This window comes from Hylobates moloch, unplaced genomic scaffold, assembly GCF_009828535.3.
Source record: "Hylobates moloch isolate HMO894 unplaced genomic scaffold, HMol_V3 SCAFFOLD_21, whole genome shotgun sequence".
Classification (NCBI taxonomy): domain Eukaryota; kingdom Metazoa; phylum Chordata; class Mammalia; order Primates; family Hylobatidae; genus Hylobates; species Hylobates moloch.
Window position 1 is genome coordinate 30,067,773 of NW_026652296.1, and position 52,898 is coordinate 30,120,670.

Sequence of the window (52,898 nt, forward strand, 5' to 3'; positions counted from 1 at the left end):
GCACGCCACCACGCCCGGCTAATTTTTGTATTTTTAGTAGAGACGGGATTTCACCAAGTTGGTCAGGCTTGTCTCAAACTCCTGACCTCGTGATCTGTCTGCCCCGGCCTCCCAAAATGCTGGGATTACAGGCATGAGAGCCACTGTGCCTGGCCTAAAACTTTTCAAATAGAATTCAGAGTGAATGGTTTTAAATATGTCCACAAATTCTTGGACAGTCCTCTCCTCCCTTCAAAAAGTAGAGTTACATTCTCCTTACCTTTGAGTATGGGCTGAGCTTAGCAAGTCATGTCTAATGAAGAGGATGTGGTGAATGAGGATGGGTCACAAAAGGGATACAACTTCTGCTTAATCGTCTATCTCTCCATGCTCACTTTTGGAACCCAGCCACCATGTTGTGACAGAACCCAGGACACATGGGTGGGCCCACACGGAGAGGAACTGAGGCCCTCTCCCCTCTTCCCAGTCCCTGATCAACAATCATCACAAATTTGCTAGCCACCCAGATGAACCCCCTTTGGCTTGGCAGCAAATTCTTCAGCTCACCCTCCAACTCCCCAACCCGTTAGGCCTTCAGATGACTGCAGCCCCAGCTGACAGCTGAATTTAACTTCCTGAGGACCAGAACCACCCAGCTAATCCACGCCCAGATTCCTGACCCTCAGAAACTGTGAGATATAAAAAACGACTGTTAGTACTTTTAAAACATTATGTTTTGGGATGATTTCTAACGCAGGATCGATTGCTAGTACAGAGGGTCCCTGGTATCCCTTCCCACCATCCCCATCCACCCTCTTAGAAGCCACAATCCTGATGTTTATTATTTCCATGAATGTTTTACCTTTTACTACATATAATAAATCCTTACCCAATACATAGGACTGTATTTCCTTCTTTTTTTAAAATTTTTTTCTTTTTGAGATGGAGTTTTGCTCTCGTTGCTCAGGCTGGGGTGCAATGGCGTGATCTTGGCTCACTGCAACCTCCACCTCTCAAGTTCAAGCGTCATTCTTAAAAATGTATAGAAGTGCATATATATTGTATGGATTCTGTGTATCCTACCTCGCGTGCTCTTTTCCTTCCATGGTGTGCATTGGCGACCCATCTGCATTGAGGCAGGCAGCTGCCATTCATCGGCACTGCTGGGCATTCTTCCCTTATATGAATATATTAATATCACGATATAGTATCTGAAGTCCATGTTGATGAACATTTGGGTGGTTTTTATTTTTTGCTATTACAAACAACAGCGCGGGTAACATCCACTTGCCCTCTTCCCTCTTTCACATGGCACCTTCTTGTTCTTGGAGGTCTCAGCTCTAACGATGTAACCCCACCAACTCCCTGCTCCAGGTAGTGGGTTCTCTGTCCCCACATGTGCCTCCCAAGCTGGCCTTTGACGGTGCTCCTTCTGTTTTTCCTTCTGGCATCTACTCTGTGTGGTCAACATTCAGTTATCTTTCCCTGTCTGGAGCTAGAGGGTAAGCCCCATGAGGGCAGGCAGAGTAGTGGGTTTTTTTCCCCAGTCCCCTCCACCCCTGATGCTTTGCACAGGGCCTGGCACCAAGTAGGTTTGCAAAAAAAATTGTTGTATCAGGAATGGCTGAGAATTAGCTTCCTCTTTTTGGGCTTCAGTTTTCCCATCTGCACAGTGAAAACTTTAGATAATTTTGGGGTGATTTTAGGTTTAGCTTCTGAGAGGTGCCTCAGTGGCCGCCACAAAATATCAGAAGACCCCAACTTTCAGCAGAGCTGGCGTTCTTTCCCTCGTGTCTTGGATTGGTCTCTATGGCAGATTATGTTTAAAAAGAATAGCCACCATTTACTGAGCGCTCACTATGTGATAGGCGTGCTGTCAGCTGGCAGACGCATTTCCTCATTTTGGCCACTCATTAACCCTCGGAAGTAGCACTGTTACTATGCTCTTTATAAAGAGGGGTAAACTGAGGCAAAGAGAGGTTAAGTCACTTGTCAGAGGACTAGCAAAGGAGGCAGCTGGGATTTGTAGCACAGGAGACTATCAGAGCCCATTCACCAACCCTGGTGCAGCCCTGCCCCACTGGTACCACAGCTTCAAAGAAGTGGGGTGGGAGGCAGAGGAGGAGGACAGTGAAGGACAAGGGTGAAGAGAAAGGTTTGGATAAGTTTGACAGCCACTCTTCTGAAGGGCTTTGCCAGCCACAGCATTTGGGTGTCCCTAGTCACGGGGCCTCCATCACTTCCCTATCCCCCTGTTTCCCAGCCCTGATGGGTTTAAGATGTCCCACCTCCCCGCATTTGGCTCCCTTGCCCCCACCCCAGACCCCAGTGTGGTCCTGCTGTGTTCTAGCAGCCCATAGCCCTTTCTCTGTACGGAGGCATCTCCTTCCAGGTGTCCAGAGACTGAAGCCCAGAAGCTGAGGTCAGGGCTCACAGCCCAGCTGCAGTGATGGGACAGAAGGGTCTTTCCAAACCACACCTTGCATTTTCCCAGAAACAGTGGAGGAGGAGAATACGGTGAATTCAAGAGGACATCTGTCTCTCTGGGCTCCTGGGTCCTGGGATGGTGGGGAAGCTGGAGTATGTGATTATATCTTCTTAGCCTTGGGGGTTTAGGTCCAGGATGTGCAGGCCTCTGGGTGTGGAGGGCACCTGCTCCCTGGCAGGCAGCATTTCCAGGGACTGGGAGGGGTGTCCTTGGGATCTTGGGACGCTGGTACTCTCTTGGATGACTTCTGAGCCAGTTGTCCCAGCTGTCTTCCATCTCTTCCTGCCTTTAATTAATTAATTCATTTCCAAACCTTCCTTGGTGCCAGGCACTGAACCTGTCTTACATTCATTCCACAAATCCTTATGAGGCCTTACTGTGTGCCAGGCACTGTTCTAGGTACTCGGGACACAGCAATGAGTAAAACTAACAAAAATTCTAGTTTTTTTGCACATCTATGGGATGTGCATTCTATTTGTGGAGACACACAAGTAAGAAAAACAAATCAAGAGGAAAATTAAGCAAAGAAGAAGATATCACCTTTTGAGCAGGTTGGCCAGGAGAAGCTTCGCCATGAAGTTGACAATTGAGAACAGACTCGCAGGAAGAGGATTCCAGGAAATGGGAATGGCAAGTGCAAAGGCCCTGGGGTGTGAGAGGTGCCTAGTGTGATGAAGGCACAGCCAAGAGGCAGGTGTTGCTGCAGAGGAGTAAATGAGGGGAATGCAGGAAGTGAGGAGGAGAAAGTGGAGGAGCAGACCCCGGAGGTCTGGGGGTCATTGAAAGGAGCTGGGGTTTGTTCTGTTTTCCAATGGCGCTTATTTGCTGGAAGTTTAGGCAGAGGAGTGACACAATCAGATTCAGTTTTCGAGACAATCACTCTGGCTGCTGAGTAAAGAGAGTGTTGAGGGGGCAGAAGTGGGAGCTGAGAGCAGAGGCCAGTAGAGCAGATGCCACAGCAGGCCTGGTGGGAGATGAGCGAGGCTTGGATAGTGACGGTGGAAGTGGCTGGGTCCTGGATGTGTTTTGTAGGTAGATCCAGCATGATGTGCTGAAAGATCTAATGTTGGATTTGAGAGGAGATGAGCCCAGAATGACCTCGAGGCATGAGGCCTGTTTGAAGGGAAGGAAGCCTGATTAGGGAAGGCTGGCGTGGAGCAGGTTTTGGACAGGTGGCAGGTTAGATCTGATAGCTGTTAGGCGTTCTAGCAGAACTGTCAAGGCAGCAGTTCAGGGTGAGACCAAAACTGGAGATACACGTTGAGCATCATTGACATAAAACTAAAGACATGGGATTGGATGAGAGCGCTAAAAGGGAAGGAATAGAAAGGAAGAGGCTGTGATGTAAGCATTTTCTAAGGATAGCAATATATCCAAGTATGTAGTGGGCAACATGCTTGAGGTTTATTTGTTTGTTTATTTATTTTACAGACAAGGTCTTGCTCTGTCGCCCAGGAGGCTGGAGTGCAGCGGCATGATCACAGCTCACTGCAGCCTGGAACTCCTGGGCTCAAGTGATGCTCCCCATCGGCATTCCTAGTAGCTGCAACTACAGGCATGCACCACCATACCCAGCTAATTTTTAAATGTTTATATAGACACAGGGTCTCACTATGTTGCCCAGGCTGGTCTCGAACTACTGGCCTAAAGCAATCCTCTTGTCTTGGCCTCTCAGAGCGCTGGGATTAAGGTGTGAGCCACTGTGCCTGGCTGAGATTTATTTATCACATAGATACCTATACTAGTCTAAGTGTTTTTCAAGTGACAACTCATTTAATCTTCATAACTGTCCTGTGATGTAGATAGTATCAGTTTTATCAGTATTTTATGGAGATTAAGTAACAGAAGCACAGAAAGGTCAAGTAACTTGCTCAGAGTCACACAGCTGGTAAGATGTGGACCCAGCTTTGAATCCAGGCAGTCCAACTCCAGAATCCTTGTGCTTCACACCACCACATGCTGCCTTCACCATCACGTGTCAGTTCCACACAAGTGGATGCCCACGATGGTTGGGAGTAAGGGGAAAAGGAGTAGGGGTTGAGGAAAAAATAAAAGTGAAGTGTGTGATGACAATGAGCTATGACTTGAGAAATGGGATTAACTCAGCCCTCTGTACTTGATACAAAAAAGAAGGAGAAGGAGGAGAGGAAAGAAGAAGAAGGAAATATTTAACTGGACTCTCTGGGGCTTAATTATAACAACTGTCTGGCACCTAAGGTCCTTCCCTAGCTGGCTTGCTGCTTCTCCAATCTCATTTCCCTACCTTTCTCACAGTGCTCCAGTCACTCCAGGCCACACCCCATCCCAGAAACCTACTTGTTCCTACTTTGAGCCTTTGCTTGTGCTGTTTCTTCCATTACGGGTGCCCTTTTTGCCAGTCGCAGTGGCTCATGTCTATAATCCCAGCGCTTTGGGAGGCCGAGGTGGGAGGATCACCTGAGGTCAGGAGTTCGAGACCAGCCTGGCCAACATGGTGAAACCCCGTCTCTACTAAAAACACAAAAGTTAGCCAGGCGTGGTGGCAGGTGCTTGTAATCCCAGCTACTTGGGCGGCTGAGGTGGGAGGATCATTTGAACCTGGGAGGCAGAGGTTGCAATGAGCTGAGATCACGTCGCTGCACTGCAGCCTGGGCAACAGAACTAGACTCCGTCTCAAAAAAAAAAAAAAAAAAAAAGAGTGCTCCTTTCACCATTTTAGGAACTCCTACACATCCATTAAAATCTGGCCTAAAGGCCCTCTCCTCAGTGGAACCTTTTCCAGCCTTCCACTTCTTGGGGTTCCCACAGCCCTTTACATGTCTCTATTCTGGTTTGCTCACCTGCTACTCTCCCCTGATGGCCAGTGAGCTCCTGGAGGACAGGGATGGGTCTGGCTCATCTCTTTAACTGCCATGCTGAACCCAGAGCCTGGTAAATGGTGGGTGCTCTATAAGCTCGTGCCCATTCACTCACCTTTACAGCTCCAGTGTCTGGCTGACAGTGGGTGCTCAGTACATGTGGTTGGACAGACCAATGAGTGAATATTTGACGGAAGGGTGAATAATGACATCAAGGCTCCATTCCAATAACAGCATAATCCCAGTGCTGAGAAAACAATTCACAGCCCTGGATTCCTATCATGGAATTCTGATTCCTAGGCCCCTTTGTTCCTAGAGCTATCCAATGATGCTGAAGAAGAGTCCCTGGGCATCATCTGTTCCAGCTGTGTGACCTTGGGCAAGTTGTTTAACCACCTTGTGCCCCAAGATTCTCATCTGCACAAAGATGAGAAATAGCTACACTTTCCTCATGGGGTAGTTACAAGGATGAAATCTGATCGTATGTGCCAAGCACTTAACACAACACCTGAACATCACGGCATTGGCATGTCAGCTATGGCAATGACTCTATTTATACCTGACTTTTTACTTCAAAATAATTTCAGACCTACAGAAAGTTTGCAATAATAGTACAAAGAATTCCTACATACCCGTCACCCAGATTCCTTAAATGTTAACATTTTGCATTCTTTGCTTTTTCGTTCTCTCTCTGCATATATTTTTGTCCAGTGTCTGAATTGTTGGAAATAAGTTGCAGACATGTTGACTCTTTACGTCTAAGTTAATTATCCCATGTATATTTCTAAAAACAAGAATATTCTCTTACAAAATCGCAGGACAGAGAAAAATCAGGACATTGATACAATGCTATTGTCTATGTTATAGACCTATTGAAATTTTGTCAGTTCTACTAATGTCCTTTGTAGCAAATAAACAAAAAGAATTCAACCCCCCCACCCCACCCACTCAGTAACCAGTCCAGGACACACGTTGTATTTAATGTTTATGTCTCTTTAGTCTTCTTTTTAGTCTTATCTGGAGCAGTTTCTTTTTTTTGAGACAGAGTGTTGCTCTTGCCCAGGCTGGAGTGCAGTGGTGCCATCTCGGCTCACTGCAACCTCTGTCTCCCATGTTGAAGCCATTCTCCTGCCTCAATCTCCTGAGTAGCAGGGATTACAGGCCCATGCCACCACACTCAGCTAATTTTTGTATTTTTTTAGTTTTACCACGTTGACCAGGTTGGTCTCAAATTCCTGACCTCAAGTGATCACCTGCCTCAGCCTCCCAAAGTGCTGAGATTAGAGGCGTGAGCCACTGTACCCAGCCTGGAACAGTTTCTTTGGCTTTTATGACTGACATTATTTGAAGAGTTTAGGCCAGTTTTTTGTTTTTGTTTTTGTCTTGTTTTGTTTTGTTTTGTTTTTTGGAGATGGAGTTTCACTTTTGTTGCCCAGGCTGGAGTGCAATGGCACGATCTCGGCTCACTGCGACCTCCGCCTCCCGGGTTCACGCGATTCTCCTGCCTCAGCCTCCTGAGTAGCTACGATTACAGGTGCTCGCCACCATGCCTGGCTAATTTTTTGTATTTTTAGTAGAGACGGGTTTCACCATGTTGGCCAGGCTGGTCTCGAACTCCTGATCTCAGGTGATCCACCGGCCTCGGCCTCCCAAAGTGCTGGGATTACAGGTGTAAGCCACCGTGCCCGGCCTGGAACAGTTTCTTTGACTTTTATGATCAACATTATTTGAAAAGTTAGGCCAGTTGTTTTGCAGATTGTCCCTCTGTTTGGATTTTTGTGTTATTTCTTTATGCTTGGATTCAGATCAGGCACTTGTGGCAAGAACACCGCATCAGTGATGCTTTGTCCTTCACAGTGCATCCCATCGGGGACCCATGATGCCGACTTGTCCCACTATTAGCAATGTTCACTGTTATCACCTGGTGAAGGTGGTGTCTGCCAGTTTTCCCTACTGTAAAGTTACCATTTAACAAATACCTTATAGGAAGATACACTGATACTATGTAAATATTCTATTTCTCTTTAAATTTCCTGCCCATATATTTCCTAGCAAGATGATCTATTTTGCAATAGATGCAATTGTTATTTGATAAAGGAATACATAAACATGGACCAATATTCCAACAGTATAAAAGAGTGTAAGGCAAGTCTCCCACCCACTCCATCCCCAGCCACCCCGATCCTCTCCGCAAGCCATCCCTAGTCTCACTGTTTCTTGTGTCCTTCCAGAAATGCTCTATGCATAGAAATCCACTCATCCATCTTCTTCTCGAGTTATGTGCATGCAGAAGGTAGCTAAATAGAGACGTGATCTGCATCTTGCTTTATTTCATTTAACATTTTGGAGACCATTTCATATCTGAACACAAAGAGAGATCTCTTGCTGATTTTAGAAACTTAGGTCCATCTGAGGTGCAATCCCAGGGTAGTCAATCTCTTTCAGGTTCACAAATAAGGAAGCTGAGGCTCAGAGTGGGGAAAGGACAGGTCCTAACATCAGAGGCAAAACAGACTTGGAAAGCAGCCTGGAACCCCTGAAGAAGAGAGTTGACAGGTCTTACTATTGGGGAACCAGTCCTTCCAAGGGCCCTTTCAACAAAATGCCAGACCTAGGCTCATGCTCCCGTTCTCAGCCTGGCTTCTCCCTGCTTCCCCCCACCCCCGGTCCCCTCTCAACTCTCGTTAGGGACTCCCCTCCAGCTCCCTGCTGGGCCAGGCCTTGGGAGCCCCATTGATCCTCTGACAGCCCAAGACAGATTGGTGGGGAGTGTGTATTCAGGTGCAGGAGCCAGCACATGGAGGCCAGATGAGAATGGGGTGGAGGGGGTCAGGGGCCTGCTGGGGTGGGGGGATTGCGGATTGAGGAAGGCCAGGATAGAGCATCCCACAGACACCTGCCTCCCCTCTTTCTCCCCCACCAATTCCTGCCCTTCTTGGGGCTTCTGTTCCTCCCGCCTCCTCTTGCCAGGCGTGGGCAGGCCAGAGGGGCTGGGGCAGGGCCGGGGAGGCCTGGGGGTATAGCAGAGAGAAGTCGGGATGCGGAGTGAGCCTTGCTTGGTTTGATCTCAGCTCAGGCCCTCTTGTGAGACTCAGGCAGATGACATCTCTTGAGCCTCCATCTCCTTGGGGCAATAAGAAGGAAATAAACTTCGCACAGCATCCAGCAGACAGTGAGGCATGGCCAGTAAAGGTTTCCATGTCCCTTCATTGGCCTCTTAAGGCTCCCACCGCATTGTTCCTGTCGGATTATGGAAGTCCCCAAGCCAAGGTGACCCCTCGGCTGTGTCTGCGGCAAGTTTTCCCTTCGCCTGTGCAGACCAGGCCGATATGGCCTCCAGAATGGAGGGTACAGCCTAGATTGCCTGTGACAACTCTGAAAGGCCTTAGGAGGCACAGCATCTCAAGTGCACACCCAAGTATGGCGTGATCTGCAAGGGGAATAGGGGCTGTGGGGAGGCATAGGCTCTGAAGATGAGTCAGGCCGGAGCAGGGTGGAAGTGGGCTCAGGAAGATGGAGCAGGAGGGGTTGGTCAGGGAAGAGGGAGCTCAAGGGAGGAGGTGTAAGCGCAGAGAGTGAAATAGACAGGGACCCAGCAGCAACTGGGCTCAGAGAGGGGCTGTGGTGCAGAGAGAATGAGACTCAGATGGGGGTTGTAGACTCAGAGAGAGGGATAGGGACAAAAGGGGAGTGGGGGCTCAGGCAAGGGGATGAAGGCAGAGATGGGAAAATTGGGAGGGAGGGGAGTGTCCATTTTGGGAGGGAAGTGTCAGTTTTGAGCACACACAGTCCTCTGCAGCTTGAGGAGGAGGAAGGCTGCGTCTGTGGAGGGTGGGGAGCGGGTGGCACCAGAACAAAGCCCGGGGGTAGCAGCCTGGGCCCTGCAGCTCCTTTGCAGCTGACAGACCCTGAGCTAATTACCATTAATGAGCAGCTGGGCCCAGTTTCCCGGGATTTGCATTCACTGTGCTAGTCATCGCCACTGTGGATGGAAGCCAGCGCCAGCCTTCTGGGGTGGGGATGACTCAGGGAGCCGAGGTAAGATCGCCGGCTTCATGTGGGGCTGAAGAAGGTGTGGCTTTGCCTTTCCTGTAGATTAGGAGATGGCCGAGGGACAATTGTGCCTGGAGGCAGGGCACTGGCATCATCCACCTGTCCTCAGCCAGGGCCGGGGTAAGGGTCCTGGGGAAGGAACAGGTCTTGTGGCCCTCACAAACCCTCAGACATTTGGTTGCAAGGGCCCTTAGATTGTGCAGCAAGCTGTCCACTGTGGAGTTGAGGGAATAGACCCCAGAGGGGCAATGTGCTGCTCAAACTCATACCAAGACAGCATTGCTCGTTAAGCGTGCCTGTGTCAGACACTGTCCAAAGCACTTTACTGAATCTACACTACCAACTCCATGTGGTGGCTGTTATTAGCAATCCCATTTTACAGATGAGGAAACTGAGGCACAGAGCGGTCACACAGCCAGGGACCAGCAGGGCTGGCATTTGAGCCCAGTCCTCCTGACTGATCTCTGCTGGGCAATAGGGCTGAGGAGCTCTCAGACCTGGGTTTTCCCTTCTGATGGGGGCTAACAGTGCCTCTCTCCCCCTAATTCCACACTCTGCAGGGATGCCGGTATGTTTGGTGCCCCTGGCAGGGTTGGGAGGTGAGACTTAAGTATAAATAAATAAACAGGGAGCAGATGGTTGTGGGGGGAGTGGTGGTGCTGGGAGGGGTAGGGCCAGGGCCTCCCACTTCTCTTTGGGAAAACATTTCTGGGCTGGAGCAAATGGATTCCAGACTCAGGACCTGGGAGCCCCTTCCCCAGGCCTGCCCTCCTGTCTGCTGGCCTCAGACCTGGCCCAGCCCCTGGGAGAAATGGTGGGCTGGGGTCCCGAGTCTCGGGTTCTGCCCATCCCTCATTTCTCTCTCTTCTTCCTGTGTGGCCTTGAGCAAGTCACTTTACCTTTCTGTGCCTCTATTTCCTCATCTGTCAAATGAGTGGAAGGAGAATTAACTTTATCAAGTTTCTGTTCAAGGGCCACCTCCTCTGGGAAGCCTTTCTTGATTGCTCCAGGCAACTTTTGTTAGAGCAACAGCCTAGCGTATCAAGGAGAACATAGGTATTTGTGTTTTTCATTTCACAACAATCCATTCAACAGATACTTTCTCAAGGTCACCTATGTGCCTGGCACGATGCCACACTCCAGGCTGACTCATAGTTTTTTTCTGTAGCTCCAGTGCTGGCCCAGAGTAGCTACTAATAAACACGTGTCATGTGCGTGAATGATGAGCGGATGACTGAAAGGGAACATGAGGAGCTGCCATGTTTCCCAAACGTGGAACTTGCATCATGGGGGTGGGAGTGGGGAGTGGATAAAAGATGATACGGGTGAACAGCAGCAAGTTATTGAACAACAATAAATCAACAGTGAAAAAGTCGTTCCTTTTTCACTACCTCCCAGTCATTCTCACACGCCAAGGAGAGAGTCTCTGATGATGCCAGGAACGTGTTTCTAGCACCTGTGGATCTCTCTTTCTCTCTCTTTCTCCCCCAACTCCCCCAAAGCCCACCCCGAGAAGGCTGGTCTTGGGTTCAGAGCTTCTATGGGCAACACTATCCATCTAGAATTTGAGAATGTTGTTTAGTTTCCATTTTATTCATTTTGGTCAGTTACCTTTTATTTGTGACAAGGGATTCTGATTTTTCCTTTGTTTGGACACGGCCAGTGGGAGTTGGAAGTGTTTGGCACTTTCTGATGAAGTGATCAGGACTAGGGTGGGGAAGAGGGCTTGACTGAAAAGGGGCACGAGAACATTTGTGGGGTGATGGAAACGTTCTGTGTTTTGCTTATGGTGGTAGTTACATGGCTGTGTACGTTTTTCAAAATGCATTGCACGATAACACTTAAAATAGGTGCATTTTATTGTATGTAAATTATACCTCAAAGTTGATTTAAAAACACATATTGAAGGCTGGGCATGGTGGCTTATGCCTGCAATCCTAGCACTTTGGGAGGCCAAGGTGGGTGGATCACCTGATGTCGGGAGTTTGAGAACAGCCTGGCCAACTTAGCAAAACCCTATCTTTACTAAAAACACAAAAAAATTAGCCGGGCAGGGCGGTGCATGCCTGTAACCCTAGCTACTCAGGAGGCTGAGGCATGAGAATTCTTGAACCTGGGAGACAGAGGTTGCAGTGAGCTGAGATTGTGCTACTGCGCCCCAGAGCGAGACTCTGTCTCAGAATCACCACCACCACCACCACATGTTGAGGCTATTAAGTAAATAATAATACAGATACCATGTAGGTGTGGCCAAAGTCATGAAGGTTGCCCACCACACAGTAAACTTTGTAGTCAGCAAATACATGGATAGATAGGAGATAGAATGGATGAATGCAGGAATGGGTAAATGAGCAAGCAAATGAATACCTATGTCATCCATTCTACACAGCCCCAGCACATTGGGAGGTTGTCCTATCTCAACTTGCATAGCTCCTAGAATGGGGAACTCACTACCTTATGACATAGCCCTTTCCACATCTGAACCACTAGGAGTGTGTCAAAGCCATTTTCTCATATTAAGTTTATCTTTCTGGAGACCCTGTGCTCTCTGGGGCCCCACAGACACATCCGCTTCCCTGTCTGGGGACAGCCCAAACACTTGCCCTCCCCAGGCTGCCCTTCTCTGGGCCCTTCTGCCCAGGTGCTTGGCCGCTGTGCCCACCAGGTTCTGCTTGCACAGAGCTTATATCCTAGCGGGCGGCAGGACAAAGAACAAGCACATAGGCACACAAACACAATGATTCCATGCTATGAAGGAAACGCAGAGTGAGACTGTTGGGAAGAGCATGGTGGGGTATGGAGAGGCAAGGGGAGTCTCTCTAGGAAGGTAATATTTGAGCTGGGACCTGAAGAATGCAACAAAGCCAGAAGAACAAGAGAAAGGGCATTCCAGATAGAGGCAAGAGCAAGTGCAGGAGTCCTGAGGTCACAAAGCAATTGGAAACTAGGAAGCGGCCAACCTGACTGGATGGGGACATTTTGGGTATTGATGGTGAAGAGTCTGGAATTGTTTTCTAAATTTGATCTCCAAACACTTTTAAGCAAGAGGTGATATGATATGACATATTTTAGTAGACAATGAATATTTCCTAAGTTAAAATTGAATACCCTTCTGGTTCCAATAGTTCCATGCTTCCCAAAGTGATACTGAAACAACTTCAAGAGAGAACAGGCTGGGTGTGGTAGCTCACATCTGTAATCCCAATGCTTTGGGAGGCTGAGGCAGGAGGATTGCTTAAGGCCGGGAGTTCAAGACCAGCCTGGGAACATAGTGAGACGCCCCCATCTCTACAGAAATAAAAATAAAAATAAAAAAATTAAGGCTGGGTACAGTGGCTCAAGCCTGTAATCCTAGCTCTTTGGAAGGCTGAGGTGGGTGGATCATGAGGTCAGGAGTTCGAGACCAGCCTGGCCAACATGGTGAAACCCCATCTCTACTAAAAATACAAAAAAATTAAGCTGGGCGTGTTGGCGCGTGCCTGTAATCCCAGCTACTTAGGAGGCTGAGGCAGGAGAATCGCTTGAACCTGAAAGGCGGAGGTTGCAGTGAGCCGAGATCATGCCACTGCACTCCAGCCTGGGTGACAGAGTGAGACTCTGTCTCCAAAAAAAAAAAAAAAAGCTAGACATGATGGCACGTACCTGTGGTCCTAGCTACTCAGGGGGCTGAGGCAGGAGGATCACATGAGCCCAGGAGGTCAAGGCTGCAGTGAGCTGTGATCGTACTACTCCACCTCGGCCTAGGTGACACAGCCAGAACTTGCCTAAAAAAAAATTATTTTAAAAGAAAAGGGACAGTCATGTGATGGTTGCCAGAGTGGCCTCCAGAGAGGGCCTTCCCAGGCTGAATCCTGGCTCTGCCTCATCCCTGCCGTATGACTCTGGGCCAAGGACCTTGCCTCTTTGAGCCTCAGTTTTCTCATCTGCAAAGTGGGGGTCATAATTGTCCGCGTCTCATTGGCTTGTTGTGAGGATTAAATGACTTTATATTGGAGAACAGGGCCTGGCATGTCAAAAGTACTTTCCGTTTGTTAAATACAATGAAAAAGGGTGAGGACATGCAGAAGCAAGATTAATCCTTTTTCAATCTCTTCCAGTCCTGATTCCTGCAAGGAGAGTCAGGGTTGGTGGGGATGTGTATCTCTAACACCAGCCCAATCTGGAGGAAGTTAGCAACAAGGTTATATTTATGTTTTTATATTTACAGCTACCTTTATTTGTGCCACATGATAGGATTTTTTTTTTTTTTTTGAGATGGAGTCTTACTCTCTCCAGGCTGGAGGGCAATGGCACAATCTTAGCTCACTGAAACCTCCACCTCCTGGGTTCAAGCAGTTCTCCTGCCTCAGCTGCCCAAGCAGCTGGGATTACAGGTGCTCATCACCATGCCCGGCTTATTCTGTATTTTTAGAAGAGACAGAGTTTCACCATGTTGGCCAGGCTGGTCTTGAACTCCTGACCTCAGGTGATCCACCCATCTCAGCTTCCCAAAGTGCTGGGATTACAGGCATGAGCCACTGCGTCTGGCCCAAATTTTCCATTTACCCTGGCTATTTCAAGTCTCCTTATTTTTTTTTAAACTAAAACAAAAGCAAATAGATTTAGAAATTCAAGGGCCATGGTCCCTGAGGTAATGGCAAGCCCTCCTGTCCCAAATGGCCCAAATTGTGCAGTTTGCCATTGAGCCATTGAGGGGACTTTAGGAAGCATGGTTTTATTTTTATTTTTTAGACGGAGTCTTGCTCTGTGTTGCCCAAGCTGGAATGCAATGGTGCAGTCTTGGCTCACTGCAACCTTCGCCTCCTGGGTTCAAGCAATTCTCCTGCCTCAGCCTCCCAAGTAGCTGGGATTACAGGCACCTGCCACCGCTCCCAGCTGATTTTTGTATTTTTAGTAGAGACGGGGTTTCACCATCTTGGACAGGCTGGTCTTGAAATCCTGACCTCGTGATCCACCCGCCTCGGCCTCCCAAAGTGGTGGGATTACAGGCATGAGCCACCGCGCCCGGCCCAGAAACCTGTTTCTAAGCTCAGCACAGGGAAGAGCTCCTTTTTCAAGTTATGTCCTGATCCGGATCACTTCTTTCTACCCGTGTGCAATCCACCAGCATCACCTGGGGCTCTGGTGACAGCAGCATCCCCTTCACCTTCTTTCTCTTCCTGCTCCACTCGGCAGCCAGAGCCAGACCATGTCCTTCCTCTGCTCAAAGCCTCACAGGGCTCCCAGCTCACTTGGAGAAAAAGCCGAAGTCCTCACCTGGCTATGAGGTCCCTCCCAAGCTGATGACCCTCACCTCTCCAGCCTCGTCACCTGCCCAGCCACAGCCCTTCTCCCACCCCCACTGCCCCCGCCGCACTGGCCTCCTTGCTGCTTCTTGAACACTCTGTGCAGGCTCCCAGCTCAGGACTTTTGCATATGCTGTTCCCTCTGCCTGGAACACGTCCCTCTGACATCCACAGGGCATTTTTCCTCTCATTGTCCAGGTCAATGCCCCCTCTCAGAGAGGCCCATCCACCTTACCTAAATGAGTATTTCCTAGCTCATTCTTCCTCCCTCCCCTGCTTTTCCCTCAGAACGCATATCACTACCAGACATCACATTTTACCTTTGATACATGTTTTGTGTGTGTCACTGCCTGTCTCCCAGGGTGGGCTTCAAGAGGACAGAAGTTTGCATCTGTTTTGTACTCTGTTGGCTCCAGTGCCTGGAATGGTACTGATCTATAGAATGAATGTCCAGGGGTGTGTGTGAAGGGTGGAGGGCAGTCACTCCCAGCCCTGCCCAGCCTCACTGTGGTCCCTCAGTCCCCTCTCCAGATATAGCTTTTCTCTCTACCTGCCCCACCCACTGACCCTCAAGGGCAGGCCGGGGCAGCAAGCTTGTCCCTTAGGAGAGAGGTTTCCAGCTGCAGGGCAGACCCTCCTCCTATACCTCCATCCCAGGTAAGCCCAGCTGGAGCTGCCCTCTCATGGAGGGTACTCCAAGGATGAAGGGCCTTAGGGGAAGAGCCATGCTGAATGTCTCTGGGCAGCCAGGAACCTGCTCACAGCCTCCGTGACCTCATCGGGAAAGAGGCAAGACTCATGAGAGTGAATGGCCCACGGGGAGTTACTATGCTTATCCCCTTTTACAGATGAGAAAACTGAGGCTCAGAGAGGTGAATTTGTCTTTAGGACAGCTGGAGCCTCTGTCCCCTCCTCTGTAAAATGAGGAGAATAACTCCTCCTTCCTAAGGTTACCTTGAGGATTAAATGAGCTAAATAAAGCCTTTAAACACAGAGCGGTGTCTGGCACATAGTAGGTGCTCAATAAATGTTGGGTACTCTTGTTGTTCTGACAGGTGAACTAACTTCCCAAGGTCTCACAGTTAGTAAGTAACACAAACAAATTCAAACCCAGATCTGTCTGAATCTAAAGTGATTCCCAGAGGGGTGCAGTGGCTCACACCAGCACTTTGGGAGGCTGAGGCAGGAGGATCACTTGTGCCCAGGGGTTCAAGACTAGCCTGGGCAACATAACAAAACGTTGTTTGTTTCTGCAAAAAACTTACAAAATTAGCCAGGCACGGTGGTACGTGCCTGTGGTCCCAGTTCCTTGGGAGGCTGAGGCAGAAGGATGGTTTGAGCCCCGGAGTTGGAGACTGCAATGAGCTGTGATCACACCACTGCACTCCAGCCTGGGCCACAGAGCAAGACCTTGTTTCAAAAAAAGTTAAATAAATAAAGAATGACTCCTGTTCACAACCACAAAATAATAACAATAACAGCGACAACAATAGTAACAGCACCTCCAAGCAATAACAGCATTTTCCACTGCAGACGGTGGCGCTGAGGGTAAAAGGATAAGATCATCAGGTGACAGCCCCTGCCTGGCATCCAAACCCAGACATTGGACCCTGCCCTCCCGCTGCTTCGGCAGGGACAGGGGGCAGCCAGCAGAGCCTCCCTCTGGGGATGCCCCCGAATCTGGTTGCCTGGGGGGCCCAGCACGGGTGGAGCACCCTGGACGGCCCCGGGGAGCCCCCAGGGGGAGGCAAGGGCGGCCCTCGGGCTCTGGAAGGGGCCGCGCGGCCTGGAAGACATTACACGGCTGTCGGACGGGGGGCGTCGCTCGGAGTTCCGGAGGGAGTCCCGGCGGCGGACGCGCCGGGTGAGGGGACCGCCCGGCCACAAAGCGCGCTTTGTTCTGCGCTCCCCCCGGGAGCTGGAACCAATGGATTGGCGGCAGCTGAGGTCATCTGTCAGGCAGAGCCGGGGGTCAGGCCCGGGGAAGGGGCCGCGAGGGAGGGCGGCGCGCATGGGCCAGTGGGGTGCGGGTGGGGGGCCGGTTAACGCGCCCGCGCTCGCCGGGGGCTCTGCGGCAGGTCGCTGCGCTGCTTCGGGCCTTAGTTTACCCGTCTGTCCAACAGGAATGATCATTTGTGTCCTGTCCACCTCTGGGGGCTACTGTGAGAATTAAAGTAGTGGAGCTACAATGATGATGATGATGACGACGGAGGATGACAGCTTTCTCCTAATCGCAGTCTCTATTTCCTGTACCATGGAAGTGCTAAGGCAGGGGCTGGAGGCAAATGTGCTTTGTAGCCTATAGTGCATGCCTGTATGGGAGGCAGGATGGATGTTTCACCCCAGGAATGGATGTTTCACTCTCTTTTAGCCCAGGGAAGTCAGTGGCTCCCCAACTGCCTGCCTTGACCCTGGGTGCCAGGCTTGGTCTGCCTTCTCCACGGCTGATAGGTGCAGCTGCCCAAGCCTGAGCCCAGGAACCCACTGGAGCCTGTCCTTGGTGCCTTCTGGTCCAGGGTAGGGCGGGACTGGAGTGACCCAGATAGGTGGGGTTTTTTTTCTGACCGGGGGTAGGTCAGGGTCTGAAGGCTCTCCTTTGCCTCCTACAAAACGACAGCCCTTTCATTCATCAATTCACTTATTCATTCATTCACACTGCCACCTGCCTGTGCCTCACAGTTCCCATCCATGAGATAATGAGGCTTCTAAACATTTGATACAGGGTCCCCCAGGGAAGGAGATCATCAAATACAGGGAGGCCCAGAAACTGCCCAAAATGTGTGTGTGTATTTTTGGGGAAAGGACTCATGGCTTTCTTGTGTTCTCAACCGTGTTCATGATCCCAAACAGGGCTAAGAAGTACTGGCTGGAGTGCAGGGAAGGAAAACAGGCTCCCAAACTCCACCGGAGAGGGTGGCACTTGGAACAACCACTTTGGAGAGCAATTTGCCAGGGTCTTAGAAGACGGAAATAGGTGGATGCATCAGCCAGGCAGCTCCACTCCTGGGTATACAATTGAAAGAGCAGGGTGATGGTGGGGGCCGTTCACAGCCGCAAATAACTGTAAGCCCCCACGCTTCCATGAACACGATCGCAACTAACAAACAGCTACATTCACACCCTGGAACACCATGCAGCAGTGAAAAAGAATGAGATAGACTCACCTGGAATTTATTCATTTGACAGATTTTGATTAACACTACTATCTTTTAGGCACCGTTCTTAGCACTGAACCTACAGTGATAAACAAGACAGATTAAGTCCTGCCTTAAGAACGTACATTTGGCCAGGCACGGTGGCTCACACCTGTAATCCCAGTACTTTGGGGGGCCTATAGGGGAGGATTGCTTGAGGCCGGGAGTTGAAAATCAGCCTGATCAACATTGTGAGACCCCATCTCTACAAAAGAAAAATCAAAAATTAGCTGGGTGTGGTGACACACACCTGTAATCCCAGCTGCTCAGGAGGCTAAGTGGGAGGATTGCTTGAGCCCAGAAGTTGGAGGCTGCAGCAAGCCACGATGGTGCCACTGCATACTCCGGCCTGGGTGATAGAGCAAGATTCTGTCTTAAAAAAAAAAAAAAAGCAGACACAGAAGAAAATTTGGGAGAGTGTGACAAACGCTATGAAGAAAATAAAACTGGATAAAGGGACGGAATGATGGGGGAGGGGGCTGTTTTAGACACTATGGTTGGGAAGGCCCCTGAAGAAGTGACATTTGGGCACAGACCAGAATGAGGGAGACTGGGAGAAGGGCACACACGAATGGGATGGAAGGCTGGGGCACAGTGCCAAGGGAGAAAAGCAATGCGCAAAACAGCACAAAAAAGAAAACATTCTTAAACACACATTAATTACTATCAAATTAGATAAGAGTCTGGAAGGGTTGATGCCAAATTCATAAAGGTAACTGTCCCAAGAGGGCAAAGGAATAATCAGGACTAGGTTTTGTGGTGGGCTTCCGCTTGCCTCTAATATTTTAAATTTCTAATATTCAATTATTTAACATTTTAATATTTTAATGTTTAAAAGGTAAATATGGCTGAATGCAGTGGCTCATGCCTGTAATACCAATACTTTGGGAGGCCAAGGTGGGAGGATCACTTGAGGCCAGGAGTTGGAGACCAACCACCCTAGGCAACAGACCAAGACCTGGTCTCTATAAAACGTTAAAAAAAAAAATTAGCCGGGCGTGGTGGTGCCTGTAGTCCTAGCTACTCAGGAGGCTGAGGCAGGAGGATGGCTTGAGGCCAGGAGTTTGAGGTTGCAGTGAGCTATAATCAGGACATTGCATGCCAGCTTTGGTAACAGAGCAAAACCATATCACAAACAAACAAACACATTTTAAAAAGTAAATATATAAAACGTGTGAAATGGCTGGGCATGGTGGCTCACACCTGTAATCCCAGCACTTCAGGAGGCCAAGGCGGGCAGATCACCTGAGGCCAAGAATTCAAGGCCAGCCTGGCCAACGTGGTGAAACCCCATCTCTACTAAAACAACAACAACAAAAAGCCTTGTGAAATGAAAAAAAAAAAAAAAAAAAAACTTTTAAATCTACCACAGTCAAGTGTGTGGGTTCCAGGGCAGTGAAGGCACATACTGCTTTTCACTGGAGCCAAGTTCCTGGGGGCAGAGGTTTTTTTGGAGAGGGACACTGTAGGGTCATGGTAGCCCAGCCAGTAGGAGCCCAGAAGCTTCTTGGAGGAAGTACCACCTTTGCTGAGCCTGAGATTCTCTGGCCCAGCGCCCCCAGTATAGACAGGAATGGGTAGACATGTACGCAAGGTTACAGAACAAGGGCAGGTAAGTAGAACCTGAACTCCAGACTCCCGGCTGAAATCCCGGCTGAACCCGGATTAACTATTCCGCCTCTCTCAGCCCAGCGCGTGCATCCAGCCCCTTCCCACAGCGGTAGCTCTGCAAGCCAGAGGGCCAGCCTTGCCGCGGGGGCAGGAGAGCAGCGCCACCTGCTGCTATAAGAGGGAAACGCAACTCTCGGCTACCAGCAGGTCACACCCTTTAAAACCCAGCTCCTCTTCCTTAAATGATCAAGAAGTAACCCCCTACTCCGAATCTGTTCTGCACTTCCTTCCCAGTGCCTGGCAGGGCCCTTAGCGCTGCCTGGTTGGGTTTTCTCTGCAAGAAGGAAAAGTTGTTTCAGGAGGGGGCGACCATCTTCACTCTTATTCCAGCCCAGCGGGCACAGGAGTTGTTTACTCACGAAGACAGGGGCACCTCACCCTCGCTACAAACCGTAGGGGTACACAATCCATTTGACAGCCTGGAAAAAGTCCCCAGGGAAGGGACAGAACTGCCCAAGGTCACACAGTTAATGAGTAGACAAGCTGGGGGGGAATGAGTAGACTCATTCCACTGGGGATGGAAGTGGGGACGTCACCATATTTGAAAATAAATGACTCAGTCTAAATGAGTAGCTCTTAGCGTGTGGTCCCTGAACAGCAGCATCAGCATCATCTGGGAACTTGTTAGAAAAGCAGATTATCAGGCCCCGCCCAAATTCACCTGAATGAGAAACTCTGGGGGACCGGGGGCGGTGGCCACGTCTGTAATCCCAGCACTTTGGGAGGCTGAGGTGGGAGAATCGCTTATGCCCAGGAGTTTAAGACCAGCCCAGACAACATGGCAAAACCCTGTCTCTACAAAAAAAATTAGAAGGGCACACCTGTAGTCCCAGCTACTCAGGAGGCTGAGGTGGGAGGACCACTTAAGCCTGGGAGGTCAAGGCTGCAGTGAGTCATAATCGTGCCACTGCACTCCAGCCTGGGTGACAGGGCATGACCCTGTCCCAAAAAAAAAAAAAAAAAAAGGAAAAGAAAGTGGGGGTGGGCCCAGCAATCTGGGATTTAGCAAACAAGCTTGAGACCCTGAACCACTGGTCTAAAGGAATTGCACACCCTTTTTTTTTAAATTAAATAAACTTTTATTTTGGAATGATACTAGATTTACAGAAAAGTTGCAGAGATAGTACAAAGAGCTTCTGTATACCCTTCACCCAGCCTACCCCAAGGTCAACATCTTACATCACCATGGTACATTTGTCAAAACCAAGAGACTGAAATTGGTATATTAACTAAAATTCAGATTTTTTTCAGCTTTCCAGTTTTCCCACTAACGTCCTGTTTTTGTTCCAAGACCCAATCCAGGATGCCACACTGCATTGAGGACACGCTCCCTTTTCAATTCTGTTACTGGTCACCTCAGTCATCTTTCCCGGGGAAAGAGAATGCATGGGAAAAGCTCTTGTCATTATTGAACTAGGGAAACTGAGGCTTAAAAGTGCCGAGTGACCAAGTTCCCTTAGAGGGCAGTGAGAACAAGGCCCGCCTTACTCTGTTCCCTTTCCTCAGGGACTCTTGGTTTTCAGAAGCCCCTCTGGAATGTCCTACCTGACCTAACCCCATACCACCAGTGCAGACAAGGAGGTACCCCTACTACAGTGGGTCCAGCCCATGGAGAGACTCACTTCCTGCCCCAACACCTCTTCCCCTAGACCTTGAGGGCCAGGACAATGTCTTAGTGCCTTCCGACTTGGCAGAGTGAGGCCCCATGAGACAGAGAGAAAGGGGGAAGAGGGAAATACCTTTATCCAAATAAATACCCATCCAAAATTATTTGTGATAGGTGAAAAATGGCCCCAAGCTCTTTGTGGTTCCCCTCATCAAGACATGTAGTCTGTTTCTCATCCCTTGAATCTGGGCAAAGCCTTGTGATTTGCTCTGACCAAAAGAACTTAGCAGAAGTGACACTGTCTTAGTCCCAGTTCCAGGCCAAGAACTCAAGAAGTCTTTCAGCTTCTACTCTCACTCTCTTTGGAACCCTGAAGCCATCACGTGAATAAGCCTGAGCTAGCCTGCTGGAGAGGCCACGTGGAGGAGAACCAAGCAACTCCAGCCAACAGCCTGTCACCTGCCAGGCAAGTGAGTAAGGCTATCCTAGACCATCGAGGCCCAGCTGAGGTAACAGCTGACCTTAGCTCCATGAGGGATCCTAGGTGGGAGCAGCAGAACCGCCCTGTTGAGCCCAGCCCAAATTGCCAACCCATAGGATTGTGGGAAAATAAAGGGTTTGTTTCTAGCTGCCAAGTTTGGGAATAGTTTGTTACACAGCAAAAGCTAACTGGTACACAATTCTGCATTTCTCTCTTGGTAACGGGATCCCAGTTTTATTGCAGGAGGCAGTGTGCCAATCTCAGTAGATGGAACACGATTGGTCTATTCAGCCATGACAATTCTGTTCCCTGCTGTCTTAGCTTTGTTTGCAGCTAGGGGTGCAATGGTAGCTGGCTCAGGCCAAGGGTATCTAAGTGAAAATATGCAGAGGGAGAGAGCAGGACACAGACTTCTGACGAGGTTTTACTTTCTGATAGAAGGTGACAGGTCCAGCTAGTTTGGCCCTTCCTCTTCCTCCGCCCCTCCTTCCTTGAACGCAGACATGATTCTTGGGGATACAGCAGCCATCTTGGGACCATGAAGTAACAAGCACTGAGATTAAGGCAAAAGGATCCAAGATGTGACCCCTACCTTCGTGGAGTTGTTGAACCAATACCATTAGCCACTCATCTCCAGAATCCATGCTATGTGGAAAAACAATCTTCTGTTTGTTTAAACCACTGCAATCAAGGTTTTCCTTTCCTTGCAGCTGAATGTAGTCCATATAAGAGGTTACATAGACAAAAATGCAGAGGGATCCTTGTCCTTGGGAATTTGGAGCGGGCAGCACGTGGCTCTCCAAGCCCATCTCTGTTCTCATTTCACCTTCTCAGTAATGCTTCAAGGGTAAGGCCATGATCCTATTGTCACAGAGGTGGGAACTGGGGCTCCCACACTGTACAGTGAGTCCAAGGCCTTGTAGCTGGCGAGAGGGGTGCCCAGAGTCAGACCCTCTCACCAGGTGCAAACAGAATGCACCCCTGCTATCCCTTCTGCACGGCCCAACCTGCTGGAGGCCAGGTGTGTCTTCCGGGCTCTTGAAGGTGGCAGCAGGTGCCAAGGAGGCTGCTACTGCAAGTCTGGTGTGGATGCCCCCAGGTACACCCTTAGGTCTGAGAGAGTGGACTGGACAAGCTTGGCGGGGATGGTCTCTCGCTGCAGCTGCTGGTAGGCCGCATAGCGGTGGCAGCCCCCGAAGGAGTAGAAGTAGTCACCTCCCTGGGCCCCTTTGATCCAGAGGACATCGATGGGGGGCACGCTGTCTGGGTCCTCCTGGGGAGAAGAGGCAAACAGTCAATGGACATGGTACAAGGCTTGACAGTTTGTAAAGCAGACTTTGTCCATCTGTGTGAGCTCCTTATAAGGTGATCACACTGGACTACTGTGAGAGACAACTGTTAATTATCAGGAATTTTGTGAGCTGGTCGACATCACCTTGTAGCTTGAAAATCAGCCATGGGAGAGTATTTACACCAGAGAAATGGACAGATGCTACACATCAGGGATTTCTCCCACACATGTATCAGTACACCACATGCACACTACCCATCGGGTCCTGTTGTAGACCCTGGGAATACGGTACAGCTGGAATGTGACTGAATCAGGCCCTGCCTTCAAGGGCCTCCAGTCTAGTGGGGCAGATGGAATAAGAAGTAAATATTAGAGTGACAAATGCTATAATGACAATAACACAGGTGGCAGGACAGAGATGGGGTCCACAAGGCCTCTCTGAGGTGAGAATGAAGCAGAGTACTTGAAAAGATAGAGAAGTGGGGCCGGGCACGGTGGCTCATGCCTGTAATCCCAGAACTTTGGGAGGCCGAGGCGGGTGGATCACCTGAGGTCAGGAGTTTGAGACCAGCCTGGCCGAAATGGCACAACCCTGTCTATACTAAAAATACAAAAATTAGCTGGGCATGGTGGTGTACGCCTGTAATCACAGTTACTCAGGAGGCTGAGGCAGGAGAATCGTTTGAACCCAGGAGGCAGAGGTTGCAGTGAGCTGAGATCGCACCATTGCACTCCAGCCTGGGTGATGGAGCAAGACTCCATCTCAAAAAAAAAAAAAAAAGAGAGAAGTGGAATAGTTTCGACTAAGAGCCCAGCTGCCTGGGTTCAAATCCAGCTCTGCTGCTTAACAGCTATGTGAGCTTGGGCAATTCATCTTTTTGTGCCTCAGTTGCCCCATCTATCAAATTGAATGGAGATAACAGATCCATCTCATGGAATTTTTGGGTTAAATTAGTTAATATATATAAAGCCCTTCAAACCATGCTTGGCACACGGAAAGTGCTCAGTAATGTTTGCTGTCTATGACCTGAGGGAAGAATGTTGCATGCAAAGGGAACAGCAAACGCAAAGGACCTGAAACCAGAGCACGTTCACCGTGTCGGAGGCACAGCAAGGAGTTCACTAGAGTGGACTCCCGGGCTTGAGGAATGGTCAGAAAAGCCAGCAGGAGCCAGATGGTGCAGGTCTGTTTCTGAGAGCAGCAGGTGGGCCCCGGAGTGTTTGCAACAGGGGAGGGTGACATGATCTGATGCACATTCTAGAAAGTTGTCACAGGAGAACAGACTTGGCAGGGTGGACAGGGCACAGGGCTGGAAGACAGAGGGGAGGCCTCTGCAGGTATTCAGCAGAAGATGCTGGTCTGGATGATGGTGTGGTGGGGACAGGGAGAGGTAGACAGGTTTGGGACACATTTAGGGGGCAGGTCCGAGGGGTCTGGCAGAAGGGGTGAATCCAAGGACAAGAGAAAAGGGAGAATCTAAGTTGACTTCCTGTTAGGGGCCCACACAGCCAGGTGGAGAGTGGGTCATCCTCTAAATAGGGAAAGTCTGGGGCAGGATGGGTGCAGGGTAGAGCACTCTGGGGAGACCCCATTAAGTGTGAGCGGCCCGGAAGGCCTCCTGCTGCTGGCCCATGGGTTCTCTCTCATGATTCCACAAATGATTATTCAGCAGTAAGGTGCAGCAGTCACGAGCCTGAGCTCTGGAACCCAGTGCACCTGACTTTGGATCTCGGCTCCTCTCCACAGCAGCTGGGGCACACAGCCCTCTGAACACCATTCCTCACCTGTAAACTGGGAATAAAACACCCTATAGGGCTGCTGGTGAAGAGTCAGTGAGCTGATGCCTACTGGGCATTAGTGGAGCACTAAGGAGGGGCAGCCGTGCCAGGCAGGCCTTGTGCTGGGTACTGGAGGCACGATGGTGGATGGCCAGAATGATGGCTCCCAAAGATGTCCACGTCTGAATCCTTCTGAATGTGTTACCTTACATGGGAGAAGGGACTTGGCAGATGGAATTAAGGTAAGGATCTTGAGATGCGGAAATTATCCAAGGTTATCTAGATGGGTCAAATGTCATTATCAGGGTCCTTAAAACTGGAAGAGGAAGTACAGGAAGAGGTCAGAGTGATGCGATGTGAGAAGGCCTTGGCCTGATGTTGCTGGCTTTGAAGGCAGAGGAAGAGGCCATAAGCCAAGCAGTGTGGGTGGCGTCTGGAAGCTGGGAAAGGTGAGGAAATGGATTCTCCCCTAGAGCCTACAGAGAACAGGGCAGCCCTGCTTGATGTTAGCCCGGTAAGACCCATTTTGGACTTCTGACCATAAATAAATCTGTGTTGTTTTAAGCCATCAACTCTGTGGTAACTTACAGTGGCCCCAGAAAACTAATACGGGTGTACGTAAGCAAAGGCAGAGCTCGTTCTGGCCCTCAGAGCCTACGGTTCTAGCATGGAAGGCAGGTGTCTAAACAGGACGTTAAAAGCCAGTGGGCTGTAATCCCAGCACTTTCGGAGGCCAAGGTGGGCAGATCGCTTGAGGTCTGGAGTTTCAGACCAGCCTGGCCAACAGGGTGAAACCTCATCTGGCGGGCGGATCAGAAGGTCAGGAGATCGAGACCACGGTGAAACCCCGTCTCTACTAAAAATACAAAAAAAAAAAAAAAAAGCCAGGCGTGGTGGCAGGCGGAGAGGCTGAGGCAGGAGAATGGCGTGAACCCGGGAGGCGGAGCTTGCAGTGAGCCGAGATTGCGCCACTGCACTCCAGCCTGGGCGACAGAGCGAGACTCCGTCTCAAAAAAAAAAAACAAAAAACTAGCCAGGTGTGGTGGTGGGCGCCTGTAGTCCCAGCCACTTGGGAGGCTGATGCAGGAGAATAGCTTGAACCCGGGAGGCGGAGGTTGCAGTGAGCCAAGATCGTGCCACTGCACTCCAGCCTGGGTGACAGAGTGAGGCAACGTCTTAAAAAAAAAAAAAAAAAAAACAGCCAGTGAGATCAGAGCTATGCAGGTGGGCACGCAGGTGGCTGCAGCTCACAGAAGCTCCTAACCCTGTAGGGATGGTCAGGGAAGATCCTGACACTGAGACAGGAAGACCGAGGAAGAGTGAGAAACAACAAGGCAGAGATAGAAGAGGTTCTCAGCAGGAGAAAAAGCCCAGTGGTGGCACAGGGCGTGCATGGCAGATCCCTTCCCATCTCAGCCAGGCACTGTGCTACTATTGTGGCAACAGACAAGATGGGACAAGGTCCTCACCCTTGTGGAGTTCACATGAGGTCGAGAAGACAGAAAATAAAATGCAACACAAATAAATGTATAATATAATTTCTGGTGGACATAAGTGGTATCCTGAAAAACATCTCGGGCTAAGGGGAGAGCTAGAGAGGCGGGGGACCCTGACCAAGGGAGATCAAGGAGGCAGAGAGCTGAACCAGGCAGGGGAGCAGGCCCTGTGGTTGTCTGGGGAAGTGGCTCCTGGCAGTGAGGACACTAGTGTAAATACTAGGGCTGAAAGTTATCGGGGGTGGCTGCAGAGGTGCTGGGTGGGGCTTAGAGATCTCATGTGCTCACCTTCCAAGGGTCAAGGGGAAGGGGGACACAATGTTATGGAGGCCTAACCTGACATCTGTTCTTGCGGGGCCCCCGACCCAAGTTCCTGCCAGAATCACTCCGGCATTCTTAACACCCTTCCTCAGTGGTGGAGATGACCCTTGACCTCTCCCACTTCCCATTCAGACAAGGGCCTCCTACCAGATATGACACACCTAGTCCCACTGTCACTGATTGTCACAGCCATGAGAGCCCACGGCTTATCTCCGGGTAGTGCGGTGGCCATGTGCTGGGCAGTGGGGCCCAGGCTGCCTGGGTGTGAATTCCAGCCGTGTCACTTTTTAAGCGCCTGATCTTAGTCAAGCCGCTGAAATCTTCCCTGCTTCAGTTTCTTATCTGCAAAAGAGACACTATCTACCTCCTAGGGTTGGCATAGGAAACTAAGGGACTTCCTGCAGTTCCTGGACCACTGCAAGCACTAGCGTTATAAGCGTTATCATCACTACTTTAATTATCTCGTCCAATTCCCTCCTTGCCCAAGTGAGGAAACACAGGCCCAGAGAGGCCCAGCCACTTGCTCAAGGTCACACAGCAGATGCTGAGCTCCGGTTGAGCCCGGAACCAGTCCATCTCGCTTCCATCGCGGCGAGCCCCCTCCTCCGGCAACCTCCCTCCTCCGAAGCCCTCCCTCCGGCTGGCTGGACTCCCCGGGGCCTCACCCGGATCGTGTCCACGAGGCTCTGCACCTTGACGGGGTCCAGCACTGACGGCAGCGGCCGGATGAGCACGCTCAGCGGCACGTTGTGCACCGCGGCGATGCAGCCCGAGTGGATGCTGCCGCCCTGCGCGCCGCCGCTCGGCCCGGGCCCCTCGGGCGCCCCCCGACCCGCGCCGGCCCTGCCCAGCGCTCCTCCCGCCCGCAGCCCCATCGTCGCCGCCACTGTCGCCGCCGCCGCCGCGGGACTCGCCGCCTCCTCCGTCCTTAACTCCAGCCGGGCCATACCATTCCGCGAGGCCGGGTGGGGGGGTCCGGGCCAGGGCAGCGCGCGTTTCTCCCCCTACTCCGCTGTGGTCTGGCCTCAACCCCGCGGTCCCCAGCCCGACTCCGGCTCCGCTCGCCAGATGCGGCCGGACTCGCGCGGGGCTCAGGCTCTCCACCGGGGGGCGCCTCTCGCCTCCCCTCCGCCGCGCGGCGTCCGGGGAGTGGAAACGCCCGGGCGGGCTGACTCAGGGTGAGTTTGCAGGTCGCGGGGCGGGAGGGGCGCGGGTGACTCACCGGCCGGGCTGACTTAGGCTGCGGGGGCGGGGGCGGAGAGCGCGGCGGACCTGCCCAGCTAGGATGAGTCGGCAAAGCTAGCAGTGCGCGGCTGTCCCGCTGCTAGGGTTCCTAGCCAGCGAGGTTATGATCCCCACCAACGGTTCCACTTCCAATCTGGTGCTGGCTGTGTCTGGAGTCGTTCCGAACATTTTGCACGTATATTAACTTATCTAAACCTCAAAACAACCCTGCAAGGAAGGTATGATTGTTATTCCCATTTTACAGAAGAGGAGACTGAGACACAGGTTTAAGTGATTTACCCAAGATCATGGAACTAGTAAATGGCCGAATCCGCGTTCAAATCCAGATAGTCTGGCTCCAGAGTCCGCTCTCTACCCCACCACTGGCTGCCTTGGTTCAGCAACAGTGACTGTCACACGGAGCCCTCAGGAATCGCGCTGACAATGTGTGGGCCCTGCCTTCAAGTTCCACACTGTCTGTTTGTGTCATTACAACACTACTGGAAGTAGGTACAGTTATAGACCCGCTGTTCAAGGTCAGCTGAAATGAAAGTCAGGTCATACGAGTCCAAACTGTGGGGCCACTTAACCACCAACTCCAAGCAGGAAGGTGGACGATCCCAGACTCGGTTGAAGACAAGCATGTCTGGTTTGCTTGTCTTCCTTCTCAACCTGAATGGCACGAACATGGAGGAATGCATACTTACTCTGCCAGCAGGAGAAAACTCGAGACGAAGGAGGGAGCCAGGAGTTTCTACTTTGCCTTCCACCAGTTGCTGACACTTTCTGAACCTTGTCTGTAAAATGAAGTAATGCTGCCCATCACTCAAAGTTGTGTGAATTGAGAGAGTGCTCATAGTGCTCTGTGAATTGCATAACATCCATTTTGCTGTTGAAGATCATTTATTTTGGGTTCTTAGTCTCTCGCAAAACCTTAGAACATTGAGACCAAGACTTGAGCCTTTCCCTTTTGAAACATAATTCCCGTGCGCACCTAAATGATACTTTATTTCAAGAAGTAGAACTGACACCCACACCTCAGCCCCAGAATTATTAAGAATTAGAGAATTTCATCAAGAGGGAAGTTATCCCTTCTAAAACATCTTCCTCATTACAGGAAGTAAGAATGGCAGGATAACAGTTTCTAGAGTGGAAAAGTGGAGCTCTGGCCTGATTCTTTCATCATGTTGTACCCAGGGAGGCCTCATTTCCTGGTATCAAATTCTCTGTGTTAAGATATCTATGGCCCAATTCAAAATGGCTTAAGCAATAAGAAGGTTTGTTTTCTCACGTAATAAGATGTTTGGAGGTAGGTATGTCCAAGGTTGGTAAAGAGGCAGTTGAACAATGTGACCAAAGACTCCAGTTCTGGCTGGGCGCGGTGGCTCACACCTGTAATCCCAGCACTTTGGAAGGCTGAGGCAGGCGAATCACTTGAGGCCAGGAGTTCGAGACCAGCCTAGCCAACATAGTGAAACCCTGTCTCTACCAAAAGTACAAAAATTAGGCAGGCATGGTGGCGCGCGCCTGTAGTCCCAGTTACTCCAGAGGCTGAGATGGGAGAATCGCTTGAAACCTAGAGGCGGAGGTTGCTGTGAGCTGAGATCATGCCATTGCACTACAGCCTGGGTGACAGAGCGAGACTCTGTCTGAGAAAAAAAAGAAAAGACCCTGGTTCTGTCTATCCTTTTGTGCCAGCATCCTCAGTGTTCTGTTATCCTGCGGTGTGCCCCTTATGGTCCCAAGATGGCTACTGTAGCTCAAAACATCACATCGTTACATGCGAATGTCTGCAAGTGGAAGTTAGGACATCCCTTCGAGCACCTTTTTAAGAGTGAAGAAACCTTTCCTGACTGGATGCAGTGGCTCACACCTTCTGACCTTCCACTCCTCGAGGCCTGGAGTCCCCTCTAGGCACACTGGCCTCCTCGCTGTGCCTCCTCCACAGCGAATGTGTCCTGGCCTCTGGCCCTTTACATTTGTTGTTCCCTCTGAATGGAACGCTCTTCCCTCAGGTCATACACAGCATACATTACTGAGTGCTTTCCATGTGCCCAGCATGGTTTGATGCGCTTTACATATATTAACTCATGGAACCCAACAGCTTTATGAGATGAATCTGTCATCTCCATCCCCATTTGATAGATGGAGCATCCCTGTGGGAGCTCTGCCCATACATTCCAGAGGTGCCAGGCCATTCACTAATGGGGGCAGGAGCCGGTGAGTAAATGCCAGTCTTCTACTGTCACAAGTGGATGATTCAGAGAGGTGTTCTAGACCATTCAGATCTTTCTGGAACCTTCTCAGAGACCAGAAGTACTCAGCCCTATTGCTACAACTGACTTCACCAACACACCCTCTGTCCCATTCCTCCCACCCCTTACTTCTGCTTCCAGGGATCACCTCCCACATAAACGACTTACACTCAAGTCTCAGACTTGCTATCAGGGAACCAAAACTAAAACAAAAGGGAAACTTGATACTGGGTCATCCCCTATAGTTCTGTACTTTGCCTGGGTTAAAATTGCACTATTGTATTAGATGTGTGACCTTGGGCCAATCACCTGTCTGTGCCTGTTTCCTAATCTGCAAAATGGACATAATGTCACCTAATTCACAGGGATGTTGGAAGAATGAAGAGAGATGATGTTTGGTGAGGTCCTTAAAACAGTGCACAACACATTATAAGTGCTCAATAAATGTTTGCTGTTTGATTGCATTTTAAATTATAACAGAGCTTGAAGGTCTCTCCGTGTCTTCACTTTCAGACTAGTCTTGATGTATTAGTCAAGACTTTTGTTTGCAAGTGACAGAAAGCCAATGTGAATTAGCTTAATGAAAATGGGGATGCTTGGCTATTCCCTTGACTGAGGTGAAGCCGAGCCTCAGGGGAAAGTAAGTTGAGAGATTTCTCTGCCTTCACTCAGCAGAGGGATTATCTCTACATGTCAGGAACATGACTGTCAACAGCGATGATATTTGGCTTTAAATAAGGGAAACCTGACAAGAGAGACTTAATACAACTTAAAGTGTTTCCTTTTTTTAAAAAAAAAAGTCGAGGTAGGAAGTCCATGGCTGGGATGGCTGCTCCATGGTCACTAGTGGCATAGGCCCTTTCTATCTTTCTGCTCCATCATTTTCGAGCCGAGTTTTCATTCTCAGGGTCACCTCCTGTTCAAGATTGCTGCTGAAATGCCAGCCATCTCATCCAAATTCCACCCTGGAAAGAGGTGGAGAAATGGAAAGGCAAAGGATATGACCCTTCTCCCTTTTAGGATGCTACCTCAGAAGTTTTGTATAACACTTCCCTTTGCATGTCATTGACTAGAAATTGGTCACATGGCTACCCCTGGCTGCAAGGGCAGCTGGATATGTTGTCTTCAGCCGTAGCGGTAATGTGCTCAGCTAAAATTGGAGTTCTCTTACTAAGGAAGAATAGAGATTGATAAGTAGCTAGCAATCGGGGCCACAGCTCTCAAGTTACAGACCTTATAGCACAGAGAGAGGGAGAGAGAGAAAATTTCCAAGTTCTAGTCAGATGCCTACATATGAACAAACCAGCTATGGCACTGGGGAACACAGAATTTCTTAAAAGCGTAAGCCACCATTATTTATTATAATGACTTAAAGGTATGGAGTTCATTTAAAGATAATTACTGGTCACCTGCTACTGGCTAGGCTAGACCCAGGGGATTTAGTGATCAGCAAAAAGACACTACCAATCTCTGCATTATGAGGCTTACAGTGTAGTGGAGGATTCAGATAATGACCAAACAATCACACTGGTTAATGGAAAGTATACATTGATAGTAGGTGCTGCAAAAGAATGGCATGTAGTTCTGAGGAAGTGTTTTAGTCCTTTTGGCTGCCATAGCAATACCATAGACTGGGTGGCTTATAAACAAAAGAAATTTATTTCTTACAGTTTTAGGGACTGAGAAATCCAAGATCTAGGTGACTTTGTATCTCCCCAACATTCATATGTTGAAATCCCAACCTCCAGGTGATGGTGTTGGGAGGTGGGCCTTTGGGAAGTGATTATGTCACGGGGTTCATGGGGGTAGAGCCCTCATGAATGAGATTAGTGTCCTTTTTCTTTCTTTTGAGACAGGGTCTCACTTTGTCACCCACGCTGGAGTGCAGTGGAACTGTAAAGAAAACTTAAAATTTTTAAAATCAGGAGCCTGATAATAACTAAGGAATCCTGAACAGAGTGTTGGTAGAAATACAGATGAAAAAGGCCATTTGGATGAGGAAATGAGGAAGATATTATTGGACAGTGGAAAAAAGGCCATCTTGTTATAAAATGGCAAAGAACTTGACTGATTATGTCCATGTTCTAGTGTTTTATAGGAGGTAGAACTTGTGAGCAATGAAATGGGATATTTAGCTAAAGCTATTTCTAAGCAAAGTGTTGAAGCTGTGGCTTGGCTCCTCCTGACTGCTTACAGTAAAATATAAGCAGAAAGAAATGAGTTAAAGATGTGAATTTTAAGCAAATAGGAAGCAAAATGTAAAGATTTGAAAAATTTTCAGCCTACCTATCCATATTGCAAAGAATGAGAAAGAATGTTTGGGAGAAAACACCATAGTCTCCATAAGGAGACTGTAATGGTTATGAACTTAATCAGCCATCCCAGCAGGAAAACTGCCATCTTGAATTGAAGGGGAAGGAGACGGGAAGGGATGAAGGAAGGCTGTTTGACTTCTTGGATTTTTCAGGACAAGACCAGAATGCAAACTATTCTTCAAGACAAGGGAAGAATGACCCTGAAAGCAATTCAGAGATCATCAAGGCTATCTCCTTGCTTTCAAAAGTCGGGGGCATTGCGTTGCGTTAGAGGGCCTCTGTCCAAAGCCATGGAGGAAGAGCTGCCCAGAGCTGTTGGCGTGGGACCACCCAGAGCCCTGGGAACATGACCTCTGCTGGATAGAGCTGGAGGGACAGGACCACCACCCCAGAAGGTACAGAGGGTGGGACCACCACCATCGTGGATCTGGAAGGCTGCCTCAGTGGCCTGGAAGCAGAGCATTTAATGAACTAAAAATGATTTTTCTTGAGCCTTAAGATCTCCTGGAGTTTGCCTTGTAGTTTGGATGTAATTTGGATCTGCTATTCCTTTCTTCTTTCCTGTTTCTCCCTTTTGGAATGGTCTATCCTATGCCTGTCTCACTATTGTATTTTGGAAGCAGATAACTTGCTTGATTTCACAGGCTCACAGCTAGAGAACAATTTGCCCCAGGATGCATCACACCTTGAGTCTCGGCCATATCTTAGATGACACTTAGATAATACAACTTTGGATTTTAGACTTCAGAGTTAATGCTGGAATGAGTTAAGACTTTTGGGGCTGTTGGGATGTAAGGAATGAATGTATTTTGCATTTGAGAAGGATGTGAATTTGGCGGGGGACGGGGATGGAGGCAGAATGCTATAGACTGAATGTTTGTGTTCCTCCAAAATTCATGTTAAAATCCTAACCCCCAATATGATGGTATTAGGAGGTGGGCTTTTGGGAGGTGACTGGGTCATGAAGGCAGAGCCCTAATTAATGCAATTAGTGACTTTATGAAAGAGATCCCGGAGAGCTCCCTCACCCCTTCTACCATGTGAGGACACGATGAGAAGATGGTGGAACCAGGAATCAGGTCCTTACCAGACGTTGAATCTGCTGGCCCTTGGATCTAGGACTTCTCAGTCTCCAGAACTGTGTGAAATACATTTCTGTTGTTTATAAACCACCTACTGTATGGTAATTTGTTACAGCAGCCTACACAGACTAAGACAGCCATGATCTGATCTGCATTTTCGAAAGATCCCTGTGGCTGCTGTGGATAGAGGGAGGGAGGCCAGGGAGGCAGAATGGATCCAGGGAGACCAGGGAGAAGGCTGGTACAGTTGTCTAGATAAGAGATGATGGTGGCTCTGGACCAAGGTGGAGACTGAGAAGATGGAGAGGAAAAATTGACAGGACCTAGTGGATTGGGTGGTAGGATGGGGAGACAGAGGTGAGAGAGATGACCTCTGGGTTTTGTGACTGCAGGACTAGATGGGTGCTGGTGTCATTCACACAGGTGGGATGCCCCAGAGGAGAAGCAAATCACGGCTTCAGACCTGGGCTGGTCTCTGGTGCTTTTGGGATATCCAAATGGAGGTAGCCTGTAGGCTGATGCAGATTTGCAGCTCAGAGAGGAGGCTGGAATTGAAAATGTCAGTGTATGGGTCATCTCATATAGGTAGAAATTGAACCCACAGCTGTAATTAGATTGCTTTAGGAGCATATACAGGAACAGAAAGTGGGTTCCTTCCTTGGGTATAGGTAAGTGAGTCTGCAAAGCTGCTAGGTGGAGCAGCCAGACAAGTAAGAGAACCAGGCAGTCATGTCATGTCATGGAGGCCTCGAAGCTCTTTGAGGATGTTGTAAAAAGCAGACTGGATCCATCTGCCAGTTGAGGTACTTTGGACTGCAGATAACAGGAACCTGATTCAACTGACTGAAACAATAAACTCATGTCTTCAGGTATGTTCAAGTAAACAGAAGTCCACAGGCAGCAAGCAGCCTGAGTGGGGTTCAGGGTGGTTTTTTCATTGGCTCCCTGATGTCATAAAGGATACAGGCTTTTTCCATGTCCCTGCATTGCCATCTGTGGTGTGGGCTTCATGTTAAGGCCAGTTCATTTCATGGTCACAAGATGACATTTTTCTCTATTCACATTTGAGGGGAAGAGGAACTGGACTTCCTTTCCTCTTAAGCAAAGGAAGCAGCAAAGTTTTCCATAACCTTCCAGCAACCCTCTCCTTAAGTCTCATTGGCCAGAATTGGGTCATGTGCCCATTTCTGAACCATGGGAGATGTTAGTATTCTTAGACCAGTAAAGACTACCTCTTAAGCTGATGTTCAGTCCCCAGATTACATGGTTGCTAATCCAGGAGAGAGGGGTGGGGTGGAATGGTTATTGGACCCATATAACTGGGCTGGATATGGCTGATGGAGACCCAGCATTCTTTCCCATCTCCCTCTAGGGTGCCTTCTAGATTGCACAGTTGGAGAGTTAAAAACTCTATTTCTCAGATCTCTTTGCAGCAAAGATACTAACAGGGAATTAAGTTCTACCAGTTAGATGTACTTTCATGAGATATGGATGGCAGAGGTGGGCCGGGGCCATCTTCCTACCGTTTTGACTCTTGCTACTGTCAAGATCGTCTTGGAGGTGTTAAGATTTTCTGTAGCAGTGTTCCAGCATTGTGCCACCAGCACAGTGGGAGACAGGAGATAGTTATAGAGGCAGTGGCAAGGGCCTGCTGATCCCTGGATTGCACCTATGATGCGGTGTTCTTCATCTCAGTAGTTCCAGTGTACCCTATTGACCACCACCAACCCCCACTCCGCACCCTCCCCCACCACTGACTGTGGAAGAGGCAGGTGCTGTCTCAGTGGCAGCAGTTCTGCAGTGGGATTCTGGGGTCCAGCAGATGGCTCACTTCAGCCCTTCCACAAATTTTGTCAGCAACCAATTATTGAAGTATTAAATCCTTTTTCCTTCAAAGGAATTTAATACATGTTTATAAAATCCTGTCTAGAGTGGTTTCTGTTCCTGGCACCTAAAACAAACATAATGGATCCAACAGCCAGTCATGGGCAGTGTATGTGGGTGGTTAAGGGATGCAGCAGGTGCCTGGGTTTCTCAAAACCCCACTGGCGAGGCAGGCAGATCACTTGAGGCAAGGAGTTCAAGACCAGCCTGGCCAACATGGCGAAAACCTGTCTCTACTAAAAATACAAAAATTGGCTGGACGCGGGGGCTCACACCTGTAATCCCAGCACTTGGAGAGGCCAAGGCGGGCGGATCACAAGATCAAGAGATTGAGACAATCCTGGCCAACATGGTGAAACCCTGTCTCTACTAAAAATAGAAAAATTAGCTGGGCATGGTGGCACATGCCTGTAGTCCCAGCTACTCAGGAGGCTGAGGCAGGAGAATTGCCTGAACCCAGGAGGCGGAGGTTGCAGTGAGCCAAGATCACGCCACTGCAGCCTGGCAACAGAGCAAGCCTCCATCTCAAAAAAAAAAAAAAATTAGCCGGGCGTGGTGGCACGTGCCTGTAATCCCAGCTACTTGGGAGGCTGAGGCAGGAGAACTGCTTGAACCCAGAAGGCAGAAGTTGCAGTGAGCTGAGATTGCGTCACTGCACTCCAGCCTGGGTGACAGAGCAAGAATCTGTCTCAAAAAAACAAACAAGAAACCATTGGAGATTTTGCAGAGTTGTGGGGAGGTTCCCACAACTGCTGCTGTTGTTGAAAACAGCTAGCACATTGCTCAGGATGCAGCTGCTTGTCCAGAGGTGTGTGAAGGGAAGGCGGACAGGCACCAGGGAGACAGTCTACAAACTGGGTGCACTGCTTACACAGGAGGAAACTGACAAAGAGGCCCCAGAGGAGGCAGATTCTAGCCTACAGCTTCCCCATCCCATTCCCCGGCATCCATCCCTCAAAGCATGCAGGTTATGCTTCTTGGTAAGTCTGAGTTGAGGGTAGGTGGCAGGGGTTGGTGGTCCCCAGTGAAGTTTTTAGTAAGGTGAGACAGATTTGTATTTTGAAGGATCACTAAGGCAGCTATCGAGGATGACAGATTGGTGTTGCCTTGAACACTTTTGGTGACAGGTAGCTCAGAAGCTCTAGGGGCAAGTCACCGTTTTTGGACAACTTTGCCAGCTGAGCCAAAGTCAACCTTTTTGCCTGCTTCCACTCACTGAATATGTGACCATTTATGTCTGGGCAGAGCAGTAGGGGGTGAACTGGGGAAGATTATAGGGGTTGTAAACTGGCTGTCAACAGACACATGTGGATCACAGTTGTAACTGTTTGGTAGGTGTAGTTAATTTGAATCCTATTTCTCTAAGGTGAGACACACTCTTTCCAGTTAGTCACAGGCTTCACCTTCCCTAATGTCTTAAGGCAACTGCCTTCACTCACGTTATTAATCCGGTTTTTAAACCCTTATTTGAGGAATATTAAGGATTGAGGACGCCTGAGAACTTGTAAATGCCAAGGGACCCTTGGGGCTGTGTGACCCTTGGTGGCAGCTACAGGCTGGTCAGGCTACAGAGAGGAAAATGGAGTGGAAAAATACTATCTCTCAGATGCCCTCCCCTTCTTCTCATTCCCCACTTCATCCCCACCCCTTGCTCCAATCAGAAGGTCTAGAGGCGATGGTGAGTGGCCAAAGTCCCTTTAATATCCCTGAATTGCGTTACAAGTAATACTGCTGGAGGTGGGGAAGGGATGGGGATTTGGGGGTGAGTTGGGATAGGGCGGAGGAGGAGCGCCAAGCGCTCATACAAAATATGGCCAAAAGGCTTAGCATGCATGGAAAATTATTGCTGTCAGAAGTTCCTATTTACAGGGTCAACACCCTCCATAATTGCTTCTGCTACCCCTCTCCCTCCCACCATCCCTGCAGCCTCCCTTCCCGCTGGGCCTGGAGCTGAGCAAAGGCCCATTCACCCCTCTGGAGCCCTAGGGAAGTGCCCTTGCTGCAGGGGTGCCTCCAGTCTCCCCCCACTTTTGTGGCTAAGAGGAGGGGAGAGGAGAATCTGAGAGTCCAGGACTCCTGCCCCCAAGCTGGGTGCAGAGCAATGGGGCAGAGGCGTGTGCTTAAAGCGGAGGGGGCCAGGGCCCGTGCGCGTGGAGGTGTGTGCTTCGGTCCTCGCCCGGGCATGCAAAAGCGCAGCGGAGGAGGTAGTGGCGGCCAACGGGCGGGTGGCTGGCAGCCCGGCCCCTCAGTCCGGGAGAGTTGCATAGACATGGCCGGGAGAGAGCGCCCCTCCCGGGGAGCAGGCCAGAGGCCCCAGCGGGTCCGGGGCTCAGTCGGTCCCTGGAACCTGGGGTCCCTCGGGAAGAGGAATAAACAGGAAACAAATCGAGGAGGCTCCTCTCTCCGGGCCGCCTGGAGTGGCAGGGGAAGGTTCAGGAAGGTGGGGACCTGCCCCACGCCTGGACCTCCTGATGCTCCCTCACCCCCCCAGTTAAGGGTCAGCAAGCTGCCCCCCCATTCTCGAGTCCCCTTCCTTAGCAGGCTCTGAAGAGGGTGGGTTTCTCCCGAGATGCGAGGGTGTGTGTGGTGGGGGCAGCCCTCTGTGGCCTGTGCTGTACCTCTCCTTGCCTGGCTTCCTGACCTCCCAGTCCAGCTGGGGAAGCCAGACTGTCCCTGGGTGAGGCCAAGAGATTAAATAGAATAATAAATAGATAAATAAATAAATACACAAATAAATAACTGGAAGGACCCAGTCGGATGGGGGAAGGGCATTGGCGAGGTGCTCCAGACCTCCCCCCAACAAGTAAGGAAGGGGATCTGTGGCCCTGGGGATGGGGGAAAGTGCTCAGAGAATCTGGGGGTAGGGCAGCTCCAGACTGTGGAAGCCCAGGTTGTGCCGGGGTGAGAGAGGGGTTACATTAGGAGGCAGGGCCCTGAAGTGCCCCTCAAGCCCCCTCCAGATTAGGTAGACTCAGAGGGGTGAGAGCTGCTAGAGAGGTGAGGGGAGCTGGAGCTGGGGCTAGGAGTGGGTGATGAGATCTCCATGGACTGAAGAGAGTAGGAAATGTGTGTGGGAGTGGTGTGTGTGTGTGTGTGTGTGTGTGTGTGTGTGAATGACCGGACCTAAGGCCTGAGCATGGATGGGATCAGGGACAGATTGGAGACTTCAAGAAGGGTGAAGATTAGATCCCCAGATGGACACACTCTGGGAGATTCAGCAGAGGCCAGAAGGATGGTCTGGGGTTGGATTGTGGTCTCAGGGCGGCACGGCCTGCGACCAGGTATGGATGGGGAAATTGAGGAGGGTATGGGCGTCAAGGGTATAGGTTTGAGGCTTTCATTGGGGGCTCCAATAGAGGAATGGTCAGAGAGATTCAGCTGAGAAGCGAGAGAAAAGATCTAAAAGTTAGAAGAGCAGCGCGGGGTCTGGGAGGGAGAAATTTCCGGCTCTGGGGCGCGGGAGAGGTGCGGACCTGGTGCCTGAGTTGGGAGCCTTGAAGGCGCGGACAGGGGGTCAAGGTCCGAGGGATGGCCGGAAAGGATGAAGTGGGTCGGGGGACGCTTGGGAAGACGGTGCTGGAAGTGAGTCGTGGGTTTGGGGGCTGGAGAGAAAAGTTCCGGGCTGGGCCGGGGGTCCCCACGAGAGGGTCATGGGCAGGGAAACGCAGCCGGGGGTGGGCGAGGGCGCTGCGGGCGCAGGTAGGGGGCCCGGGGCGCTTGGACAGCGAGTTCCGGGCGCGCGGGCGAGGCGGAAGGCTCAGCTGGCCGGGCCGGCGGGGGTCGGCGGGGGTGGCTCGGCCCCCTTGACGCAGGCTGCCTCGCAGTGCTTGTGGAGGTAGGACTTGAGCGCGAAGCTCTTGTCGCACTGGCGGCAGCGGTAATGCTTGAAGGCCGAGTGCGTCTGCATGTGCGCGCGCAGGTTGGAGCGGTCGGCGAAGGCCTTGCCGCAGTGCGCGCAGCCGAACGGCTTCTCGCCGGTGTGCGAGCGCATGTGGCCCTGCAGCAGCCAGGGCCGCGAGAAGGCCTTGCCGCACACGCCGCACTTGTGGCGCAGGTTGTGCGTGAGCACGTGCATGGCGAGCGCGGGCATGGACACGTAGGCCTTGCCGCACGTCGGGCACTTGCGCGCCAGCTGGCTGTCCAGGCTGCGGTGCGTCTGCTTGTGGCGGCTCAGGTTCGACGACGTGGCGTAGGTCTTGCCGCACTCGGCGCACGCGTGCCGGTGCCCGCCGCCCGCCTGCGCCCCTGCGCGCCCCGCGCGTCCCCCGGCACTCCCCGCGTCTCCCGAGCCCCCCGCGTCCCCGCCGCCCCCGCCCCGCCGCCGCCGCGAGCGCCCGTCCGAGATGAAGAAGGCGTCCATGGAGTAGCTGTCGGTCACGGCCGCCTCCCCTCGAAAGTAGCGCGCCGACAGGCTCGACTGCGGGCTCTCAGGGTCGCTGTACTCCTCCGGCGCCGCCGGCGGGTACGCGGGCTCGGCCGGGGCCAGCTCCAGGCCCGGCTTCTGGTCCGCATCGTAGCTGCTCGGGGGCAGGCAGTGCGGGGCGTACCCTGGCGGGGGCGAGAAGTGGACGGGCGGTGAGAAGAGGCGCCGAAGAGGGTTTCCTGCTTTAAGCAGGTCGCCCTTTGCGCCCTCCAGCTTGACGCCCCTGTGGCAGCTCCGACAGCGCTGGTGTCCGACCTGCACCTCAGCTCTTCATGTCAGGCAGCCTGGGTTCAATTCCTTCCTCCATCGACTGCAGTGCAAATAGCCGCCACCCCATCCCACGGAGCATGGGGCCAGCACGGTTGTACAGAGCGTACCTTCACTATCAAGTGCTCACAACCACGGAGTGATGGTCTTATTATAATACCCACTCTACAGGTAGAGAAACTGAGGCACAGAGAGATGCAGCAGTTTGACCTTACGGTCAGTAAGTGATGGAGCCCTTGCCAGTGTGAGTGACCCTGAAGTCCATGCTGTCTCTATTCCAACAACATTCTGCCATTGCAGTCCTGTAACTTCTCTGGATCTCAATTTTCTCATCTGCAAAATGGAACTTGTGATTGGACACCTTCCAGGGTCGTTGGAAGGACTGAGTAAAGTGACGATAATAAAAGTGTATTAAGCTCTTACTGTTTGCCAGACTGCCTCGGTGCTTTACACATGTTAACTCTAATCGTCACAGACCCAAGGAAGTCGGCACTATTGTAATCCCCATTTTATGTGTAAGGAAATCAACAAGGGGGGGGAGCATACAGTAATTGCTATATAAATGTTAGCTATTATAATTATGCTTTTTACTTGCTTGGAGATAGTCTCCTCCCCCACCACACTGTGAGCTCCCCAGGGTTGGATCTGTGTGCACAGCACATGCCTGGCTCAAAGTAGGTGTGCGATGAATAGATGTGGCACGAAGGAATCACAATCCAGTTAGACCCACCTGCCAGGGTTGCTGGAGCATTTAAGAGGGGTCAAGTGTGTGGCATGTAATAGGTGCTACAGAAAGGGGACTTACTCGCACCTGCTCCCAAGCCTGCTCCTCTAGAAGTCCTCGGGAGTCCCCAGTGAGAATTCCCCTCCTCCTCCTCCTCCCACTTAGCTGGAGTTGGACCAGGAATCCTGTCTGCCAAGGGTTTGAGTGATTGGTGGGTGGGCAGGCTGGGGTCTCCCAGGGGATTCCATAGGGGGTTCTCATGGGCAGGGGCCATTCTGATTTGCCTCTGCCTCCCATGGCCTAGGCGGGTCCTAGCACCTTCCCTGGGACCCTGGGGGCTGGGCTCCCTGGAGAGTTTCTGGCAGACAAACTTCATCCTGGCACTTGATGGGCAAGTGATTCCATTGTTCTGTGATTCCACAGAACAATGAAGGTTAGGTCCCTTTTGGAGGTTTCCCAGCTGAGGAGTGGGATTTGACCTGGTGACCCCTGAGACCTGTAACCACTCCTCCTTCCCTCCTCCCCGTAGCCCCCTTCACTGAAGTGAGCAGGTGGAAGAGGGTTTTGTAAGGGGAAACAGGATTCAAGATGTTCAGACTTTTAGCTGGGTACTCTGGTCAGCTTTCATTCCCCACACAGCCTGGCTGATTCAGCCTCCAGGCCTTTGCCTCTCATCTGGTGTTTGGGATGGACACAGGGTGAAGTATGTGTGCCCCTGAAGGCAAGGGTGTGCCCTTATTTTTACCTCTGTCCCTTCAGGAGCCAGCACAGGGCCCTCTGCATACAGAAGTGATTGTGGATTATGGAAGTGGATGACTCAGTAGGGAGAGGCTCTGTGGTCGGATGTAAAGGGGGATAGTGATAGTGGCAATTTTTTAATCTGGGGAGAGGAGATGCCCAGCCTCTCCGCACCCTGTCTCCCGTCCCATCTGCCTCTGGTCTGGAGGTCCCCCTGCTTCCCACTCCAGGAACCAGGCCTGGTACTCAAGTCCCGGAACGTTCAGGAGTGTTGTTTCGGACTGAGTTAAATACCTGTCAGGCGCTCCCAGACCGCCCTCCTTCTCCTTCTGTATTTTCTCATGTTGTAATTCCTGGTGATGATAATAATAGCTAATATTCATGGAGCACTTACTGTGTGCACCAGGCTGTATGCTAAGTGCTTTGCTCCCATCATCTCACTGAATCATCACAAAACTATTCTCATCAGATAAGGAAACTGAGGGACAGTGTGGTGATGGCACTTGCTCCAGGGATGGAGCAAGGATTGGAATCCACTGCCCCCTTGGTTTCCCACATACTGGGAGGTCCTCCAGGAAGGGGCTGTGGCTGAGCTGTTCACCTCCCATTCCCAGGGCCCTAGCTAGTGGGCACTTAATAAGTATTTGTGGAATGAGTGATGATAATTTGTGAGGCCAGCCTCACTCCCCAGCCTAGCAGGACCCGGTATAGACAGTCCTGTTCAGCTGGTCTCAGGGCAGGTCTGCATCTCATGTGGCTGGGGCCATGGAAGGGAAAGGGTGATTTGATTCTCCAACACAGATTCCAGCTGAGTGCTTTTGGGCAGGTTGTGCTTCGGGTCCTTTTTTTTTTTTTTTAATGGGATTTATTTGGAGGGGTGACTGATCATGTAACCAGTGCCTTGCATGTTCTGTTATTAAAGGATGACATATTGGATAAGAGTACAACTTTGGTGCCAGACGGCCTGGATTGTTTTGGCTCTACCATTCCCAGTGGTGTGACCTTGGCCAAACGATTTGGCCTCTATGTGACTCTACCGTCTCAGTAAGGGGTCTGCCAGTAAACAGTATATAAACAAATAATAACCAACACTCTCAGAGCACTCCTGTGTCAGGCACTCTTACAAGGGCTTTCCACACATGAATGCATTCTACCCTCATGACGCACAAGGTGGTACCATTTTACAAAAGAGGAAACCAAGGCACAAGGAAGCTAAGTAACAAGCCTAAGATTGTGCAGCTAATAAGTTAGAGCCAGGATTCCAGCTCAGTGGCTGGCACATTTTAAATCCACCACGCATGTTGGCTGTTATTATGAACAACAATAACAACCTCCCCAGATGGGTTTCTGTGCTGCAGCTTTCTTGGCGTCTGCCCCAACATATCTTGCTGCTCCTCTCTGGGCCTCTGTTTCCTCACCCAGGATGTGTAATTTCTATTTCACGTTCTGATGGGAAAATTTCTGGTGCATAGTAGGAGCTCAATCAGTGAACCAGAGCGGTCTCAATGAGGTGCTCTGCCCATGGCGCCCTCTGCTGGTGGCCCTCAGCACTGTTGACTTCACTCCTGTTGCAAGGGGCTCTTTATAAAGCAACAGGGGCGCCTTTAACATAGGCTGCTCATTTGCCTAGGGAGGGATGCAGAATTGTCTTCAAGATAGGAACTGTGAGCCCAGACCAGACACCCAGTCAGTGGATTTTGGCATGGGTTGAGAGCATCCTATGAGAGTTTGTGTGGTCATGTTAGGAGGAAGTGGCTCTAACTTGCTTTGTGACTGTGGCCAGGTTGCTTAACCTTTCTGGGCAGAATCTATACATGAGAAAGATTGACTGGAATGGTCTAAAGACCCTTTCTGCATCATGGCTGAATCAGTCCCTCCATGATGCTCTTTGTCCCCTCCACTCCCCGCTCCTCCAATTCCACCCCCTTTTCCTCAGATTCACAGACCTCTCCCTAGGCAACCTTGGGCAAGTCGCTTAACATCTTTCTGCCACACCTGTATAAGGGAGTTCATAATAAGGTTGAATAAATGAATGCATGTAAAGTGCTTAGTACAATGTCTGACACATAATAGCTGCCCTCTCAAGCTGTTATTATTACTGTTGTTGGTAGTATTCCTGCATTTCCTGGTGATATATCCTTCTAATCTGCCAGAGAGTAGGAGATACACATGGGTGTCTTAGGCTGCTGTGTGACCTTGAGCAAACCACCTCACCTCTCTGAGCCTCAACCCTGGAGACTCCTTTAGGACACTAAAAGCCATACTTTAACCTAATGCATGGAACCCAGACAGGTACCTTCCTCTGCCCTAAGGGTGACTATAGAAGGCTGAGATACCTATCCTGCAACTGACAGGGCGAGACAGGACTCTTGTTTGGGTTCCCACTGAGATAGGGATGAGCTGGGATTCAGAGAAAAGAGAATCTCAGATGAGATCTCTCATCCTGGCCCTTGAATTCAGACCCTAGCCGTGTGACCCTGGGTCAGTCGCGTAACTTATCTGGGCTGAAATCCTCCATTTGAGGAATGCGGACCAGAGCAACCCCTGTCATGCAGGGATATGGGGAGGGCCCAGAAATACTTTGGAGATGTGCACATGTCACCTGGAAATGACTTTGGTTTTCCCTGCCCAAGAGTCTTGATATTTTAGACTGAAGGTCCAGAATCTGTCTTTTTAAAAATCGGTACTCAAAGGAGTGGTGAAAGGGAAATTTATGAGAACTAAGGTGCTGGGCCCTCTGCAGACACTGTCTCATTTAGCTGCCTGACCCCCTGGGGGGATGGAGGGGGATCTGTAACAAATACTACTACTGCTACTGCTGGTGCTTCCAACTAGCACCAGCCTCCCTGTGAGCCAGACATTGCCCTGTGCCCAGAGGCCCAGAGAGGGGAGAGGCTTTACCCAAGGTCACTGAAGGGAGGCGGCAGGTTTGAAACCCTCCAAGGCCTGTGTTTTTTCCAAAACACCAGAGAGGGCATGGAGACTTGCTGGGGAAGAGATCTTCAATTGGTGGGGGAAGGGGTGGTGGGTTTCCTCAAACACTCCCATCTAGTTAGCCTGTGGTGGGGTGGGTGGGGGCATGGGGTGTTGGGGGCATGGAAAAGCTGTTGTGGAAAATGCTTCAGCCTCTAGTAAATATTTGTAAATCATACTTAATAACAGTAATGCCTATCACTTACTGAGCACTTACTTGGTGCAAGGCACCCTGCTAAATGCTTTGTGCACGTTAGCTCATGTCTAAGGTCACTTGCCTCCATGCCCTTGTTCTGCAGAAGCTGAAGCCCAGACAAAGGCCTTGACCCACCTCAGGTCATAAAACAAGTTCTCATCAGAGCTGGGTTGGCCTCCTTTTCTTTCTTTTTTTCAGTCCAGGACTCCTTTCCCCAGTCTCTCCCAGACTCCCAAGGTGCCAAACTTTCTCCAGGGAGCTCCTAGCCTCAGCCTCACCTCTCTGTCCTAAAATGGGCAGAAAAAGACAGGGGCCTGGTGGTGGGCCAGCTTCCCAGGCGGCCCACTTTCCTGAGGAGGGCTGGGCCCTGCTGGGTGGTGGGGGCTGGAGGGGCTGCTGTATGGGTATATTTAGAGCTGCTTCTTGCTGTGCCAGGGCCTCGGGCCTCGAGAATCAGCTCCAGCCAGCTGAGCAGAAAGCCAGGTCTGTCAGCAGCAAAGCGGGATAAAAATAGTTTCTCCTGTCTGCTCACAGAGCTGGGCAAAGGGGCTGGGTACCTCCCCCTCCCCTTATTATAGCATCTTTGTTAGCGGTTCCCTGGGCACTGGACCAGAAATGACACCCACCTCCTCCAAAGGCCTGGCAGCTGGTACATCTGCCCACGGGGAGGAGGTCCCTGAGCCCAAATGAGCAGGGGACAGAGTGAGGTCTGGCCCAACATGACCAACGCTGCACGGCTTGGGGCTGATGCCCACTGACCCAGGCCCAAGGAACTTCGAGAGAATTTCAAGGCTCTTCCCCACCACCCCCACCTCTTGGAATTCCCCGTATTCTGGTCTTTCCTGACTGTGACCCAATTCCTGTGGCCTACAGGGAGGTCCAGAGCTCTGCAGGAATCAATAGGAAAGATTTTTCAGGGGAGTATGGAGATGAGAGTGAGTGGCTCAGGGTCTTCAGTTGCCCAGCCTGGTTCGTGGAGTTGCCTCCCGCTCCCTCAGGGGCATCTCCAGTGGGCCCTTTCTGGGCCTCCTTCTGGAGGCAGGGTATGTTGCGCAGTGCTCCACCTCTTCTCCTGGCCTCCTGCTTTCTGCTCTGCCCCCTCTCTCTCTAGAAGGGTGCACTCAGAGGGCCCATTCCAAACCCCTCCGTATCCAAAGGCTGGCCTGGCAGTAGACTCTTCACTTCACAGGAGTCCACAGCTGGGAAAGAGACCAAGAGGCCCGAGGGACCCCATCTCTCTCAGGCAGAGGGCCTCCAGGCTGTGGGGGCCCCTAAAACCTGTGGATGTGGCACCCACTAGGGAGGTGTGACAGGGTGCACCATTTATGCTCTTGTGACTTTGGGCAAGTCATGGCCTCTCTGTGACCTCAGTTTTGCCTCTGTGGGTTGGAGTGAATCCTCCCCTGCCCCCCGCCCCCACCACCCTTTGCCCACTGTGGATGTGTGTGGCCAGAGAGTGCCTTTGGGATGTCTAGATTGCTATACTGACATAAGGGACTTGGTGTACTCTCCGGCCTTCCTTCAGCAATCAAAGACTGAGACTATCTAAAGTGTGGAAGCTCAGCTCAGGACCCTCACGTCCCTCTCGTAACCCCAGGCTTTAGAGGAAATCAGGGGTTCCCAGATTCCATATCTCACATGGGCCTCATCATTCCACACTTCCGCTGAGCCCTGTTAATTCACAGGAAAATTAGATTTCTGGGTCCCTAGAAGGTCAAAGCTGAAAGAGATCATATTCAACTGTTTGATATTATGAAAGGAAAACGGAGGCTGGGAGGAGAGGGGAGATTAGGCCAAGGCCACACGGAAGGCTAATGGTGAGTCTAAGACTTGAACTCAGCCCAGCCTTGAGAGTGGATCTGGACAATGACCTTGGACTGGAAACTGGGCCTGAATCTTGATTCTGGACCCAGCACTTTGCCCTGGACCTGTTCATAGATCTTGAAATTTGAAATTGGACATGGATTTGTCCCAGATAGCAGACCTGGACCTATAACCTCAGACACTGACCTTGGACCTAGTCCTTGGGCCTGGTTCTATACCTGAAGTTTGACGTAGGCATTGGACTTGGACCTCAGATCTGTACTTGGATGTCGGACTGAATGTTGGACCTTGACCTAGACTTTGAACCTGGGCCACTGACATGTCTTTAACCTGGACCTTGGACCTGGACCAAGGCCAAGTTACCCGGGAAAGGGGTGGTTAGAGAAGACTCAGATGGGCCTGCTGTGTGTCCATGGGCACCTCCCCAGCCTTCTCTGTGCTCGCTCTTCCAAAAGACTGGGGAAGCCCTTTTGCATCGCTGCTCCCCAGAGGAACTTTCTGAGGTGTGGAATGGATGTGTGGCAGCTGGGGACATTGGGCCGGGCTCCCGGGCTTGGCCTGGAGCGACTACCTGGCGCCATCAGAGAGAGTGAGAGGAAGCGGGCGCTGGTTTAATGTGGTCAACTAGATAAGCCCATGGGTAGAAGTAGGAGAGTTTCCTCAGCTTGCTGGGGGAGGCTTAATGTAGCTGCAGAGGGCAGACAACTGCGTTATTGGATTGGCATTGATCCCTCATCTGCCTGGGTTGGATGCACTCCGAGAGGGCATGAGGGCAGGACAGGGCGGGGATGCAGAGGAAGGGGGGCCTGGCTCCAAGTTGGGGTTCAGAGTTAAGGTGGAGGGGAGGCAGACACTCCAGAAGATATTCTTGGCAGGGGCCCACAGAGACCACTGACATGCATATGGGTGGGCCACCTTCTTTGGGGTGGCTGAGAGTCCCAGCATCATTCAGATGGGGGCCCCGGTCTATGGGGAGGGCCTGGTGGAGTTGGAGGGTGAGGCTAGCAGAGGGTTAGGATGATGTGAGTTGGCGTCTCCCAGAAAGACTGAGTCTGTGCTCAGAATCACCCAGGGGAGAAGAGGGGAAGTGAAGGCAGTGGAGGAGCAAGAGAGGCATCTTACTTGAGGGGACAGTGAAATTAGATCTATTCCCACTTATCAGGGAGCTCTGCAGAGACACCTGGTGCTTTCCCCATTTGGGAGGCTCCCCTTCCCTATTTAGGGGTTCTGTGGGCTTGGGGGGACCCTGGAGCACAGACACACTTGCCGCACCCTCTGCTCTGCCTGGCGGTAGAGGCTGAAAGGGAGTAGGAAGGCAAAGAAGAGCATTGCTCGTGTGTGTGTGTGTGTGTGTGTGTGTGTGTGTGTGTGTGTGTGTGGAGGAGGAGGAGGAGTCCTCCAGGAATTCTCCAGCATTCTCAGGCATTCCCAGAGCTGGGGTACACCTCTTTAATTTGGGGTTCTGCATCTTTATCAGCTAGGAGCTTGTGGTTTCTCTGACCTCCACATTCGCAGGCTCCCCCAACCCCTGCTCCCCCCACCCAGGTTTCCCTCCTGCCAGCCTCATCCTGACCCTGCAGCCCGAGCTGCAGGAATGGCTTGTAAGAAGATCTTTCTAATAACTGGAACTATCTCCAGCCCCAGGCCTCCCCCTCCCTCCCTCCCTCCCTCCCTCCCTCCCTCCTTCCCTCCCTCCCTCCCTCCCTTGCTTTTCCTCCCTCCCTCTCCTCATCTCCCCCCCTCCTCTCTTTCTCCTTGTTTACCCAGCACACTTACACACGCTGAGGGAGAAAAACGTGGGCTCAGCAATTTTTCACACTCCCTCAAATGCTCAGCAAGGTTATTTCCGGCAGAGCGGAGACAACGGGCCACCAGGAGCCGGCGGGCTCTCAGCAGACCCCCAGCCCCTCCACCCGCCTGGGGAATAAGGGATCCCTCACTGCCCAGTCTGGCCACACCCCAGGGAGGGAAGAGGCCCCTGAAAACAGAACAAGGCAGACTTTGTATTTCCCAGTCATACCTAGGCTTCGTCTCTGGCACTGACCGTCCACTGCAGACCCTGCCAAGGTGGCCAGGCCAGGATGCCTGTCCTCACCATGGGGTAGCCTACAGAGACCAAAGCCAAGAAAAGTGCCTGATCCCAGAAATGCCGCTACCCTCAGCCAGGTGGCGTATGTTCAGTGGAGCCCTAAGGAAACCCTGACAATGGCCTCCCAGCATCCTGTTAGACCCATGTGCAGGCATCTCCAGTGCCTCACATTCCATACTTGACCTTCACAGAAGCTGAGCTTGTCAAAGTTGGAAGGATGCTTAGTTTATGCCATCAAAACTCTTTCACTGCTGGGGAGGCTGAGGACCAGAGAAGGGAAGGCGCTTGCCCAAGGTCACACAGCAAGTGAGAGATCTAGAGCCCAGGCCTCCAAGTTTCAGGCCAGGTTTCTGGCTCTCAGCACAGCCTCAGGATTCCTGAGAGGTGAGGGAGTTGGTCTGGAGCCCCATGGGGAAAGGGACAAAGACAGAGGTGGTTCTAGGGTGTTAAACCTGGTGGAACCTCTGCAGAGACACCCTGCTGGTGGCTCTGCACCCGCCCTGCTTCCCACTATTCACTCAGGGGCTCCTTTCAAAGCTTTTTTTGGACTGAATTCAAGGCAAGGCATTCTCTTGCCTCCCTCCTGAGGAACAGCCTGCAGTTTTGGCTGTGCATGGGAAATTCTCTGGGCTTCTCTGGGTTTCCTCAGCTGGCCTGGGGACAGGACCAACGGGGCTTCAGGGGGTGGAATCCCAGAGCTTTGTGTCAGTGTCAGTCCCTTAAGAGATCCATATCCCAAGCTTGCAGACATTTCAGTTTCTACCAGCTTTGAGCACACACTCCCCAGCTTTGGCATGGCCCCAGGTCCACCCTCTGTCCTGCCAGCCCTCAGCCCTGCTCAGCCATGTCCCTGGGCTTCTGTCCTCCACCTCAAGAGGCCCTGCGATCAAGAAAAGAGGACAGTAGAATAAGGGACATGTGGGCAGAGGAGAAGGGGTTTCTGTTAAGGATCTGGGGGATGCCAGGGGATGAGGAGCTGTAGCTGTATCCCTGATCACTCTGTAACTTCTTTGACCTTGATGAGGTCACAAAGCCCTTTGCCCAGCACTCTCTCTCTCTCTACCTGGTGTGGCAGAGTGATGGAATGTGGGTGAAGTGCTTGGAAATCCCAGAGGTGGAAGCCCCCATCCGCCCAGGCTCCTGTCTTTGCCATCTCAGTTCCCCCCCATCCTCAGTCCTTTCTTTTCTCCTCTCTCAATCTCTCTCTTTCTCTCTCTCTCTCCCCACCCCTATCTCTCTCTCTTTCTGTCACACACACACACACACCCCAAAGCTGCCACATGTGATGTCAGATCTCTCACTACCAAAGGGACACCTCCTCTTCAGACACCTGCCCTGGTGGGGGCCATCAGGGGAGAACCCCTTTGTGATCCCCTTGGTGGAGGATGGGATCCACAGAAGCAGTCTCCACTTTCCCCTGCCTTCCAGAGATCACCCCCTTCTGCACCTGAATGACCTCTCTTGTCCCTCAAACCCTTGTCCCTGCAGGAACTTGTTCTGAGAAGAGATGGAGTGTGAGAGTGTGCGCGTGTGTGTGTGTGTGTGTGTGTGTGTGTGTGTGTATGTAGTGAGGAAGGGGCTTATGAGGAGCAGCAGGGTTGGTTCTGGAGGGGGTTGAGAAGCTGGGGATGGGGAAGGAGTGCAATCCAGGGGACCAGGAGCCACTTTGGGGGAACCCCTCCCAGAAATTCCCTCTTTCTTGCAGTCCCCAGGACAGGCCCAGCCTTTGGCAGGCGTGTGGCTGAGGGTAACAAAAGAGTTATTGAGAGAGGGGGTCTGAGAGCACTTGTGTGATATCGGCAGGGGAGCAGGTTTGAAGGGTGGGAGGACGCCCCCAGCCACCCCCAGGGAACCAACCCTGTCTCTCCAGGGACTGAACATCCAGGGGTCTTTACCTTCCCCCTTCCCAGGCAGCCAGCTTCTCTTCCTCAACTGGGGAGAGGGAACCCTCAAACTGCCTTGTGCCTTAGTCCCCAGCACTGGCCTTTCACTAACAGCCCTCTCTCTGTGTTCTCTCGCCACCCCCTCACTCTAGCCCTATTTGAGGGCCACAACTTTCAAAGTCCCAGCTGGCGCGTGGCTCCGGGATGGGCCGACCCCGCGACTTTCCCTTTGTACGACCTAGCCCCTGCCCCGCCCGCACGGCCCTTGGAAAGCCCGGGAGGAGCCCACGGCCAGAGAGATCTCCTCCCGGGCTTTCCTGTCGCACGCGCCCCTCCTCGTGGCCCAAGTTGGGGAGGGCCCCAGCTCCCCTCGCCTCTTCTCCCAACACCCCCCCGCCGGGTCCCACTCACCGTTGTCCCCGGGAGGCCCCCGGGCGCCAGGCAGCACGTAGGCTGTCTCCAAGGGGTGGTAGGTGGGGACCGGCACCCCGCTGCACTGGAAGCCGTCCGCTTTGATCTTCTTTACCAGGAAGGAGCGCGGCATGGTGCGACTGGCGAGGGGCTCGGCGGGGGCACTTGCGTGGGGCCCCGGTGGGGGGAGGCGGCCAGCCGGGCGCGATTGGCTGTCCGCGCGGGTTTTCAGCACTGGACAGCTCCCAGTGGGCTGGAGTGCGGGAGGCCGCTCGGAGCCGGCACCGGTGGCGGCGGCCCCGGCTCGGGCTCGGGCTCGGGCTCCCGCTCGGGCTTGGCGGCGGCGGCGGCGGCGCGCAGACAGGGGATCGCAGGAGCTGTGCTCAGCACTCCGGCTGCCGGCTTTATATGGGACGCAGGCTGGAGGAGATCAGGTGGTCCCTTAGCAATGGAACTGTTCAGCGCTCTAATCCATCAAATGTCCCCCAGGACAATCGCTCCGCACACGTTCCCCTGAACCGGCGGCGGTGGGGGCAGGCCAGGCGCAGGGAGCAGCGAGCAGGCAGGAGGGGAGAAAGTGAGGGCGAGAAAGGCGCAGAGACAGAGAGAGACGGAGAAAGAGGAGTGAGGGGGGCGGGGAGAAGAAGAGAGACTCGGAGAAAGACAGAAAGAGACATACAGGGAAAGAGAGACGCACACGCTGAAAGAGGTAGAAATAGAAGCAGAGAGACCAAGATAAGGACAAAAAGACACGAGAGAAACACAGAGAGAAGAAAGCCAGAGATGGAGAGAAGTAGCAACACACACACACCCACAGGAGGAAAAGAGAAATCCAGGTACACAAAAAGGAAGCCCCCCCCCCCCCCCCCCAGGGATGCAAAGAAAGGGAAAGAAAAGTGCAAAAGAGAGGGAGAAGCCGAGGGGAACGGAGGGAGCGGTCCTGAGCAGGCGGGGTTCAGGCACATGGGGCCACAGGGAAGGGGATGCAAAGAAAAGAGTGCGCACTGGCCAGCAGCCACCCTCCCGCCTCCAGTCCTCTCCCTCTCCCCCAGTTCTGAAGTGGCCAGGGTGGACACTCAGCTTTAACTAGAGTAAGTCTCCCCTCCCCCCTGCTCGGGCTCCTACTGGAGCCCCCTATTGGGTTTGGGGTTCAACTTTCTTCTTCCAGAACTGGTGGGGGGAGCAAGTCCCCCAAGCCGATGCCTGGCCTTGCTCAGTTGGTCCTGTTCCGGTGCCTAGCTCAGGCGGGCGCTGCAAGAGGAAGTGAAAATCGTCCAGTAATTAATTTTCCTGCTGCCGGGGGGTGGTGGTTTTGACACATCCGAGGCTGTGTCTTTCCCTGAAGCGGGGAGCAGACAATAGAGACACGTGGACTGGGAAGGGAGAGGGGGGAAGGGAGGGGGAGCGGGGCTCCTGCTGGAACTCTTTGCAGGTCAGCTCCTTTGTCTCTAAAAGGATCTGAGCAGACCCCCCACCCCCAGTCCGACCCAAACCTGGGGGAGCCCCCATATCTTGGCAGGACCAAGGAGCAGGAGAGCTCAGCCCCCTGCCCAGAGGCTGCTGGGCAAAGCCCCACGGTGGCGGACCTGCTTCAGCAAGTGTGGGATGGCCAGTGCACAAAAGTCCCAGAATCAGACTCTAGGAATTCCAGACTCTCACTGTCAATGGAATTCTGTTTATGAGATGCAAGGCTGGTGGAGTGGGCATGTCCTTCTGGGACTGGGTCATCCAATACCAGTTTGCAGGCTAAGACCTAGAGAGGGCTTGGAGGTGCTTGAGGTCATGCAGTGAGTCAGCAGCAATTGCCAGAGACCTCAGTGGCCTCCGGGCACCACTGAATCAGGGCCTATCATGGTCCTTGAGGTGTAGCTCAGAAATCTCAGAATAAAACTGGGGCCCCTCATGGTGGCTCAAGCCTGTAATCCCAGCATTTTGGGAGGCTGAGGCAGGAGGATCACTTGAGGCCAGGAGTTTGAGACCAGCCTGGGCAACATAGTGAGACCTTGTCTCTACAAATAGTTAAAAAAAAAAAAAAATTAGCCAGATGTGGTGGTGCACACATGTGGCCTTAGCTACTTGGGAGGATGTGGTGGGAGGATCGCTTGGGCCTGGGAGTTCGAGGCTGCAGT

The 52,898-nt window shown here is 51.6% G+C and overlaps 2 protein-coding genes across 2 annotated transcripts; both read right to left on the reverse strand.

Moving 5' to 3' along the window:
- Window positions 1-20,562: 20,562 nt before the first annotated feature.
- Window positions 20,563-27,403, reverse strand: SRXN1 (sulfiredoxin 1). Its single transcript, XM_032142472.2, has 2 exons — window positions 27,147-27,403; window positions 20,563-22,867 (listed from the first exon to the last, which is right to left on the reverse strand). Exons 1-2 carry the CDS (start codon window positions 27,354-27,356, stop codon window positions 22,664-22,666), a joined length of 414 nt encoding a protein of 137 aa, XP_031998363.2. The 5' UTR covers window positions 27,357-27,403; the 3' UTR covers window positions 20,563-22,663.
- Window positions 27,404-36,920: 9,517 nt separating this feature from the next.
- SCRT2 (scratch family transcriptional repressor 2) lies at window positions 36,921-51,703 on the reverse strand. Its single transcript, XM_032142473.3, has 2 exons — window positions 50,770-51,703; window positions 36,921-39,789 (listed from the first exon to the last, which is right to left on the reverse strand). Exons 1-2 carry the CDS (start codon window positions 50,900-50,902, stop codon window positions 38,999-39,001), a joined length of 924 nt encoding a protein of 307 aa, XP_031998364.1. The 5' UTR covers window positions 50,903-51,703; the 3' UTR covers window positions 36,921-38,998.
- Between the last annotated feature and the right edge of the window lie 1,195 nt (window positions 51,704-52,898).

What these genes read in the sequence shown, in the direction of transcription:
- SCRT2 (XM_032142473.3), bottom strand. Translation starts at nt 50,902, where the DNA reads ATGCCGCGCTCCTTCCTGGTAAAGAAGATCAAAGCGGACGGCTTCCAG. An exon ending in GGGGCCTCCCGGGGACAACG is followed by an intron (nt 39,790 to 50,769) that starts GTGAGTGGGACC and finishes CGCCCCCGCCAG; the next exon opens with GGTACGCCCCGCACTGCCTG.
- SRXN1 (XM_032142472.2), bottom strand. Translation starts at nt 27,356, where the DNA reads ATGGGGCTGCGGGCGGGAGGAGCGCTGGGCAGGGCCGGCGCGGGTCGG. An exon ending in GCCTCGTGGACACGATCCGG is followed by an intron (nt 22,868 to 27,146) that starts GTGAGGCCCCGG and finishes TCTTCTCCCCAG; the next exon opens with GAGGACCCAGACAGCGTGCC.